At 39.8% G+C, this 72,089-nt stretch overlaps 1 protein-coding gene across 1 annotated transcript; it reads left to right on the plus strand.

Annotated features, from left to right (window-relative positions):
- Window positions 1-39,998: 39,998 nt before the first annotated feature.
- On the plus strand, window positions 39,999-41,024 carry LOC124564246 (piggyBac transposable element-derived protein 4-like). Its single transcript, XM_047130999.1, has one exon. The coding sequence runs from the start codon at window positions 39,999-40,001 to the stop codon at window positions 41,022-41,024; it is 1,026 nt and encodes a 341-aa protein (XP_046986955.1).
- Window positions 41,025-72,089: the final 31,065 nt, after the last annotated feature.

Below are 72,089 nucleotides of genomic sequence, written 5' to 3' on the forward strand. Positions count from 1 at the left end.
CCTTTTGTATTTAATTCCGATGCAATTTCTGTGTTTCATCGTCAATAAGAAGGTCCAAGGGATACAGTAAACCTGAAGTGAAGCGTCGGAATCTATAACTAGTGTTGCAGGAATGGTTCAAAACATAGTCAGTAAGAAGTGTCGGTCTTTATGTACTTAAGTCGGTATTGTGCCTTTTGTATTTAATTCTGATGCAATTTCTGTGTTTCATCGTCAATAAGAAGGTCCAAGGGATACAGTAAAACTGAAGTGAAGCATCGGAATCTATAACTAGTGTCACAGAAATGGTTCAAAACATAGTCAGTAAGAAGCGTCGGTCTTCATGTACTTAAGTCGGCATTGTGCCTTTTGTATTTAATTCCGATGTAATTTCTGTGTTTCATCGTCAATAAGAAGGTCCAAGGGATACAGTAAACCTGAAGTGAAGCATCGGAATCTATAACTAGTGTCACAGGAATGGTTCAAAACATAGTCAGTAAGAAGCGTCGGTCTTCATGTACTTAAGTCAGCATTGTGCCTCTTGTATTTAATTCCGATGCAATTTCTGCGTTTCATCGTCAATAAGAAGCTCCAAGGGATACAGTGAACCTGAAGTGAAGCTTCGGAAACTATAACTAGTGTCACAGGAATGGTTCAAAATGTTGTCAGTAAGAAGTGTCGGTCTTCATGTAATTAAGTCGGCATCGTGCCTTTTGTATTTAATTCCGATGCAATTTCTGTGCTTCATCGTCAATAAGAAGGTCCAAGGGATTCAATAAACCTGAAGTGAAGCATCGGAATATATAACTAGTGTCACAGGAATGGTCAGTAGGAAGAGTCAGTCTTCTTGTCCTTAAGTCAGCATTGTGCCTTTTGTATTTAATTCCGATGCAATTTCTGTGTTTCATCGTCAATTAGAAGGTCCAAGGGATACAGTAAACCTGAAGTGAAGCATCGGAATCTATAACTAGTGTCACAGGAATGGTTCAAAACATAGTCAGTAAGAAGTGTCGGTCTTCATGTACTTAAGTCGGCATTGTGCCTTTTGTATTTAATTCCGATGCAATTTCTGTGTTTCATCGTCAATAAGAAGGTCCAAGGGATACAGTAAACCTGAAGTGAGGCATCGGAATCTATAACTAGTGTCACAGGAATGGTCAGTAGGAAGAGTCAGTCTTCTTGTCCTTAAGTCGGCGCTGTGCATTTTATATTTAATTCTGATGCAATTTCTGTGTTTTATCGTCAATAAGAAGGTCCAAAGGATACAGTAAACCTGAAGTGAAGCATCGGAATCTATAACTAGTGTCACAGGAATGGTTCAAAACGTAGTCAGTAAGAAGTGTCGGTCCTCAAGTACTTTAGTCGGCATTGTGCCTTCTGTATTTAATTCCGATGCAATTTCTGTGTTTCATCGTCAATAAGAAGGTCCAAGGGAAACAGTAAACCTGGAGGGAAGCATCGGAATCCATAACTTGTGTCACAGGAATGGTCAGTAGGAAGAGTCAGTCTTCTTGTCCTTAAGTCGGCAATGTGCCTTTTGTATTTAATTCCGATGCAATTTCTGTATTTCATCGTCAATAAGAAGGTCCAAGGGATACAGTAAACCTGAAGTGAAGCATCGGAATCTATAACTAGTGTCACAGGAATGGTCAGTAGGAAGAGTCAGTCTTCTTGACCTTAAGTCGGCATATTGCCTTTTGTATTTAATTCCGATGCAATTTCTGTGTTTCATCGTCAATAAGAGGGTCCAAGGGATACAGTAAACCTGAAGTGAAGGATCGGAATCTATAACTAGTGTTGCAGGAATGGTTCAAACATAGTCAGTAAGAAGCGTCGGTCTTCATGTACTTAAGTCGGCATTGTGCCTTTTGTATTTAATTCCGATGCAATTTCTGTGTTTCATCGTCAATAAGAAGGTCCAAGGGATACAGTAAACCTGAAGTGAAGCATCGGAATCTATAACTAGTGTTACAGGAAAGGTTCAAATCATAGTCAGTAAGAAGTGTCGGTCTTCATGTACTTAAGTCGGCGTTGTGCCTTTTGTATTTAATTCCGATGCAATATCAGTGTTCCATCGTCAATAAGAAGGTCCAAGGGATACAGTAAACCTGAAGTGAAGCATTGGAATCTATAACTAGTGTCACAGGAATGGTCAGTAGGAAGAGTCAGTCTTCTTGTCCTTAAGTCGGTATTGTGCCTTTTGTATTTAATTCCGATGCAATTTCTGTGTTTCTTCGTCAATAAGAAGGTCCAAGGGATACAGTAAACCTGAAGTGAAGCATCGGAATCTATAACTAGTGTCACAGGAATGGTTCAAATCATAGTCAGTAAGAAGTGTCGGTCGTCATGTACTTAAGTCGGTATTGTGCCTTTTGTATATAATTCCGATGCAATTTATCTGTTTCATCGTCAATAAGAAGGTCCAAGGGATACAGTAAACCTGAAGTGAAGCATCGGAATCTATAACTAGTGTCACAGGAATGGTCAGTAGGAAGAGTCAGTCTTCTTATCCTTAAGTCGGCATTTGCCTTTTGTATTTAATTCCGACGCAATTTCTGTGTTTCATCGTCAACAAGAAGGTCCAAGGGATACAGTAAACCTGAAGTTAAGCATCGGAATCTATAACTAGTGTTACAGGAATGGTCCAAAACATAGTCAGTAAGAAGTGTCGGTCTTCATGTACTTAAGTCGGCATTGTGCGTATTGCATTTAATTCCGATGCAATTTCTGTGTTTCATCGTCAATAAGAAGATCCAAGGGATACAGTAAACCAGAAGTGATGCATCGGAATCTATAACTAGTGTCTCAGGAATGGTTCAAATCATAGTCAGTAAGAAGTGTCGGTCTTCATGTACTTAAGTCGCATTGTGACCTTTGTATTTAATTCCCATGCAATTTCTGTGTTTCATCGTCAATAAGAAGGTCCAAGGGATACAGTAAACCTGAAGTGAAGGATCGGAATCTATAGCTAGTGTTGCAGGAATGGTTCAAACATAGTCAGTAAGAAGCGTCGGTCTTCACGTACTTAAGTCGGCATTGTGCCTTTTGTATTCAATTCCGGTGCAATTTCTGTGTTTCATCGTCAATAAGAAGGTCCAAGGGATACAGTAAACCTGAAGTGAAGCATCGGAATCTATAACTAGTGTTACAGGAAAGGTTCAAAACATATCAGTAAGAAGTGTCGGTCTTCATGTACTTAAGTCGGCGTTGTGCCTTTTGTATTTAATTCCGATGTAATTTCTGTGTTTCATCGTCAATAAGAAGGTCCAAGGGATACAGTAAACCTGAAGTGAAGCATTGGAATCTATAACTAGTGTCACAGGAATGGTCAGTAGGAAGAGTCAGTCTTCTTGTCCATAAGTCGGCATTGTGCCTTTTGTATTTAATTCCGATGCAATTTCTGTGTTTCATCGTCAATAAGAAGGTCCAAGGGATACAGTAAACCTGAAGTGAAGCGTCGGAATCTATAACTAGTGTTGCAGGAATGGTTCAAAACATAGTCAGTAAGAAGTGTCGGTCTTCATGTACTTAAGTCGGTATTGTGCCTTTTGTATTTAATTCTGATGCAATTTCTGTGTTTCATCGTCAATAAGAAGGTCCAAGGGATACAGTAAAACTGAAGTGAAGCATCGGAATCTATAACTAGTGTCACAGGAATGGTTCAAAACATAGTCAGTAAGAAGCGTCGGTCTTCATGTACTTAAGTCGGCATTGTGCCTTTTGTATTTAATTCCGATGTAATTTCTGTGTTTCATCGTCAATAAGAAGGTCCAAGGGATACAGTAAACCTGAAGTGAAGCATCGGAATCCATAACTAGTGTCACAGGAATGGTTCAAAACATAGTCAGTAAGAAGCGTCGGTCTTCATGTACTTAAGTCAGCATTGTGCCTCTTGTATTTAATTCCGATGCAATTTCTGCATTTCATCGTCAATAAGAAGCTCCAAGGGATACAGTGAACCTGAAGTGAAGCTTCGGAAACTATAACTAGTGTCACAGGAATGGTTCAAAATGTTGTCAGTAAGAAGTGTCGGTCTTCATGTAATTAAGTCGGCATCGTGCCTTTTGTATTTAATTCCGATGCAATTTCTGTGCATCATCGACAATAAGAAGGTCCAAGGGACTCAATAAACCTGAAGTGAAGCATCGGAATATATAACTAGTGTCACAGGAATGGTCAGTAGGAAGAGTCAGTCTTCTTGTCCTTAAGACAGCATTGTGCCTTTTGTATTTAATTCCGATGCAATTTCTGTGTTTCATCGTCAATTAGAAGGTCCAAGGGATACAGTAAACCTGAAGTGAAGCATCGGAATCTATAACTAGTGTCACAGGAATGGTTCAAAACATAGTCAGTAAGAAGTGTCGGTCTTCATGTACTTAAGTCGGCATTGTGCCTTTTGTATTTAATTCCGATGCAATTTCTGTGTTTCATCGTCAATAAGAAGGTCCAAGGGATACAGTAAACCTGAAGTGAGGCATCGGAATCTATAACTAGTGTCACAGGAATGGTTCAAAACATAGTCAGTAAGAAGTGTCGGTCTTCAAGTACTTTAGTCGGCATTGTGCCTCCTGTATTTAATTCCGATGCAATTTCTGTGTTTCATAGTCAATAAGAAGGTCCAAGGGATACAGTAAACCTGGAGTGAAGCATCGGAATCCATAACTTGTGTCACAGGAATGGTCAGTAGGAAGAGTCAGTCTTCTTGTCCTTAAGTCGGCAATGTGCCATTTGTATTTAATTCCGATGCAATTTCTGTATTTCATCGTCAATAAGAAGGTCCAAGGGATACAGTAAACCTGAAGTGAAGCATCGGAATCTATAACTAGTGTCACAGGAATGGTCAGTAGGAAGAGTCAGTCTTCTTGTCCTTAAGTCGGCATATTGCCTTTTGTATTTAATTCCGATGCAATTTCTGTGTTTCATCGTCAATAAGAGGGTCCAAGGGATACAGTAAACCTGAAGTGAAGGATCGGAATCTATAACTAGTGTTGCAGAAATGGTTCAAACATAGTCAGTAAGAAGCGTCGGTCTTCATGTACTTAAGTCGGCATTGTGCCTTTTGTATTTAATTCCGATGCAATTTCTGTGTTTCATCGTCAATAAGAAGGTCCAAGGGATACAGTAAACCTGAAGTGAAGCATCGGAATCTATAACTAGTGTTACAGGAAAGGTTCAAAACATAGTCAGTAAGAAGTGTCGGTCTTCATGTACTTAAGTCGGCGTTGTGCCTTTTGTATTTAATTCCGATGCAATATCTGTGTTCCATCGTCAATAAGAAGGTCCAAGGGATACAGTAAACCTGAAGTGAAGCATTGGAATCTATAACTAGTGTCACAGGAATGGTCAGTAGGAAGAGTCAGTCTTCTTGTCCTTAAGTCGGCATTGTGCCTTTTGTATTTAATTCCGATGCAATTTCTGTGTTTCTTCGTCAATAAGAAGGTCCAAGGGATACAGTAAACCTGAAGTGAAGCATCGGAATCTATAACTAGTGTCACAGGAATGGTTCAAATCATAGTCAGTAAGAAGTGTCGGTCGTCATGTACTTAAGTCAGTATTGTGCCTTTTGTATTTAATTCCGATGCAATTTATCTGTTTCATCGTCAATAAGAAGGTCCAAGGGATACAGTAAACCTGAAGTGAAGCATCGGAATCTATAACTAGCGTCACAGGAATGGTCAGTAGGAAGAGTCAGTCTTCTTGTCCTTAAGTCGGCATTGTGCCTTTTGTATTTAATTCCGACGCAATTTCTGTGTTTCATCGTCAATAAGAAGGTCCAAGGGATACAGTAAACCTGAAGTTAAGCATCGGAATCTATAACTAGTGTTACAGGAATGGTCCAAAACATAGTCAGTAAGAAGTGTCGGTCTTCATGTACTTAAGTCGGCATTGTGCGTTTTGCATTTAATTCCGATGCAATTTCTGTGTTTCATCGTCAATAAGAAGATCCAAGGGATACAGTAAACCAGAAGTGATGCATCGGAATCTATAACTAGTGTCTCAGGAATGGTTCAAATCATAGTCAGTAAGAAGTGTCGGTCTTCATGTACTTAAGTCGCATTGTGACCTTTGTATTTAATTCCCATGCAATATCTGTGTTTCATCGTCAATAAGAAGGTCCAAGGGATACAGTAAACCTGAAGTGATGGATCGGAATCTATAGCTAGTGTTGCAGGAATGGTTCAAACATAGTCAGTAAGAAGCGTCGGTCTTCATGTACTTAAGTCGGCATTGTGCCTTTTGTATTTAATTCCGATGCAATTTCTGTGTTTCATCGTCAATAAGAAGGTCCAAGGGATACAGTAAACCTGAAGTGAAGCATCGGAATCTATAACTAGTGTTATAGGAAAGGTTCAAAACATATCAGTAAGAAGTGTCGGTCTTCATGTACTTAAGTCGGCGTTGTGCCTTTTGTATTTAATTCCGATGCAATGTCTGTGTTCCATCGTCAATAAGAAGGTCCAAGGGATACAGTAAACCTGAAGTGAAGCATTGGAATCTATAACTAGTGTCACAGGAATGGTCAGTTGGAAGAGTCAGTCTTCTTGTCCTTAAGTCGGCATTGTGCCTTTTGTATTTAATTACGATGCAATTTCTGTGTTTCTTCGTCAATAAGAAGGTCCAAGGGATACAGTAAACCTGAAGTGAAGCATCGGAATCTATAACTAGTGTCACAGGAATGGTTCAAATCATAGTCAGTAAGAAGTGTCGGTCGTCATGTACTTAAGTCGGTATTGTGCCTTTTGTATTTAATTCCGATGCAATTTATCTGTTTCATCGTCAATAAGAAGGTCCAAGGGATACAGTAAACCTGAAGTGAAGCATCGGAATCTATAACTAGTGTCACAGGAATGGTCAGTAGCAAGAGTCAGTCTTCTTGTCCTTAAGTCGGCATTGTGCCTTTTGTATTTAATTCCGACGCAATTTCTGTGTTTCATCGTCAATAAGAATGTCCAAGGGATACAGTAAACCTGAAGTGAAGCATTGGAATCTATAACTAGTGTCACAGGAAAGGTCAGTAGGAAGAGTCAGTCTTCTTGTCCTTAAGTTGGCATTGTGCCTTTTGTATTTAATTCCGATGCAATTTCTGTGTTTCTTTGTCAATAAGAAGGTCCAAGGGATACAGGAAACCTGAAGTGAAGCATCGGAATCTATAACTAGTGTCACAGGAATGGTTCAAATCATAGTCAGTAAGAAGTGTCGGTCGTCATGTACTTAAGTCGGTATTGTGCCTTTTGTATTTAATTCCGATGCAATTTATCTGTTTCATCGTCAACAAGAAGGTCCAAGGGATACAGTAAACCTGGTGTGAAGAATCGGAATCTATAACTACTGTCACAGGAATGGTCAGTCAGAAGAGTCAGTCTTCTTGTCCTTAAGTCGGCATTGTGCCTTTTGTATTTAATACCGATGGAATTTCTGTGTTTCATCGTCAATAAGAAGGTCCTAGGGATACAGTAAACCTGAAGTGAAGCATCGGAATCTGTAACTAGTGTTACAGGAATGGTTTAAAACATAGTCAGTAAGAAGTGTCGGTCTTCATGTACTTAAGTCGGCATTGTGCCTTTGGTATATAATTCCGATGCAATTTCTGTGTTTCATCGTCAGTAAGAAGGTCCAAGGGATACAGTTAACCTGAAGTGAAGCATGGGAATGTATAACTAGTGTCACAGGAATGGTTCAAAACATAGTCAGTAAGAACTGTCGGTCTTCATGTACTTAAGTCGGCATTGTGCCTCTTGTATTTGATTCCGATGCAATTTCTGCGTTTCATCGTCAATAAGAGGCTCCAAGGGATACAGTGAACCTGAAGTGAAGGTTCGGAAACTATAACTAGTGTCACAGGAATGGGTCAAAATATTGTCAGTAAGAAGTGTCGGTCTTCATTTAATTAAGTCGGCATCGTGCCTTTTGTATTTAATTCCGATGCAATTTCTGTGTTTCATCGTCAATAAGAAGGTCCAATGGATACAGTAAACCTGAAGTGAAGCATCGGAATCTATAACTAGTGTCACAGGAATGGTTCAAAACTTAGACATCAGGAAGAGTCAGTCTTCTTGTACTTAAGTCGGCATTGTGCCCTTTGTATTTAAATCCCATGCAATATCTGTGTTTCATCGTCAATAAGAAGGTCCAAGAGATACAATAAACCTGAAGTGAAGCATCGGAATATATAACTAGTGTCACAGGAATGGTCAGTAGGAAGAGGCAGGCTTCTTGTCCTGAAGTCAGCATTGTGCCTTTTGTATTTAATTCCGATGCAATGTCTGTGTTTCATCGTCAATAAGAAGGTCCAAGGGATACAGTAAACCTGGAGTGAAGCATCGGAATCCATAACTTGTGTCACAGGAATGGTCAGTAGGAAGAGTCAGTCTTCTTGTCCTTAAGTCGGCAATGTGCCTTTCGTATTTAATTCCGATGCAATTTCTGTATTTCATCGTCAATAAGAAAGTCCAAGGGATACAGTAAACCTGAAGTGAAGCATCGGAATCTATAACTAGTGTCACAGGAATGGTCAGTAGGAAGAGTCTGTCTTCTTGTCCTTAAGTCGGCATATTGCCTTTTGTATTTAATTGCGATGCAATTTCCGTGTTTCATCGTCAATAAGAGGGTCCAAGGGATACAGTAAACCAGAAGTGAAGGATCGGAATCTATAACTAGTGTTGCAGGAATGATTCAAAACATAGGCAGTAAGAAGCGTCGGTCTTCATATACTTAAATCGGCATTGTGCCTTTTGTATTTAATTCCGACGCAATTTCTGTGTTTCATCGTCAATAAGAAGGTCCAAGGGATACAGTAAACCTGGCGTGAAGCATCGGAATCTATAACTAGTGTCACAGGAATGGTTCAAAACATAGTCAGTAAGAAGTGTCGGTCTTCATGTAATGATGTCGGCATTGTGCCTATTGTATTTAATTCCGATGCAATTTCTGTGTTTCATCGTCGATAAGAAGGTCCAAGGGATACAGTAAACCTGAAGTGAAGCATCGGAATCTATAACTAGTGTCACAGGAATGGCCAGTTGGAAGAGTCAGTCTTCTTGTCCTTAAGTCGGCATTGTACCTTTTGTATGTAATTCCGATGCAATTTCTGTGTTTCATCGTCAATAAGAAGGTGCAAGGGATACAGTAAACCTGAAGTGAAGCATCGGAATCTATAACTAGTGTTACAGGAAAGGTTCAAAACATAGTCAGTAAGAAGTGTCGGTCTTCATGTACTTAAGTCGGCGTTGTGCCTTTTTTATTTAATTCCGATGCAATTTCTGTGTTTCATCGTCAATAAGAAGGTCCAAGGGATACAGAAAACCTGAAGTGAAGCATCGGAATCTACAACTAGTGTCACAGGAATGGTCAGTAGGAAGAGTCAGTCTTCTTGTCTTAAAGTCGGCATTGTGCCTTTTGTATTTAATTCCGATGCAATTTCTGTGTTTCTTCGTCAATTAGAAGGTCCAAGGGATACAGTAAACCTGAAGTGAAGCATCGGAATCTATAACTAGTGTCACAGGAATGGTTCAAATCACAGTCAGTAAGAAGTGTCGGTCGTCATGTACTTAAGTCGGTATTGTGCCTTTTGTATTTAATTCCGATGCAATTTATCTGTTTCATCGTCAATAAGAAGGTCCAAGGGATACAGTAAACCTGAAGTGAAGCATCGGAATCTATAACTAGTGTCACAGGAATGGTCAGTAGGAAGAGTCAGTCTTCTTATCCTTAAGTCGGCATTGTGCCTTTTGTATTTAATTCCGAGGCAATTTCTGTGTTTCATCGTCAACAAGAAGGTCCAAGGGATACAGTAAACCTGAAGTTAAGCATCGGAATCTATAACTAGTGTTGCAGGAATGGTCCAAAACATAGTCAGTAAGAAGTGTCGGTCTTCATGTACTTAAGTCGGCATTGTGCGTATTGCATTTAATTCCGATGCAATTTCTGTGTTTCATCGTCAATAAGAAGATCCAAGGGATACAGTAAACCAGAAGTGATGCATCGGAATCTATAACTAGTGTCTCAGGAATGGTTCAAATCATAGTCAGTAAGAAGTGTCGGTCTTCATGTACTTAAGTCGCATTGTGACCTTTGTATTTAATTCCCATGCAATTTCTGTGTTTCATCGTCAATAAGAAGGTCCAAGGGATACAGTAAACCTGAAGTGAAGGATCGGAATCTATAGCTAGTGTTGCAGGAATGGTTCAAACATAGTCAGTAAGAAGCGTCGGTCTTCATGTACTTAAGTCGGCGTTGTGCCTTTTGTATTTAATTCCGATGCAATTTCTGTGTTCCATCGTCAATAAGAAGGTCCAAGGGATACAGTAAACCTGAAGTGAAGCATTGGAATCTATAACTAGTGTCACAGGAATGGTCAGTAGGAAGAGTCAGTCTTCTTGTCCTTAAGTCGGCATTGTGCCTTTTGTATTTGATTCCGATGCAATTTCTGTGTTTCTTCGTCAATAAGAAGGTCCAAGGGATACAGTAAACCTGAAGTGAAGCATCGGAATCTATAACTAGTGTCACAGGAATGGTTCAAATCATTGTCAGTAAGAAGTGTCGGTCGTCATGTACTTAAGTCGGTATTGTGCCTTTTGTATTTAATTCCGATGCAATTTATCTGTTTCATCGTCAATAAGAAGGTCCAAGGGATACAGTAAACCTGAAGTGAAGGATCGGAATCTATAACTAGTGTCACAGGAATGGTCAGTAGGAAGAGTCAGTCTTCTTGTCCTTAAGTCGGCATTGTGCCTTTTGTATTTAATTCCGACGCAATTTCTGCGTTTCATCGTCAATAAGAAGGTCCAAGGGATACAGTAAACCTGAAGTGAAGCATTGGAATCTATAACTAGTGTCACAGGAATGGTCAGTAGGAAGAGTCAGTCTTCTTGTCCTTAAGTCGGCATTCTGCCTTTTGTATTTAATTCTGATGCAATTTCTGTGTTTCATCGTCAATAAGAAGGTCCAAGGGATACAGTAAACCTGAAGTGAAGCATGGGAATCTATAACTAGTGTCAGAGGAAAGGTTCAAAATATAGTCAGTAAGAAGTGTCGGTCTTCATGTACTTAAGTCGGCATTGTGCCTTTTGTATTTAATTCCGATGTAATTTCTGTGTTTCATCGTCAATAAGAAGGTCCAAGGGATACAGTAAACCTGAAGTGAAGCATTGGAATCTATAACTAGTGTCACAGGAATGGTCAGTAGGAAGAGTCAGTCTTCTTGTCCATAAGTCGGCATTGTGCCTTTTGTATTTAATTCCGATGCAATTTCTGTGTTTCATCGTCAATAAGAAGGTCCAAGTGATACAGTAAACCTGAAGTGAAGCGTCGGAATCTATAACTAGTGTTGCAGGAATGGTTCAAAACATAGTCAGTAAGAAGTGTCGGTCTTCATGTACTTAAGTCGGTATTGTGCCTTTTGTATTTAATTCTGATGCAATTTCTGTGTTTCATCGTCAATAAGAAGGTCCAAGGGATACAGTAAAACTGAAGTGAAGCATCGGAATCTATAACTAGTGTCACAGGAATGGTTCAAAACATAGTCAGTAAGAAGCGTCGGTCTTCATGTACTTAAGTCGGCATTGTGCCTTTTATATTTAATTCCGATGTAATTTCTGTGTTTCATCGTCAATAAGAAGGTCCAAGGGATACAGTAAACCTGAAGTGAAGCATCGGAATCTATAACTAGTGTCACAGGAATGGTTCAAAACATAGTCAGTAAGAAGCGTCGGTCTTCATGTACTTAAGTCAGCATTGTGCCTCTAGTATTTAATTCCGATGCAATTTCTGCGTTTCATCGTCAATAAGAAGCTCCAAGGGATACAGTGAACCTGAAGTGAAGCTTCGGAAACTATAACTAGTGTCACAGGAATGGTTCAAAATGTTGTCAGTAAGAAGTGTCGGTCTTCATGTAATTAAGTCGGCATCGTGCCTTTTGTATTTAATTCCGATGCAATTTCTGTGCTTCATCGTCAATAAGAAGGTCCAAGGGATTCAATAAACCTGAAGTGAAGCATCGGAATATATAACTAGTGTCACAGGAATGGTCAGTAGGAAGAGTCAGTCTTCTTGTCCTTAAGTCAGCATTGTGCCTTTTGTATTTAATTCCGATGCAATTTCTGTGTTTCATCGTCAATTAGAAGGTCCAAGGGATACAGTAAACCTGAAGTGAAGCTTCGGAATCTATAACTAGTGTCACAGGAATGGTTCAAAACATAGTCAGTAAGAAGTGTCGGTCTTCATGTACTTAAGTCGGCATTGTGCCTTTTGTATTTAATTCCGATGCAATTTCTGTGTTTCATCGTCAATAAGAAGGTCCAAGGGATACAGTAAACCTGAAGTGAGGCATCGGAATCTATAACTAGTGTCACAGGAATGGTCAGTAGGAAGAGTCAGTCTTCTTGTCCTTAAGTCGGCGCTGTGCATTTTATATTTACTTCTGATGCAATTTCTGTGTTTTATCGTCAATAAGAAGGTCCAAAGGATAAAGTAAACCTGAAGTGAAGCATCGGAATCTCTAACTAGTGTCACAGGAATGGTTCAAAACGTAGTCAGTAAGAAGTGTCGGTCTTCAAGTACTTTAGTCGGCATTGTGCTTTCTGTATTTAATTCCGATGCAATTTCTGTGTTTCATCGTCAATAAGAAGGTCCAAGGGATACAGTAAACCTGGAGTGAAGCATCGGAATCCATAACTTGTGTCACAGGAATGGTCAGTAGGAAGAGTCAGTCTTCTTGTCCTTAAGTCGGCAATGTGCCTTTTGTATTTAATTCCGATGCAATTTCTGTATTTCATCGTCAATAAGAAGGTCCAAGGGATACAGTAAACCTGAAGTGAAGCATCGGAATCTATAACTAGTGTCACAGGAATGGTCAGTAGGAAGAGTCAGTCTTCTTGTCCTTAAGTCGGCATATTGCCTTTTGTATTTAATTCCGATGCAATTTCTGTGTTTCATCGTCAATAAGAGGGTCCAAGGGATACAGTAAACCTGAAGTGAAGGATCGGAATCTATAACTAGTGTTGCAGAAATGGTTCAAACATAGTCAGTAAGAAGCGTCGGTCTTCATGTACTTAAGTCGGCATTGTGCCTTTTGTATTTAATTCCGATGCAATTTCTGTGTTTCATCGTCAATAAGAAGGTCCAAGGGATACAGTAAACCTGAAGTGAAGCATCAGAATCTATAACTAGTGTTACAGGAAAGGTTCAAAACATAGTCAGTAAGAAGTGTCGGTCTTCATGTACTTAAGTCGGCGTTGTGCCTTTTGTATTTAATTCCGATGCAATATCTGTGTTCCATCGTCAATAAGAAGGTCCAAGGGATACAGTAAACCTGAAGTGAAGCATTGGAATCTATAACTAGTGTCACAGGAATGGTCAGTAGGAAGAGTCAGTCTTCTTGTCCTTAAGTCGGCATTGTGCCTATTGTATTTAATTCCGATGCAATTTCTGTGTTTCTTCGTCAATAAGAAGGTCCAAGGGATACAGTAAACCTGAAGTGAAGCATCGGAATCTATAACTAGTGTCACAGGAATGGTTCAAATCATAGTCAGTAAGAAGTGTCGGTCGTCATGTACTTAAGTCGGTATTGTGCCTTTTGTATTTAATTCCGATGCAATTTATCTGTTTCATCGTCAATAAGAAGGTCCAAGGGATACAGTAAACCTGAAGTGAAGCATCGTAATCTATAACTAGCGTCACAGGAATGGTCAGTAGGAAGAGTCAGTCTTCTTGTCCTTAAGTCGGCATTGTGCCTTTTGTATTTAATTCCGACGCAATTTCTGTGTTTCATCGTCAATAAGAAGGTCCAAGGGATACAGTAAACCTGAAGTGAAGCATCGGAATCTATAACTAGTGTCACAGGAATGGTTCAAATCATAGTCAGTAAGAAGTGTCGGTCGTCATGTACTTAAGTCGGTATTGTGCCTTTTGTATTTAATTCCGATGCAATTTATCTGTTTCATCGTCAATAAGAAGGTCCAAGGGATACAGTAAACCTGAAGTGAAGCATCAGAATCTATAACTAGTGTCACAGGAATGGTCAGTAGCAAGAGTCAGTCTTCTTGTCCTTAAGTCAGCATTGTGCCTTTTGTATTTAATTCCGACGCAATTTCTGTGTTTCATCATCAATAAGAAGGTCCAAGGGATACAGTAAACCTGAAGTGAAGCATTGGAATCTATAACTAGTGTCACAGGAAAGGTCAGTAGGAAGAGTCAGTCTTCTTGTCCTTAAGTTGGCATTGTGCCTTTTGTATTTAATTCCGATGCAATTTCTGTGTTTCTTTGTCAATAAGAAGGTCCAAGGGATACAGTAAACCTGAAGTGAAGCATCGGAATCTATAACTAGTGTCACAGGAATGGTTCAAATCATAGTCAGTAAGAAGTGTCGGTCGTCATGTACTTAAGTCGGTATTGTGCCTTTTGTATTTAATTCCGATGCAATTTATCTGTTTCATCGTCAACAAGAAGGTCCAAGGGATACAGTAAACCTGGTGTGAAGAATCGGAATCTATAACTACTGTCACAGGAATGGTCAGTCAGAAGAGTCAGTCTTCTTGTCCTTAAGTCGGCATTGTGCCTTTTGTATTTAATACCGATGGACTTTCTGTGTTTCATCGTCAATAAGAAGGTCCTAGCGATACAGTAAACCTGAAGTGAAGCATCGGAATCTGTAACTAGTGTTACAGGAATGGTTTAAAACATAGTCAGTAAGAAGTGTCGGTCTTCATGTACTTAAGTCGGCATTGTGCCTTTGGTATATAATTCCGATGCAAAAATCTGTGTTTCATCGTCAGTAAGAAGGTCCAAGGGATACAGTTAACCTGAAGTGAAGCATGGGAATGTATAACTAGTGTCACAGGAATGGTTCAAAACATAGTCAGTAAGAACCGTCGGTCTTCATGTACTTAAGTCGGCATTGTGCCTCTTGTATTTGATTCCGATGCAATTTCTGCGTTTCATCGTCAATAAGAGGCTCCAAGGGATACAGTGAACCTGAAGTGAAGCTTCGGAAACTATAACTAGTGTCACAGGAATGGGTCAAAATATTGTCAGTAAGAAGCGTCGGTCTTCATTTAATTAAGTCGGCATCGTGCCTTTTGTATTTAATTCCGATGCAATTTCTGTGTTTCATCGTCAATAAGAAGGTCCAATGGATACAGTAAACCTGAAGTGAAGCATCGGAATCTATAACTAGTGTCACAGGAATGGTTCAAAACTTAGACATCAGGAAGAGTCAGTCTTCTTGTACTTAAGTCGGCATTGTGCCTTTTGTATTTAAATCCCATGCAATATCTGTGTTTCATCGGCAATAAGAAGGTCCAAGAGATACAATAAACCTGAAGTGAAGCATCGGAATATATAACTAGTGTCACAGGAATGGTCAGTAGGAAGAGGCAGGCTTCTTGTCCTGAAGTCAGCATTGTGCCTTTTGTATTTAATTCCGATGCAATGTCTGTGTTTCATCGTCAATAAGAAGGTCCAAGGGATACAGTAAACCTGGAGTGAAGCATCGGAATCCATAACTTGTGTCACAGGAATGGTCAGTAGGAAGAGTCAGTCTTCTTGTCCTTAAGTCGGCAATGTGCCTTTCGTATTTAATTCCGATGCAATTTCTGTATTTCATCGTCAATAAGAAAGTCCAAGGGATACAGTAAACCTGAAGTGAAGCATCGGAATCTATGACTAGTGTCACAGGAATGGTCAGTAGGAAGAGTCAGTCTTCTTGTCCTTAAGTCGGCATATTGCCTTTTGTATTTAATTGCGATGCAATTTCCGTGTTTCATCGTCAATAAGAGGGTCCAAGGGCTACAGTAAACCAGAAGTGAAGGATCGGAATCTATAACTAGTGTTGCAGGAATGATTCAAAACATAGGCAGTAAGAAGCGTCGGTCTTCATATACTTAAATCGGCATTGTGCCTTTTGTATTTAATTCCGACGCAATTTCTGTGTTTCATCGTCAATAAGAAGGTCCAAGGGATACAGTAAACCTGGCGTGAAGCATCGGAATCTATAACTAGTGTCACAGGAATGGTTCAAAACATAGTCAGTAAGAAGTGTCGGTCTTCATGTAATGATGTCGGCATTGTGCCTACTGTATTTAATTCCGATGCAATTTCTGTGTTTCATCGTCGATAAGAAGGTCCAAGGGATACAGTAAACCTGAAGTGAAGCATCGGAATCTATAACTAGTGTCACAGGAATGGCCAGTTGGAAGAGTCAGTCTTCTTGTCCTTAAGTCGGCATTGTGCCTTTTGTATGTAATTCCGATGCAATTTCTGTGTTTCATCGTCAATAAGAAGGTCCAAGGGATACAGTAAACCTGAAGTGAAGCATCGGAATCTATAACTAGTGTTACAGGAAAGGTTCAAAACATAGTCAGTAAGAAGTGTCGGTCTTCATGTACTTAAGTCGGCGTTGTGCCTTTTTTATTTAATTCCGATGCAATTTCTGTGTTCCATCGTCAATAAGAAGGTCCAAGGGATACAGAAAACCTGAAGTGAAACATCGGAATCTACAACTAGTGTCACAGGAATGGTCAGTAGGAAGAGTCAGTCTTCTTGTCCTTAAGTCGGCATTGTGCCTTTTGTATTTAATTCCGATGCAATTTCTGTGTTTCTTCGTCAATTAGAAGGTCCAAGGGATACAGTAAACCTGAAGTGAAGCATCGGAATCTATAACTAGTGTCACAGGAATGGTTCAAATCATAGTCAGTACGAAGTGTCGGTCTTCATGTACTTAAGTCGGCATTGTGACCTTTGTATTTAATTCCCATGCAATTTCTGTGTTTCATCGTCAATAAGAAGGTCCAAGGGATACAGTAAACCTGAAGTGAAGCATCGGAATCTATAACTAGTGTCACAGGAATGCTTCAAAACATTGTTAGTAAGAAGTGTCGTTCTTCATGTACATAAGTCGGCATTGTGCCTTTTGTATTTAATTCCGATGCAATTTCTGTGTTTCATCGTCAATAAGAAGGTCCAAGGGATACAGTAAACCTGAAGTGAAGCATCGGAATCCATAACTAGTGTCACAGGAATTTTTCAAAACTTAGTCACGAAGAAGTGTCCTCCTTCACGAACTGAAATCGGCATTGTGCCTTTTGTATTTAATTCCGATGCAATTTCTGTGTTTCATCGTCAATAAGAAGGTCCAAGGGATACAGTAAACCTGAAGTGAAGCATCGGAATCTATAACTAGTGTCACAGGAATGGTTTAAAACTTAGACGTTAGGAAGAGTCAGTCTTCTTGTACTTAAGTCGGCATTGTGCCATTTGTATATAAATCCCATGCAATTTCTGTGTTTCATCGTCAATAAGAAGGTCCAAGGGATACAGTAAACCTGAAGTGAAGCATCGGAATCTATAATTAGTGTTACAGGAATGGTTCAAAACTTAGTCAGTAAGAAGTGTCGGTCTTCATGTACTTAAGTCGGCGTCGGGCCTTTTGTGTTTAATTCCGATGCAACTTCTGTGTTTCATCGTCAATAAGAAGGTCCAAGGGATACAGTAAACCTGGAGTGAAGCATCGGAATCTATAACTAGTGTCACAGGAATGGTTCAAAACATAGTCAGTAAGAAGTGTCGGTCTTCATGTACTTAAGTCGGCATTGTGCCTTTTGCATTTAATTCCGATGCAATTTCTGTGTTTCATCGTCAACAAGAAGGTCCAAGGGATACAGTAAACCTGAAGTCAAACATCGGAATCTATAACTAGTGTCACAGAAAATGGTTCAAAACATAGTCAGTAAGAAGTGTCGGTCTTCATTTACTTAAGTCGGCATTGTGCCTTTTGCATTTAATTCCGATGCAATTTCTGTGTTTCATCGTCAATAAGAAGGTCCAAGGGATACAGTAAACCTGAAGTGAAGCATCGGAATCTATAACTAGTGTTACAGGAATGGTTCAAACATAGTCAGTAAGAAGTGTCGGTCTTCATGTACTTAAGTCGGCATTGTGCCTTTTGTATTTAATTCCGATGCAATTTCTGTGTTTCATCGTCAATAAGAAGGTCCATGGGATACAGTAAACCAGAAGTGAAGCATCGGAATCTATAACTAGTGTCACAGGAATGGTTCATGACATAGTCAGTAAGAAGTGTCGGTCTTCATGTACTTAAGTCGGCATTGTGACTTTTGTATTTAATTCCGATGCAATTTCTGTGTTTCATCGTCAATAAGAAGGTCGAATTGATACAGTAAACCTGACGTGAAGCATCGGAATCTATAACTAGTGTCACAGGAATGGTTCAAACATAGTCAGTAAGAAGTGTCGGTCTTCATGTACTTAAGTCGGCATTGTGCCTTTTGTATTTAATTCCGATGCAATTTCTGTGTTTCATCGTCAATAAGAAGGTCCATGGGATACAGTAAACCAGAAGTGAAGCATCGGAATCTATAACTAGTGTCACAGGAATGGTTCATGACATAGTCAGTCAGAACTGTCGGTATTCATGTACTTAAGTCGGCATTGTGCCTTTTGTATTTAATTCCGATGCAATTTCTGTGTTTCATCGTCAATAAGAAGGTCCAAGGGATACAGTAAAACTGAAGTGAAGCATCGGAAATTATAACTAGTGTCACAGGAGTGGTCAGTAGGAAGAGTCAGTCTTCTTGTACTTAGGTCGGCATTGTGCCTTTTGTATTTAATTCCGATGCAATTTCTGTGTTTCATCGTCAATAAGAAGGTCCAAGGGATACAGTAAACCTGAAGTGAAGCATCGGAATCTATAACTAGTGTCACAGGAATGGTCAGCAGGAAGAGTCAGTCTTCTTGTCCCTATGTCGGCATTCTGCCATTTGTATTTAATTCCGATGCAATTTCTGTGTTTCATCGTCAATAAGGAGGTCCAAGGGATATAGTAAACCTGAAGTGAAGCATCGGAATCTATAACTAGTGTCACAGGAATGGTTCAAATCATAGTCAGTAAGAAGTGTCGGTCTTCATGTACTTAAGTCGGCATTGTGCCTTTTGTATATAATTCCGAAGCGATTTCTGTGTTTCATCGTGTATAAGAAGGTCCAAGGGATACAGTAAACCTGAAGTGAAGCATCGGAATCTATAACTAGTGTCACAGGAACGATCAGTAGGAACAGTCAGTCTTCTTGTACTTAAGTCGGCATTGTGCTTTTTGTATTTAATTCCGATGCAATTTCTGTGTTTCATCGTCAATAACAAGGTCTAAGGGATACAGTAAACCTGAAGTGAAGCATCGGAATCTGTAACTAGTGTCACAGGAATGCTTCAAAACATAGTCAGTAAGAAGTGTCGGTCTTCATGTACTTAAGTCGGCGTTGTGCCTTTTTTATTTAATTCCGATGCAATTTCTGTGTTCCATCGTCAATAAGAAGGTCCAAGGGATACAGAAAACCTGAAGTGAAGCATCGGAATCTACAACTAGTGTCACAGGAATGGTCAGTAGGAAGAGTCAGTCTTCTTGTCCTTAAGTCGGCATTGTGCCTTTTGTATTTAATTCCGATGCAATTTCTGTGTTTCTTCGTCAATTAGAAGGTTCAAGGGATACAGTAAACCTGAAGTGAAGCATCGGAATCTATAACTAGTGTCACAGGAATGGTTCAAATCATAGTCAGTAAGAAGTGTCGGTCTTCATGTACTTAAGTCGGCATTGTGACCTTTGTATTTAATTCCCATGCAATTTCTGTGTTTCATCGTCAATAAGAAGGTCCAAGGGATACAGTAAACCTGAAGTGAAGCATCGGAATCTATAACTAGTGTCACAGGAATGCTTCAAAACATTGTTAGTAAGAAGTGTCGTTCTTCATGTACATAAGTCGGCATTGTGCCTTTTGTATTTAATTCCGATGCAATTTCTGTGTCTCATCGTCAATAAGAAGGTCCAAGGGATACAGTAAACCTGAAGTGAAGCTTTGGAATCCATAACTAGTGTCACAGGAATTTTTCAAAACTTAGTCACAAAGAAGTGTCCTCCTTCACGAACTGAAATCGGCATTGTGCCTTTTGTATTTAATTCCGATGCAATTTCTGTGTTTCATCGTCAATAAGAAGGTCCAAGGGATACAGTAAACCTGAAGTGAAGCATCGGAATCTATAACTAGTGTCACAGGAATGGTTTAAATCTTAGACGTTAGGAAGAGTCAGTCTTCTTGTACTTAAGTCGGCATTGTGCCATTTGTATATAAATCCCATGCAATTTCTGTGTTTCATCGTCAATAAGAAGGTCCAAGGGATACAGTAAACCTGAAGTGAAGCATCGGAATCTATAATTAGTGTTACAGGAATGGTTCAAAACTTAGTCAGTAAGAAGTGTCGTTCTTCATGTACTTAAGTCGGCGTCGGGCCTTTTGTGTTTAATTCCGATGCAACTTCTGTGTTTCATCGTCAATAAGAAGGTCCAAGGGATACAGTAAACCTGGAGTGAAGCATCGGAATCTATAACTAGTGTCACAGGAATGGTTCAAAACATAGTCAGTAAGAAGTGTCGGTCTTCATGTACTTAAGTCGGCATTGTGCCTTTTGCATTTAATTCCGATGCAATTTCTGTGTTTCATCGTCAATAAGAAGGTCCAAGGGAGACAGTAAACCTGAAGTCAAACATCGGAATCTATAACTAGTGTCACAGAAAATGGTTCAAAACATAGTCAGTAAGAAGTGTCGGTCTTCATTTACTTAAGTCGGCATTGTGCCTTTTGCATTTAATTCCGATGCAATTTCTGTGTTTCATCGTCAATAAGAAGGTCCAAGGGATACAGTAAACCTGAAGTGAAGCATCGGAATCTATAACTAGTGTTACAGGAATGGTTCAAACATAGTCAGTAAGAAGTGTCGGTCTTCATGTACTTAAGTCGGCATTGTGCCTTTTGTATTTAATTCCGATGCAATTTCTGTGTTTCATCGTCAATAAGAAGGTCCATGGGGTACAGTAAACCTGAAGTGAAGCATCGGAATCTATAACTAGTGTCACAGGAATGGTTCATGACATAGTCAGTAAGAAGTGTCGGTCTTCATGTACTTAAGTCGGCATTGTGACTTTTGTATTTAATTCCGATGCAATTTCTGTGTTTCATCGTCAATAAGAAGGTCCAATTGATACAGTAAACCTGAAGTGAAGCATCGGAATCTATAACTAGTGTCACAGGAATGGTTCAAAACATAGTCAGTAAGAAGTGTCGGTCTTCATGTACTTAAGACGGCATTGTGCCTTTTGTATTTAGTTCCGATGCAATATCTATAATTCATCGTCTATGAGAAGGTCCAAGGGATACAGTAAACCTGAAGTGAAGCATCGGAATAAATAACTAGTGTCACAGGAAGGGTCAGTAGGAAGAGTCAGTTTTCTTGTTCTTAAGTCGGCATTGTGCCTTTTGTATTTAATTGCGATGCAATTTCTGTGTTTCATCGTCAAGAAGAAGGTTCAAGGGATACAGTAAACCTGAAGTGAAGCATCGGAATCTATAACTAGTGTCACAGGAATGGTTCAATACATAGTCAGTCAGAACTGTCGGTATTCATGTACTTAAGTCGGCATTGTGCCTTTTGTATTTAATTCCGATGCAATTTCTGTGTTTCATCGTCAATAAGAAGGTCCAAGGGATACAGTAAAACTGAAGTGAAGCATCGGAAATTATAACTAGTGTCACAGGAGTGGTCAGTAGGAAGAGTCAGTCTTCTTGTACTTAGGACGGCATTGTGCCTTTTGTATTTAATTCCGTTGCAATTTCTGTGCTTCATCGTCAATAAGAAGGTCCAAGGGATACAGTAAACCTGAAGTGAAGCATCGGAATCTATAACTAGTGTCACAGGAAGGGTCAGTAGGAAGAGTCAGTTTTCTTGTTCTTAAGTCGGCATTGTGCCTTTTGTATTTAATTCCGATGCAATTTCTGTGTTTCATCGTCAATAAGAAGGTCCAAGGGATACAGTAAAACTGAAGTGAAGCATCGGAAATTATAACTAGTGTCACAGGAGTGGTCAGTAGGAAGAGTCAGTCTTCTTGTACTTAGGTCGGCATTGTGCCTTTTGTATTTAATTCCGATGCAATTTCTGTGTTTCATCGTCAATAAGAAGGTCCAAGGGATACAGTAAACCTGAAGTGAAGCATCGGAATATATAACTAGTGTCACAGGAATGGTCAGCAGGAAGAGTCAGTCTTCTTGTCCTTATGTCGGCATTCTGCCATTTCTATTTAATTCCGATGCAATTTCTGTGTTTCATCGTCAATAAGGAGGTCCAAGGGATATAGTAAACCTGAAGTGAAGCATCGGAATCTATAACTAGTGTCACAGGAATGGTTCAAATCATAGTCAGTAAGAAGTGTCGGTCTTCATGTACTTAAGTCGGCATTGTGCCTTTTGTATATAATTCCGAAGCGATTTCTGTGTTTCATCGTGTATAAGAAGGTCCAAGGGATACAGTAATCCTGAAGTGAAGCATCGGAATCTATAACTAGTGTCACAGGAACGATCAGTAGGAACAGTCAGTCTTCTTGTACTTAAGTCGGCATTGTGCTTTTTGTATTTAATTCCGATGCAATTTCTGTGTTTCATCGTCAATAACAAGGTCCAAGGGATACAGTAAACCTGAAGTGAAGCATCGGAATCTGTAACTAGTGTCACAGGAATGCTTCAAAACATAGTCAGTAAGAAGTGTCGGTCTTCACGTACTTAAGTCGGCATTGTGCCTTTTGTATTTAATTCCGATGCAATTTCTGTTTTTCATCGTCAATAAGAAGGTTCAAGGGATACAGTAAACCTGAAGTGAAGCATCGGAATCTATAACTAGTTTCACAGGAATGGTCAGTAGGAAGAGTCAGTCTTCTTGTCCTTAAGTCGGCATTGTGCCTTTTGCATTTAATTCGGATGCAATTTATGTGTTTCTTCGTCAATAAGAATGTCCAAGGGATACAGTAAGCATGAAGTGAAGCATCGGAATCTAAAACTGGTGTCCCAGGAATGGTTCAAAACATAGTCTGTAAGAAGAGTCGGTCTTCATGTACTTAAGTCGGCATTGTGCCTTTTGTATTTAATTCCGATGCAATTTATGTGTTTCATCGTCAATAAGAAGGTCCAAGGGACACAGTAAACCTGAAGTGAAGCATCGGAATCTATAACTAGTGTTACAGGAATGGTTCAAAACATAGTCAGTAAGAAGTGTCGGTCTTCATAAACGAAAGTCGGCATTGTGCCTTTTGTATTTAATTCCGAGGCAATTTCTGTGTTTCATCGTCAATAAGCAGGTCCAAGGGATACAGTAAACCTGGAGTGAAGCATCGGAATCTAAAACTGGTGTCCCAGGAATGGTTCAAAACATGGTCAGCAGGAAGTGTCGGTCTTCATGTACTTAAGTCAGCATTGTACCTTTTGTATTTAATTCCGATGCAATTTCTGTGTTTCATCGTCAATAAGAAGGTTCAAGGGATACAGTAAACCTGAAGTGAAGCATCGGAATCTATAACTAGTTTCACAGGAATGGTCAGTAGGAAGAGTCAGTCTTCTTGTCCTTAAGTCGGCATTGTGCCTTTTGCATTTAATTCGGATGCAATTTATGTGTTTCTTCGTCAATAAGAATGTCCAAGGGATACAGTAAGCATGATGTGAAGCATCGGAATCAATAACTAGTGTTACAGGAATGGTTCAAAACATAGTCAGTAAGAAGTGTCGGTCTTCATAAACGAAAGTCGGCATTGTGCCTTTTGTATTTAATTCCGAGGCAATTTCTGTGTTTCATCGTCAATAAGCAGGTCCAAGGGATACAGTAAACCTGGATTGAAGCATCGGAATCTATAACTAGTGTCACAGGAATGGTTCAAAACATAGTCAGAAAGAAGTGTCGGTCTTCATGTACTTAAGTCAGCATTGTACCTTTTGTATTTAATTCAGATGCAATTTCTGTGTTTCATCGTCAATAAGAAGGTTCAAGGGATACAGTAAACCAGAAGTGAAGCATCGGAATTTGTAACTAGTGTCACAGAAAGGGTCAGTAGGAAGAGTCAGTCTTCTTGTCCTTAAGTCGGCATTGTGCCTTTTGTATTTAATTCCGATGCAATTTCTGTGTTTCATCGTCAATAAGAAGGTCCAAGCGATAAAGTAAACCTGAAGTGAAGCATCGGAATCTATAACTTGTGTTACAGGAATGGTTCAAAACATACTCAGTAAGAAGTGTCGGTCTTCATGTACTTAAGTCGGCTTTGTGCCTTTTGTATGTAATTCCGATGCAATTTCTGTGTTTCATCGTCAATAAGAAGGTCCAAGGGATACAGTAAACCTGGGGTGAAGCATCGGAATCTATAACTAGTGTCAAAGGAATGGTTGAAAACATTGTCAGTACGAAGTGTCGGTCTTCATGTACTTAAGTCGGAATTGTGCCTTTTGTATTTAATTCCGATGCAATTTCTGTGTTTCATCGTCGGTAAAAAGGTCCACGAGATACAGTAAACCGGAAGTGAAGCATCGGAATCTATAATTAGAGTCACAAGAATGGTCAGTAGAAAGAGTCAGGCTTCTTGCCCATATGTCGGCATTGTGCCTTTTGTATTTAATTCCGATGTAATTTCTGTGTTTCATCGTAAATAAGAAGATCCAAGGGATACAGTAAACCTGAAGTGAAGCATCGGAATCTATAACTAGTGTCACAGGAATGGTTCAAAACATAGTCAGTAAGAAGTGTCGGTCTTCATGTACTTAAGTCGGCATTGTGCCTTTTGTATTTAATTCCGATGCAATTTCTGTGTTTCATCGTCAATAAGAAGGTCCAAGGGATACAGTAAACCTGAAGTGAAGCATCGGAATCTATAACTAGTGTCACAGGAATGGTCAGTAAGAAGATTCAGTCTTCTTGTCCTTAAGTCGGCATTGTGCCTTTTGTATTTAATTCCGATGGAATTTCTGTGTTTCATCGTGTATAAGAAGGTACATGGGATACAGTAAACCTGAAGTGAAGCATCGGAATCTATAACTAGTGTCACAGGAACGGTCAGTAGGAACAGTCAGTCTTCTTGTACTTAAGTCGGCATTGTGCTTTTTGTATTTAATTCCGATGCAATTTCTGTGTTTCATCGACAATACGAAGGTCCAAGGGATACAGTAAACCTGAAGTGAAGCATCGGAATCTGTAACTAGTGTCACAGGAATGCTTCAAAACAAAGTCAGTAACAAGTGTCGGTCTTCACGTACTTAAGTCGGCATTGTGCCTTTTGTATTTAATTCCGATGCAATTTCTGTGTTTCATCGTCGGTAAAAAGGTCCAAGGGAGACAGTAAACCTGAAGTGAAGCATCGGAATCTATAACTAGTGTCACTGGAATGGTCAGTAGGAAGAGTCCGTCTTCTTGACCTTAAGTCGGCATTGTGCCTTTTGTATTTAATTTCGATGCAATTTCTGTCTTTCATCATCAATAAGAAGGTCCAAGGGATACAGTAAACCTGAAGAGAAGCATCGGAATCTATAACTAGTGTCACATGAACGCTTCAAAACATAGTCAGTAAGAAGAGTCGGTCTTCATGTACTTAAGTCGGCATTGTGCCTTTTGTATTTAATTCCGATGCAATTTCTGTGTTTCATCGTCAATAAGAAGTTCCAAGGGACACAGTAAACCTGAAGTGAAGCATCGGAATCTATAACTAGTGTTACAGGAATGGTTCAAAACATAGTCAGTAAGAAGTGTCGGTCTTCATAAACGAAAGTCGGCATTGTGCCTTTTGTATTTAATTCCGAGGCAATTTCTGTGTTTCATCGTCAATAAGCAGGTCCAAGGGATACAGTAAACCTGGAGTGAAGCATCGGAATCTAAAACTGGTGTCCCAGGAATGGTTCAAAACATGGTCAGCAAGAAGTGTCGGTCTTCATGTACCTAAGTCAGCATTGTGCCTTTTGTATTTAATTCCGATGCAATTTCTGTGTTTCATCGTCAAGAAGAAGGTCCAAGGGATACAGTAAACCTGAAGTGATGCATCGGAATCCATAACTAGTTCCACAGGAATGGTCAGTAGGAAGAGTCAGTCTTCTTGTCCTTAAGTCGGCATTGTGCCTTTTGCATTTAATTCGGATGCAATTTATGTGTTTCTTCGTCAATAAGAATGTCCAAGGGATACAGTAAGCATGAAGTGAAGCATCGGAATCAATAACTAGTGTTACAGGAATGGTTCAAAACATAGTCAGTAAGAAGTGTCGGTCTTCATGTACTTAAGTCGCCGTGTGCCTTTTGTATTTAATTCCGATGCAATTTCTGTGTTTCATCGTCAATAAGAAGGTCCAAGCGATACAGTAAACCTGGATTGAAGCATCGGAATCTATAACTAGTGTCACAGGAATGGTTCAAAACATAGTCAGAAAGAAGTGTCAGTCTTCATGTACTTAAGTCAGCATTGTACCTTTTGTATTTAATTCCGATGCAATTTCTGTGTTTCATCGTCAATAAGAAGGTTCAAGGGATACAGTAAACCTGAAGTGAAGCATCGGAATTTGTAACTAGTGTAACAGAAAGGGTCAGTAGGAAGAGTCAGTCTTCTTGTCCTTAAGTCGGCATTGTGCCTTTTGTATTTAATTCGGAGGCAATTTCTGTGTTTCATCGTCAAGAAGAAGGTCCAAGGGATACAGTAAACCTGAAGTGAAGCATCGTTATCTATAACTAGTGTCACAGGAATGGTCAGTAAGAAGAGTCAGTCTTCTTGTCCTTAAGTCGGCATTGTGCCTTTTGTATTTAATTCCGATGCAATTTCTGTGTTTCATCGTCAATAAGAAGGTCCAAGGGATACAGTAAACCTGAAGTGAAGCATCGGAATCTGTAACTAGTGTCACAGGAATGCTTCAAAACATAGTCAGTAAGAAGTGTCGGTCTTCACGTACTTAAGTCGGCATTGTGCATTTTGTATTTAATTCCGATGCAATTTCTGTGTTTCATCGTGTATAAGAAGGTACATGGGATACAGTAAACCTGAAGTGAAGCATCGGAATCTATAACTAGTGTCACAGGAACGGTCAGTAGGAACAGTCAGTCTTCTTGTACTTAAGTCGGCATTGTGCTTTTTGTATTTAATTCCGATGCAATTTCTGTGTTTCATCGACAATACGAACGTCCAAGGGATACAGTAAACCTGAAGTGAAGCATCGGAATCTGTAACTAGTGTCACAGGAATGCTTCAAAACATAGTCAGTAAGAAGTGTCGGTCTTCACGTACTTAAGTCGGCATTGTGCCTTTTGTATTTAATTCCGATGCAATTTCTGTGTTTCATCGTCGGTAAAAAGGTCCAAGGGAGACAGTAAACCTGAAGTGAAGCATCGGAATCTATAACTAGTGTCACTGGAATGGTCAGTAGGAAGAGTCCGTCTTCTTGACCTTAAGTCGGTATTGTGCCTTTTGTATTTAATTTCGATGCAATTTCTGTCTTTCATCGTCAATAAGAAGGTCCAAGGGATACAGTAAACCTGAAGAGAAGCATCGGAATCTATAACTAGTGTCACATGAACGGTTCAAAACATAGTCAGTAAGAAGAGTCGGTCTTCATGTACTTAAGTCGGCATTGTGCCTTTTGTATTTAATTCCGATGCAATTTCTGTGTTTCATCGTCAATAAGAAGGTCCAAGGGACACAGTAAACCTGAAGTGAAGCATCGGAATCTATAACTAGTGTTACAGGAATGGTTCAAAACATAGTCAGTAAGAAGTGTCGGTCTTCATAAACGAAAGTCGGCATTGTGCCTTTTGTATTTAATTCCGAGGCAATTTCTGTGTTTCATCGTCAATAAGCAGGTCCAAGGGATACAGTAAACCTGGAGTGAAGCATCGGAATCTAAAACTGGTGTCCCAGGAATGGTTCAAAACATGGTCAGCAAGAAGTGTCGGTCTTCATGTACCTAAGTCAGCATTGTGCCTTTTGTATTTAATTCCGATGCAATTTCTGTGTTTCATCGTCAAGAAGAAGGTCCAAGGGATACAGTAAACCTGAAGTGATGCATCGGAATCCATAACTAGTTCCACAGGAATGGTCAGTAGGAAGAGTCAGTCTTCTTGTCCTTAAGTCGGCATTGTGCCTTTTGCATTTAATTCGGATGCAATTTATGTGTTTCTTCGTCAATAAGAATGTCCAAGGGATACAGTAAGCATGAAGTGAAGCATCGGAATCAATAACTAGTGTTACAGGAATGGTTCAAAACATAGTCAGTAAGAAGTGTCGGTCTTCATGTACTTAAGTCGGCATTGTGCCTTTTGTATTTAATTCCGATGCAATTTCTGTGTTTCATCGTCAATAAGAAGGTCCAAGGGACACAGTAAACCTGAAGTGAAGCATCGGAATCTATAACTAGTGTTACAGGAATGGTTCAAAACATAGTCAGTAAGAAGTGTCGGTCTTCATAAACGAAAGTCGGCATTGTGCCTTTTGTATTTAATTCCGAGGCAATTTCTGTGTTTCATCGTCAATAAGCAGGTCCAAGGGACACAGTAAACCTGGAGTGAAGCATCGGAATCTAAAACTGGTGTCCCAGGAATGGTTCAAAACATGGTCAGCAGGAAGTGTCGGTCTTCATGTACTTAAGTCAGCATTGTACCTTTTGTATTTAATTCCGATGCAATTTCTGTGTTTCATCGTCAATAAGAAGGTTCAAGGGATACAGTAAACCTGAAGTGAAGCATCGGAATCTATAACTAGTTTCACAGGAATGGTCAGTAGGAAGAGTCAGTCTTCTTGTCCTTAAGTCGGCATTGTGCCTTTTGCATTTAATTCGGATGCAATTTATGTGTTTCTTCGTCAATTAGAATGTCCAAGGGATACAGTAAGCATGATGTGAAGCATCGGAATCAATAACTAGTGTTACAGGAATGGTTCAAAACATAGTCAGTAAGAAGTGTCGGTCTTCATAAACGAAAGTCGGCATTGTGCCTTTTGTATTTAATTCCGAGGCAATTTCTGTGTTTCATCGTCAATAAGCAGGTCCAAGGGATACAGTAAACCTGGATTGAAGCATCGGAATCTATAACTAGTGTCACAGGAATGGTTCAAAACATAGTCAGAAAGAAGTGTCGGTCTTCATGTACTTAAGTCAGCATTGTACCTTTTGTATTTAATTCAGATGCAATTTCTGTGTTTCATCGTCAATAAGAAGGTTCAAGGGATACAGTAAACCAGAAGTGAAGCATCGGAATTTGTAACTAGTGTCACAGAAAGGGTCAGTAGGAAGAGTCAGTCTTCTTGTCCTTAAGTCGGCATTGTGCCTTTTGTATTTAATTCCGATGCAATTTCTGTGTTTCATCGTCAATAAGAAGGTCCAAGCGATAAAGTAAACCTGAAGTGAAGCATCGGAATCTATAACTTGTGTTACAGGAATGGTTCAAAACATACTCAGTAAAAAGTGTCGGTCTTCATGTACTTAAGTCGGCTTTGTGCCTTTTGTATGTAATTCCGATGCAATTTCTGTGTTTCATCGTCAATAAGAAGGTCCAAGGGATACAGTAAACCTGGGGTGAAGCATCGGAATCTATAACTAGTGTCAAAGGAATGGTTGAAAACATTGTCAGTACGAAGTGTCGGTCTTCATGTACTTAAGTCGGAATTGTGCCTTTTGTATTTAATTCCGATGCAATTTCTGTGTTTCATCGTCGGTAAAAAGGTCCACGAGATACAGTAAACCTGAAGTGAAGCATCGGAATCTATTACTAGAGTCACAAGAATGGTCAGTAGAAAGAGTCAGGCTTCTTGCCCATAAGTCGGCATTGTGCCTTTTGTATTTAATTCCGATGTAATTTCTGTGTTTCATCGTAAATAAGAAGATCCAAGGGATACAGTAAACCTGAAGTGAAGCATCGGAATCTATAACTAGTGTCACAGGAATGGTTCAAAACATAGTCAGTAAGAAGTGTCGGTCTTCATGTACTTAAGTCGGCATTGTGCCTTTTGTATTTAATTCCGATGCAATTTCTGTGTTTCATCGTCAATAAGAAGGTCCAAGGGATACAGTAAACCTGAAGTGAAGCATCGGAATCTATAACTAGTGTCACAGGAATGGTCAGTAAGAAGATTCAGTCTTCTTGTCCTTAAGTCGGCATTGTGCCTTTTGTATTTAATTCCGATGCAATTTCTGTGTTTCATCGTGTATAAGAAGGTACATGGGATACAGTAAACCTGAAGTGAAGCATCGGAATCTATAACTAGTGTCACAGGAACGGTCAGTAGGAACAGTCAGTCTTCTTGTACTTAAGTCGGCATTGTGCTTTTTGTATTTAATTCCGATGCAATTTCTGTGTTTCATCGACAAGACGAAGGTCCAAGGGATACAGTAAACCTGAAGTGAAGCATCGGAATCTGTAACTAGTGTCACAGGAATGCTTCAAAACATAGTCAGTAAGAAGTGTCGGTCTTCACGTACTTAAGTCGGCATTGTGCCTTTTGTATTTAATTCCGATGCAATTTCTGTGTTTCATCGTCGGTAAAAAGGTCCAAGGGAGACAGTAAACCTGAAGTGAAGCATCGGAATCTATAACTAGTGTCACTGGAATGGTCAGTAGGAAGAGTCCGTCTTCTTGACCTTAAGTCGGCATTGTGCCTTTTGTATTTAATTTCGATGCAATTTGTGTCTTTCATCGTCAATAAGAAGGTCCAAGGGATACAGTAAACCTGAAGAGAAGCATCGGAATCTATAACTAGTGTCACATGAACGGTTCAAAACATAGTCAGTAAGAAGAGTCGGTCTTCATGTACTTAAGTCGGCATTGTACCTTTTGTATTTAATTCCGATGCAATTTCTGTGTTTCATCGTCAATAAGAAGGTCCAAGGGACACAGTAAACCTGAAGTGAAGCATCGGAATCTATAACTAGTGTTACAGGAATGGTTCAAAACATAGTCAGTAAGAAGTGTCGGTCTTCATAAACGAAAGTCGGCATTGTGCCTTTTGTATTTAATTCCGAGGCAATTTCTGTGTTTCATCGTCAATAAGCAGGTCCAAGGGATACAGTAAACCTGGAGTGAAGCATCGGAATCTAAAACTGGTGTCCCAGGAATGGTTCAAAACATGGTCAGCAAGAAGTGTCGGTCTTCATGTACCTAAGTCAGCATTGTGCCTTTTGTATTTAATTCCGATGCAATTTCTGTGTTTCATCGTCAAGAAGAAGGTCCAAGGGATACAGTAAACCTGAAGTGATGCATCGGAATCCATAACTAGTTCCACAGGAATGGTCAGTAGGAAGAGTCAGTCTTCTTGTCCTTAAGTCGGCATTGTGCCTTTTGCATTTAATTCGGATGCAATTTATGTGTTTCTTCGTCAATAAGAATGTCCAAGGGATACAGTAAGCATGAAGTGAAGCATCGGAATCAATAACTAGTGTTACAGGAATGGTTCAAAACATAGTCAGTAAGAAGTGTCGGCCTTCATGTACTTAAGTCGCCGTGTGCCTTTTGTATTTAATTCCGATGCAATTTCTGTGTTTCATCGTCAATAAGAAGGTCCAAGCGATACAGTAAACCTGGATTGAAGCATCGGAATCTATAACTAGTGTCACAGGAATGGTTCAAAACATAGTCAGTAAGAAGTGTCAGTCTTCATGTACTTAAGTCAGCATTGTACCTTTTGTATTTAATTCCGATGCAATTTCTGTGTTTCATCGTCAATAAGAAGGTTCAAGGGATACAGTAAACCTGAAGTGAAGCATCGGAATTTGTAACTAGTGTAACAGAAAGGGTCAGTAGGAAGAGTCAGTCTTCTTGTCCTTAAGTCGGCATTGTGCCTTTTGTATTTAATTCCGATGCAATTTCTGTGTTTCATCGTCAAGAAGAAGGTCCAAGGGATACAGTAAACCTGAAGTGAAGCATCGTTATCTATAACTAGTGTCACAGGAATGGTCAGTAAGAAGAGTCAGTCTTCTTGTCCTTAAGTCGGCATTGTGCCTTTTGTATTTAATTCCGATGCAATTTCTGTGTTTCATCGTCAATAAGAAGGTCCAAGGGATACAGTAAACCTGAAGTGAAGCATCGGAATCTATAACTAGTGTTACAGGAATGGTTCAAAACATAGTCAGGAAGAAGTGTCGGTCTTCATGTACTTAAGTCGGCATTGTGCCTTTTGTATTTAATTCCGATGCAATTTCTGTGTTTCATCGTCGGTAAAAAGGTCCACGAGATACAGTAAACCTGAAGTGAAGCAACGGAATCTATAACTAGAGTCACAAGAATGGTCAGTAGAAAAAGTCAGGCTTCTTGCCCATAAGTCGGCATTGTGCCTTTTGTATTTAATTCCGATGTAATTTCTGTGTTTCATCGTAAATAAGAAGATCCAAGATATACAGTAAACCTGAAGTGAAGCATCGGAATCTATAACTAGTGTCACAGGAATGGTTCAAAACATAGTCAGTAAGAAGTGTCGGTCTTCATGTACTTAAGTCGGCATTGTGCCTTTTGTATTTAATTCCGATGCAATTTCTGTGTTTCATCGTCAATAAGAAGGTCCAAGGGATACAGTAGACCTGAAGTGAAGCATCGTTATCTATAACTAGTGTCACAGTAATGGTCAGTAAGAAGAGTCAGTCTTCTTGTCCTTAAGTCGGCATTGTGCCTTTTGTATTTAATTCCGATGCAATTTCTGTGTTTCATCGTCAATAAGAAGGTCCAAGGGATACAGTAAACCTGAAGTGAAGCATCGGAATCTATAACTAGTGTCACAGGAATGGTCAGTAAGAAGATTCAGTCTTCTTGTCCTTATGTCGGCATTGTGCCTTTTGTATTTAATTCCGATGCAATTTCTGTGTTTCATCGTGTATAAGAAGGTACATGGGATACAGTAAACCTGAAGTGAAGCATCGGAATCTATAACTAGTGTCACAGGAACGGTCAGTAGGAACAGTCAGTCTTCTTGTACTTAAGTCGGCATTGTGCTTTTTGTATTTAATTCCGATGCAATTTCTGTGTTTCATCGACAATACGAACGTCCAAGGGATACAGTAAACCTGAAGTGAAGCATCGGAATCTGTAACTAGTGTCACAGGAATGCTTCAAAACATAGTCAGTAAGAAGTGTCGGTCTTCACGTACTTAAGTCGGCATTGTGCCTTTTGTATTTAATTCCGATGCAATTTCTGTGTTTCATCGTCGGTAAAAAGGTCCAAGGGAGACAGTAAACCTGAAGTGAAGCATCGGAATCTATAACTAGTGTCACTGGAATGGTCAGTAGGAAGAGTCCGTCTGCTTGACCTTAAGTCGGCATTGTGCCTTTTGTATTTAATTTCGATGCAATTTCTGTCTTTCATCGTCAATAAGAAGGTCCAAGGGATACAGTAAACCTGAAGAGAAGCATCGGAATCTATAACTAGTGTCACATGAACGGTTCAAAACATAGTCAGTAAGAAGAGTCGGTCTTCATGTACTTAAGTCGGCATTGTGCCTTTTGTATTTAATTCCGATGCAATTTCTGTGTTTCATCGTCAATAAGAAGGTCCAAGGGACACAGTAAACCTGAAGTGAAGCATCGGAATCTATAACTAGTGTTACAGGAATGGTTCAAAACATAGTCAGTAAGAAGTGTCGGTCTTCATAAACGAAAGTCGGCATTGTGCCTTTTGTATTTAATTCCGAGGCAATTTCTGTGTTTCATCGTCAATAAGCAGGTCCAAGGGATACAGTAAACCTGGAGTGAAGCATCGGAATCTAAAACTGGTGTCCCAGGAATGGTTCAAAACATGGTCAGCAAGAAGTGTCGGTCTTCATGTACCTAAGTCAGCATTGTGCCTTTTGTATTTAATTCCGATGCAATTTCTGTGTTTCATCGTCAAGAAGAAGGTCCAAGGGATAGAGTAAACCTGAAGTGATGCATCGGAATCCATAACTAGTTCCACAGGAATGGTCAGTAGGAAGAGTCAGTCTTCTTGTCCTTAAGTCGGCATTGTGCCTTTTGCATTTAATTCGGATGCAATTTATGTGTTTCTTCGTCAATAAGAATGTCCAAGGGATACAGTAAGCATGAAGTGAAGCATCGGAATCAATAACTAGTGTTACAGGAATGGTTCAAAACATAGTCAGTAAGAAGTGTCGGTCTTCATGTACTTAAGTCGCCGTGTGCCTTTTGTATTTAATTCCGATGCAATTTCTGTGTTTCATCGTCAATAAGAAGGTCCAAGCGATACAGTAAACCTGGATAGAAGCATCGGAATCTATAACTAGTGTCACAGGAATGGTTCAGAACATAGTCAGAAAGAAGTGTCAGTCTTCATGTACTTAAGTCAGCATTGTACCTTTTGTATTTAATTCCGATGCAATTTCTGTGTTTCATCGTCAATAAGAAGGTTCAAGGGATACAGTAAACCTGAAGTGAAGCATCGGAATTTGTAACTAGTGTCACAGAAAGGGTCAGTAGGAAGAGTCAGTCTTCTTGTCCTTAAGTCGGCATTGTGCATTTTGTATTTAATTCCGATGCAATTTCTGTGTTTCATCGTCAATAAGAAGGTCCAAGGGATACAGTTAACCTGAAGTGAAGCATCGGAATCTATAACTAGTGTTACAGGAATGGTTCAAAACATAGTCAGGAAGAAGTGTCGGTCTTCATGTACTTAAGTCGGCATTGTGCCTTTTGTATTTAATTCCGATGCAATTTCTGTGTTTCATCGTCGGTAAAAAGGTCCACGAGATACAGTAAACCTGAAGTGAAGCATCGGAATCTATAACTAGAGTCACAAGAATGGTCAGTAGAAAGAGTCAGGCTTCTTGCCCATAAGTCGGCATTGTGCCTTTTGTATTTAATTCCGATGTAATTTCTGTGTTTCATCGTAAATAAGAAGATCCAAGATATACAGTAAACCTGAAGTGAAGCATCGGAATCTATAACTAGTGTCACAGGAATGGTTCAAAACATAGTCAGTAAGAAGTGTCGGTCTTCATGTACTTAAGTCGGCATTGTGCCTTTTGTATTTAATTCCGATGCAATTTCTGTGTTTCATCGTCAATAAGAAGGTCCAAGGGATACAGTAGGCCTGAAGTGAGACATCGTTATCTATAACTAGTGTCACAGGAATGGTCAGTAAGAAGAGTAAGTCTTCTTGTCCTTAAGTCGGCATTGTGCCTTTTGTATTTAATTCCGATGCAATTTCTGTGTTTCATCGTCAATAAGAAGGTCCAAGGGATACAGTAAACCTGAAGTGAAGCATCGGAATCTATAACTAGTGTTACAGGAATGGTTCAAAACATAGTCAGGAAGAAGTGTCGGTCTTCATGTACTTAAGTCGGCATTGTGCCTTTTGTATTTAATTCCGATGCAATTTCTGTGTTTCATCGTCACTAAGATGGTCCAAGGGATACAGTAAACCTGAAGTGAAGCATCGGAATCTATAACTAGTGTTACAGGTATGGTTCAAAACATAGTCAGTAAGAAGTGTCGGTCTTCATGTACTTAAGTCGGCATTGTGCCTTTTGTATTTAATTCCGATGCAATTTCAGTATTTCATCGTCAATAAGAAGGTCCAAGGGATACATTAAACCTGAAGTGAAGCATCGGAATCTATAACAAGTGTCACAGAAAGGGTCAGTAGGAAGAGTCAGTCTTCTTGTCCGTAAGTCGGCATTCTGCCTTTTGTATTTAATTCCGATGCAATTTCTGTGTTTCATCGTCAATAAGAAGGTCCAAGCGATACAGTAAACCTGAAGTGAAGCATCGGAATCTATAACTAGTGTTACAGGAATGGTTCAAAACATAGTCAGTAGAAGTGTCCGCCTTCATAAACTTAAGTCGGCATTGTGCATTTTGTATTTAATTCCGAAGCAATTTCTGTGTTTCATCGTCAATAAGAAGGTCCAAGGGATACAGTAAACCTTGAGTGATGCATCGCAATCTATAACTGGTGTCCCAGGAATGGTTCAAAACATAGTCAGTAAGAAGTGTCGGGCTTCATGTTTTAAGTCGGCATTGTGCCTTTTCTGTTGAATTCCGATGCAATTTCAGTGTTTCATCGTCAATAAGAAGGTCAGAGGGATACAGTAAACCTGAAGTGAAGCATCGGAATCTATAACTAGTGTCACAGGAATGGTTCAAAAGATAGTCAGTAAGAAGAGTCAGACTTCTTGTAATTAAGTCGGCATTGTGCCTTTAGTATTTAATTCCGATGCAATTTCTGTGTTTCATCATCAATAAGAAGGTCAGAGGTATACAGTAAACCTGAAGTGAAGCATCGGACTCTATAACTAGTGTCACATGCACGGTTCAAAACATAGTCAGTAAGAAGAGTCAGTCTTTTTGTACTTAAGTCGGCATTGTGCCTTTTGTATTTAATTCCGACGCAATTTCTGTGTTTCATCGTCAATAAGAAGGTCCAAGGGATACAGTAAACCTGAAGTGAAGCATCGGAATCTATAACTAGTGTCACAGGTATGGTTCAAAACATTGTCAGTAAGGAGACTCAGTCTTTTGTACTTAAGTCGGCTTTGTTCCCTTTGTATTTAATTCCGATGCAATTTCTATGTTTCATCGTCAATAAGAAGGTCCAAGGGATACAGTAAAACTGAAGTCAAACATCGGAATCTATAACTAGTGTCACAGGAATGGTTCAAAGCTTAGACAGTGGGAAGAGCCAGTCTTCATGTACTTAAGTCGGCATTGTGCCTTTTGTATTTAATTCCGATGCAATTTCTGTGTTTCATCGTCAATAAGAAGGTCCAAGGGATACAGTAAACCTGAAGTGAAGCATCGGATTCTATAACTAGTGTCACAGGTATGGTTCAAAACATTGTCAGTAAGGAGACTCAGTCTTTTGTACTTAAGTCGGCTTTGTTCCCTTTGTATTTAATTCCGATGCAATTTCTATGTTTCATCGTCAATAAGAAGGTCCAAGGGATACAGTAAAACTGAAGTCAAACATCGGAATCTATAACTAGAGTCACAAGAATGGCCAGTAGAAAGAGTCAGGCTTCTTGTCCATAAGTCGGCATTGTGCCTTTTGTATTTAATTCCGATGTAATTTCTGTGTTTCACCGTAAATAAGAAGATCCAAGGGATACAGTAAGCCTGAAGTGAAGCATCGGAATCTATAACTAGTGTCACAGGAATGGTTCAATACATAGTCAGTCAGAACTGTCGGTATTCATGTACTTAAGTCGGCATTGTGCCTTTTGTATTTAATTCCGATGCTATTTCTGTGTTTCATCGTCAATAAGAAGGTCCAAGGGATACAGAAAAACTGAAGTGAAGCATCGGAAATTATAACTAGTGTCACAGGAGTGGTCAGTAGGAAGAGTCAGTCTTCTTGTACTTAGGTCGGCATTGTGCCTTTTGTATTTAATTCCGATGCAATTTCTGTGTTTCATCGTCAATAAGAAGGTCCAAGGGATACAGTAAACCTGAAGTGAAGCATCGGAATCTATAACTAGTGTCACAGGAATGGTCAGCAGGAAGAGTCGGTCTTCTTGTCCTTATGTCGGCATTCTGCCATTTGTATTTAATTCCGATGCAATTTCTGTGTTTCATCGTCAAGAAGGAGGTCCAAGGTATATAGTAAACCTGAAGTGAAGCATCGGAATCTATAACTAGTGTCACAGGAATGGTTCAAATCATAGTCAGTAAGAAGTGTCGGTCTTCATGTACTTAAGTCGGCATTGTGCCTTTTGTAAATAATTCCGAAGCGATTTCTGTGTTTCATCGTGTATAAGAAGGTCCAAGGGATACAGTAAACCTGAAGTGAAGCATCGGAATCTATAACTAGTGTCACAGGAACGGTCAGTAGGAACAGTCATTCTTCTTGTACTTAAGTCGGCATTGTGCTTTTTGTATTTAATTCCGATGCAATTTCTGTGTTTCATCGACAATACGAAGGTCCAAGGGATACAGTAAACCTGAAGTGAAGCATCGGAATCTGTAACTAGTGTCACAGGAATGCTTCAAAACATAGTCAGTAAGATGTGTCGGTCTTCACGTACTTAAGTCGGCATTGTGCCTTTTGTATTTAATTCCGATGCAATTTCTGTGTTTCATCGTCGGTAAAAAGGTCCAAGGGAGACAGTAAACCTGAAGTGAAGCATCGGAATCTATAACTAGTGTCACTGGAATGGTCAGTAGGAAGAGTCCGTCTTCTTGCCCTTAAGTCGGCATTGTGCCTTTTGTATTTAATTTCGATGCAATTTCTGTCTTTCATCGTCAATAAGAAGGTCCAAGGGATACAGTAAACCTGAAGAGAAGCATCGGAATCTATAACTAGTGTCACATGAACGGTTCAAAACATAGTCAGTAAGAAGAGTCGGTCTTCATGTACTTAAGTCGGCATTGTGCCTTTTGTATTTAATTCCGATGCAATTTCTGTGTTTCATCGTCAATAAGAAGGTCCAAGGGACACAGTAAACCTGAAGTGAAGCATCGGAATCTATAACTAGTGTTACAGGAATGGTTCAAAACATAGTCAGTAAGAAGTGTCGGTCTTCATAAACGAAAGTCGGCATTGTGCCTTTTGTATTTAATTCCGATGCAATTTCTGTGTTTCATCGTCAAGAAGAAGGTCCAAGGGATACAGTAAACCTGAAGTGATGCATCGGAATCTATAACTAGTTCCACAGGAATGGTCAGTAGGAAGAGTCAGTCTTCTTGTCCTTAAGTCGGCATTGTGCCTTTTGCATTTAATTCGGATGAAATTTATGTGTTTCTTCGTCAATAAGAATGTCCAAGGGATACAGTAAGCATGAAGTGAAGCATCGGAATCAATAACTAGTGTTACAGGAATGGTTCAAAACATAGTCAGTAAGAAGTGTCGGTCTTCATGTACTTAAGTCGCCGTGTGCCTTTTGTATTTAATTCCGATGCAATTTCTGTGTTTCATCGTCAATAAGAAGGTCCAAGCGATACAGTAAACCTGGATTGAAGCATCGGAATCTATAACTAGTGTCACAGGAATGGTTCAAAACATAGTCAGAAAGAAGTGTCGGTCTTCATGTACTTAAGTCAGCATTGTACCTTTTGTATTTAATTCCGATGCAATTTCTGTGTTTCATCGTCAATAAGAAGGTTCAAGGGATACAGTAAACCTGAAGTGAAGCATCGGAATTTGTAACTAGTGTCACAGAAAGGGTCAGTAGGAAGAGTCAGTCTTCTTGTCCTTAAGTCGGCATTGTGCCTTTTGTATTTAATTCCGATGCAATTTCTGTGTTTCATCGTCAATAAGAAGGTCCAAGGGATACAGTAAACCTGAAGTGAAGCATCGTTATCTATAACTAGTGTCACAGGAATGGTCACTAAGAAGAGTCAGTCTTCTTGTCCTTAAGTCGGCATTGTGCCTTTTGTATTTAATTCCGATGCAATTTCTGTGTTTCATCGTCAATAAGAAGGTCCAAGGGATACAGTAAACCTGAAGTGAAGCATCGGAATCTATAACTAGTGTTACAGGAATGGTTCAAAACATAGTCAGTAGAAGTGTCGGCCTTCATAAACTTAAGTCGGCATTGTGCCTTTTGTATTTAATTCCAAAGCAATTTCTGTGTTTCATTGTCAATAAGAAGGTCCAAGGGATACAGTAAACCTTGAGTGAAGCATCGCAATCTATAACTGGTGTCCCAGGAATGGTTCAAAACATAGTCAGTAAGAAGTGTCGGTCTTCATGTACCTAAGTCGGCATTGTACCTTTTGTATTTAATTCCGATGCAATTTCTGTGATTCATCGTCAATAAGAGGGTCCATGGGATACAGTAACACTCTAAGCGCCAAGCCCGTAAAATTTACGGGCCTGGGATCGCGCGAAAATCACCAAGCCCGTAAAATTTACGGGCCGCTACATTTAATTTCATTCAAAACACTGCAACGTTATTTCTACGGGTTTGGCCAGCGCTATACGTTTTTCAGATGTTTATTAACAAAATGCGTCCATAGATGTCACGGCAGCGCTGTAATTCATGTTAAAACTTATCTTTGCGTTCTCAGTCTGTATATCATTCAGTTGTTTGTCATCATGTTTCGGCGCGGTTTATCAGACGCAGAAATTGCGGATTTGATCAATCATAGCGACACTCTGGATAATGTAGAGAGTGATTCAGACGATTCTGAATGCAATGGTGTGTTTGAAGGTACGTATTTCCGAATTTTCCACGTAATTGTGCAGTACGCACATATCTGTTGAACATGTGTAAACGATGTATGTAGTTACACATAATGTGATATTCTTTTTAGAAGACGAGATTGATGACAGTTTGTCTTCAGATGAAGACGAGAATGATGTTGAAGGTGTTGCTTCAAATCCAGCAGCTGTGCCGTATCCGAAAGACAGTGAGTGGACTGCAGTTGACACCTACCGACCTCTGCCTGTCAACACGACACCCAGGCAGATACTAGTGGATATTGATGAGTCGAGTTCTGTACTGGATTGCAGTAAAGTGTTCCTTACTGACAGTGACGTAAATGAACTCAAGAGACAGACAAATTTGTATGCATCACAGACAATACAGAAGAAAAGAAGAGGAAATAATCTGAAGCCCCATTCAGTTTTGAGTTCGTGGAAGCCAGTGACTATAAGTGAGATGAGGCGTTTCTTGGGTATTATTTTCCACATGTGTGTTTCGAAAAAGCCAAAAATTGCGGACCATTGGAGCACTAATCCTGTTCTTAGTTGTAACTTTTGTCCCCATGTCATGAGCCGTTTGCGTTTCACTCAGATACTGTCATGCTTGCATCTTGTTGACAATTCAAATCAGAAAAAACCAGGCGAAGATGGATTTCATCCACTTTACAAAGTTTTGCCATATTATAATAATTTGAAGGAGCGATGTATCCAGGCATATCGTCCCTCAGAAAAAGTGACAATTGATGAAGGAATTTGCCCATTTCGAGGTCGTGTGAGTTTCCGTGTTTACATGCAAAATAAGCCTCATAAGTATGGACTGAAAGTATATGCTGTTGCTGAAGCCAGTAGTGGCTATGTTGTAAATTTTGAAGTTTATGCTGGTAAGCATATTGTTGACAATTCTTCGTCTGCGGTTATTTTGCGATTGTTGTCTGACAGCAGCTTGCTGAACAAAGGCCACACTGTGTATTTAGATCGATTTTATTCCAGTCCAGAGCTATTTCAGCAACTGGCAGAGAAAGGCACTGGAGCTGTTGGTACTGTGAACAAATCCAGGAAAGGATTGCCTAAAGATTTAGTATCTGCTAAGCTGAAATAGGGCGAAATGTCTTTTCGGCGTAAAGATAATGTATTGGCAATGAAGTGGAAAGATAAGAGAGATGTGTATACATTGTCTACAAGGCATCAAGCAACATTTGGTACGCATACTAAGAGAAATGGGTCTGTAGTATTGAAACCACTTCAGGTACTTGATTACAACCTCAATAAAATTGGAGTGGATATTGGAGACCAACGCCTGCAGTACAATCCGTTCCAGCACAGAACTGTGAAATGGTGGCGAAAATTATATTTCCATTTGCTGCTTATGGGAGTATCAAATGCATTTTGGCTGTACAATGCAGTGCACAGGAAGAAAATTACAATAACAGACTTTATAACAGTGCTTGCAGTTCAGCTTGTTGAAGACGACACACTTGAATTCATTCCAAGAAATGAAGGAACTGTAGGTCGGCTAACAAAGAGACATTTTTTGCAGCACATACCTGCAACTACTAAGAAGTATGCTGCTCGTGTGTGTCACGTGTGCAGTTCCAGGAGCAAGAAACAGAGTGGCAAGGCTTCTCGCAAAGAGACACGATACGAATGTGAACAGTGTGGCGTTGCACTCTGCCTGGAACCTTGCTTTAAAATTTTCCACACTAAAAAACAATATGATTCTGTGTGAAATTTATATGTAATACTGTATACTATCAGAAACATGTAATGTAGTGCCACAATTTTGGTTAAAAATAAATCACAATTGTATTCCCTTATTCGTATGACTTTTTCTAAATTCTTAAAACATCTAAGTGATTTCTATAACTGTACCTTAAAGCTGTGCATTGTAAAGTAGTTTCTTTCACTCAGAATTAAAGTAGAAATGTGCAGCTTCAAGATGGTACCAAATTTGCCACAATCCAAACAGTAGATTTGATGCAGTAATTTTTTTAATATTGGTAAAATTGCCCGGTTTCTAGGGACGGGTGCATAAAATAGGCCTGGTACAGAGAGTGGTAAACCTGAAGTGAAGCATCGGAATCTATAGCTAGTGTCACAGGAATGGTTCAAAACATAGTCAGTAAGAAGTGTCGGTCTTCATGTTTTAAGTCGGCATTGTGCCCTTTCTATTGAATTCCGATGCAATTTCAGTGTTTCATCGTCAATAAGAAGGTCAGAGGGATACAGTAAACCTGAAGTGAAGCATCGGAATCTATAACTAGTGTCACAGGAATGGTTCAAAAGATAGTCAGTAAGAAGAGTCAGTCTTTTTGTACTTAAGTCGGCATTGTGCCTTTTGTATTTAATTCCGACGCAATTTCTGTGTTTCATCGTCAATAAGAAGGTCCAAGGGATACAGTAAACCTGAAGTGAAGCATCGGAATCTATAACTAGTGTCACAGGTATGGTTCAAAACATTGTCAGTAAGGAGACTCAGTCTTTTGTACTTAAGTCGGCTTTGTTCCCTTTGTATTTAATTCCGATGCAATTTCTATGTTTCATCGTCAATAAGAAGGTCCAAGGGATACAGTAAAACTGAAGTCAAACATCGGAATCTATAACTAGTGTCACAGGAATGGTTCAAAGCTTAGACAGTGGGAAGAGCCAGTCTTCATGTACTTAAGTCGGCATTGTGCCTTTTGCATTTAATTCCGATGCAATTTCTGTGTTTCATCGTCAATAAGAAGGTCCAAGGGACACAGTAAACCTGAAGTGAAGCTTCGGAATCTATAACTAGTGTTACAGGAATGGTTCAAAACATGGTCAGAAAGAAGTGTCGGTCTTCATGTACCTAAGTCAGCATTGTGCCTTTTGTATTTAATTCCGATGCAATTTCTGTGTTTCATCGTCGGTAAAAAGGTCCACGAGATACAGTAAACCTGAAGTGAAGCATCGGAATCTATAACTAGAGTCACAAGAATGGTCAGTAGAAAGAGTCAGGCTTCTTGTCCTTAAGTCGGCATTGTGCCTTTTGTATTTAATTCCGATGCAATTTCTGTGTTTCATCGTCAATAAGATGGTCCAAGGGATACAGTAAACCTGAAGTGAAGCATCGAAATCTATAACTAGTGTTACAGGAATGGTTCAAAACATAGTCAGGAAGAAGTGTCGGTCTTCATGTACTTAAGTCGGCATTGTGCCTTTTGTATTTAATTCCGATGCAATTTCTGTGTTTCATCGTCACTAAGATGGTCCAAGCGATACAGTAAACCTGAAGTGAAGCATCGGAATCTATAACTAGTGTTACAGGTATGGTTCAAAACATAGTCAGTAAGAAGTGTCGGTCTTCATGTACTTAATTCGGCATTGTGCCTTTTGTATTTAATTCCGATGCAATTTCAGTATTTCATCGTCAATAAGAAGGTCCAAGGGATACATTAAACCTGAAGTGAAGCATCGGAATCTATAACAAGTGTCGCAGAAAGGGTCAGTAGGAAGAGTCAGTCTTCTTGTCCTTAAGTCGGCATTCTGCCTTTTGTATTTAATTCCGATGCAATTTCTGTGTTTCATCGTCAATAAGATGGTCCAAGCGATACAGTAAACCTGAAGTGAAGCATCGGAATCTATAACTAGTGTTACAGGAATGGTTCAAAACATAGTCAGTAGAAGTGTCGGCCTTCATAAACTTAAGTCGGCATTGTGCCTTTTGTGTTTAATTCCGAAGCAATTTCTGTGTTTCATTGTCAATAAGAAGGTCCAAGGGATACAGTAAACCTTGAGTGATACATCGCAATCTATAACTGGTGTCCCACGAATGGTTCAAAACATAGTCAGTAAGAAGTGTCGGTCTTCATGTACCTAAGTCGGCATTGTACCTTTTGTATTTAATTCCGATGCAATTTCTGTGATTCATCGTCAATAAGAAGGTCCAAGGGATACAGTAAACCTGAAGTGAAGCATCGGAATCTATAACTAGTGTCACAGGAATGGTTCAAAACATAGTCAGTAAGAAGTGTCGGTCTTCATGTTTTAAGTCGGCATTGTGCCTTTTCTATTGAATTCCGATGCAATTTCAGTGTTTCATCGTCAATAAGAAGGTCAGAGGGATACAGTAAACCTGAAGTGAAGCATCGGAATCTATAACTAGTGTCACAGGAATGGTTCAAAAGATAGTCAGTAAGAAGAGTCAGACTTCTTGTAATAAAGTCGGCATTGTGCCTTTAGTATTTAATTCCGATGCAATTTCTGTGTTTCATCATCAATAAGAAGGTCAGAGGTATACAGTGAACCTGAAGTGAAGCATCGGACTCTATAACTAGTGTCACATGAACGGTTCAAAACATAGTCAGTAAGAAGAGTCAGTCTTTTTGTACTTAATTCGGCATTGTGCCTTTTGTATTTAATTCCGACGCAATTTCTGTGTTTAATCGTCAATAAGAAGGTCAAAGGGATGCAGTAAACCTGAAGTGAAGCATCGGAATCTCTAACTAGTGTCACAGGATTGGTTCAAAACAAAGGCAGTAAGAAGAGTCAGTCTTCTTGTACTTAAGTCGGCATTGTGCCTTTTGTATTTAATTCCGATGCAATTTCTGTGTTTCATCGTCAATAAGAAGGTCCACGGGATACAGTAAACCTGAAGTGAAGCATCGTTATCTATAACTCGTGTCACAGGAATGGTCAGTAAGAAGAGTCAGTCTTCTTGTCCTTAAGTCGGCATTGTGCCTTTTGTATTTAATTCCGATGCAATTTCTGTGTTTCATCGTCAATAAGAAGGTCCAAGGGATACAGTAAACCTGAAGTGAAGCATCGGAATCTATAACTAGTGTTACAGGAATGGTTCAAAACATAGTCAGGAAGAAGTGTCGGTCTTCATGTACTTAAGTCGGCATTGTGCCTTTTGTATTTAATTCCGATGCAATTTCTGTGTTTCATCGTCGGTAAAAAGGTCCACGAGATACAGTAAACCTGAAGTGAAGCATCGGAATCTATAACTAGTGTCACAGGAATGGTTCAAAGATAGTCAGTAAGTAGTGTCGGTCTTCATGTACTTAAGTCGGCATTGTGCCTTTTGTATTTAATTCCGAAGCAATTTCTGTGTTTCATTGTCAATAAGAAGGTCCAAGGGATACAGTAAACCTTGAGTGATACATCGCAATCTATAACTGGTGTCCCAGGAATGGTTCAAAACATAGTCAGTAAGAGGTGTCGGTCTTCATGTACCTAAGTCGGCATTGTACCTTTTGTATTTAATTCCGATGCAATTTCTGTGATTCATCGTCAATAAGAAGGTCCAAGGGATACAGTAAACCTGAAGTGAAGCATCGGAATCTATAACTAGTGTCACAGGAATGGTTCAAAACATAGTCAGTAAGAAGTGTCGGTCTTCATGTTTTAAGTCGGCATTGTGCCTTTTCTATTGAATTCCGATGCAATTTCAGTGTTTCATCGTCAATAAGAAGGTCAGAGGGATACAGTAAACCTGAAGTGAAGCATCGGAATCTATAACTAGTGTCACAGGAATGGTTCAAAAGATAGTCAGTAAGAAGAGTCAGACTTCTTGTAATTAAGTCGGCATTGTGCCTTTAGTATTTAATTCCGATGCAATTTCTGTGTTTCATCATCCTTAAGAAGGTCAGAGGTATACAGTGAACCTGAAGTGAAGCATCGGACTCTATAACTAGTGTCACATGAACGGTTCAAAACATAGTCAGTAAGAAGAGTCAGTCTTTTTGTACTTAATTCGGCATTGTGCCTTTTGTATTTAATTCCGATGCAATTTCTGTGTTTCATCGTCAATAAGAACGTCCACAGGATGCAGTAAACCTGAAGTGAAGCATCGGAATCTATAACTAGTGTCACAGGAATGGTTCAAAACATAGTCAGTAAGAAGTGTCGGTCTTCATGTTTTAAGTTGGCATTGTGCCTTTTCTATTGAATTCCGATGCAATTTCAGTGTTTCATCGTCAATAAGAAGGTCAGAGGGGTACAGTAAACCTGAAGTGAAGCATCGGAATCTATAACTAGTGTCACAGGAATGGTTCAAAAGATAGTCAGTAAGAAGAGTCAGACTTCTTGTAATTAAGTCGGCATTGTGCCTTTAGTATTTAATTCCGATGCAATTTCTGTGTTTCATCATCAATAAGAAGGTCAGAGGTATACAGTGAACCTGAAGTGAAGCATCGGACTCTATAACTAGTGTCACATGAACGGTTCAAAACATAGTCAGTAAGAAGAGTCAGTCTTTTTGTACTTAATTCGGCATTGTGCCTTTTGTATTTAATTCCGACGCAATTTCTGTGTTTAATCGCCAATAAGAAGGTCAAAGGGATGCAGTAAACCTGAAGTGAAGCATCGGAATCTCTAACTAGTGTCACAGGACTGGTTCAAAACAAAGGCAGTAAGAAGAGTCAGTCTTCTTGTACTTAAGTCGGCATTGTGCCTTTTGTATTTAATTCCGATGCAATTTCTGTGTTTCATCGTCAATAAGAAGGTCCAAGGGATACAGTAAACCTGAAGTGAAGCATCGGAATCTATAACTAGTGTCACAGGTATGGTTCAAAACATTGTCAGTAAGGAGAGTCAGACTTTTGTACTTAAGTCGGCTTTGTTCCCTTTGTATTTAATTCCGATGCAATTTCTATGTTTCATCGTCAATAAGAAGGTCCAAGGGATACAGTAAAACTGAAGTCAAACATCGGAATCTATAACTAGTGTCACAGGAATGGTTCAAAGCTTAGACAGTGGGAAGAGCCAGTCTTCTTGTACTTAAGTCGGCATTGTGCCTTTTGTATTTAATTCCGATGCAATTTCTGTGTTTCATCGTCAATAAGAACGTCCACGGGATACAGTAAACCTGAAGTGAAGCATCGGAATCTATAACTAGTGTCACAGGAATGGTTCAAAACCTTGTCAGTAAGAAGAAACAGTCTCTTGTACTTAAGTAGGCTTTGGGCCTTTTGTATTTAATTCCGAGGCAATTTCTGTGTTTCATCGTCAATACGAAGGTCCAAGGGATACAGTAAACCTGGAGTGAAGCATCGGAATCTAAAACTGGTGTCCCAGGAATGGTTCAAAACATAGTCAGCAAGAAGTGTCGGTCTTCATGTACCTAAGTCAGCATTGTGCCTTTTGTATTTAATTCCGATGCAATTTCTGTGTTTCATCGTCAATAAGAAGGTCCAAGGGATACAGTAAACCTGAAGTGATGCATCGGAAACTATAACTAGTTTCACAGGAATGGTCAGTAGGAAGAGTAAGTCTTCTTGTCCTTAAGTCGGCATTGTGCCTTTTGCATTTAATTCCGATGCAATTTATGTGTTTCTTCGTCAATAAGAATGTCCAAGGGATACAGTAAGCATGAAGTGAAGCATCGGAATCAATAACTAGTGTTACAGGAATGGTTCAAAACATAGTCAGTAAGAAGTGTCCTTCTTCATGTACTTAAGTCGCCGTGTGCCTTTTGTATTTCATTCCGATGCAATATCTGTGTTTCATCGTCAATAAGAAGGTCCAAGGGATACAGTAAACCTGGATTGAAGCATCGGAATCTATAACTAGTGTCACAGGAATGGTTCAAAACTTAGTCAGAAAGAAGTGTCGGTCTTCATGTACTTAAGTCAGCATTGTACCTTTTGTATTTAATTCCGATGCAATTTCTGTGTTTCATCGTCAATAAGAAGGTCCAAGGGATACAGTAAACCTGAAGTGAAGCATCGGAATTTGTAACTAGTGTCACAGAAAGGGTCAGTAGGAAGAGTCAGTCTTCTTGTCGTTAAGTCGGCATTGTGCCTTTTGTATATAATTCCGATGCAATTTCTGTGTTTCATCGTCAATAAGAAGGTCCAAGCGATACAGTAGACCTGAAGTGAAGCATCGGAATCTATAACTAGAGTAACAAGAATGGTCAGTAGAAAGAGTCAGGCTTCTTGCCCATAAGTCGGCATTGTGCCTTTTGTATTTAATTCCGATGTAATTTCTGTGTTTCATCGTAAATAAGGAGATCCATGGGATACAGTCAACCTGAAGTGAAGCATCGGAATCTATAACTAGTGTTACAGGAATGGTTCAAAACATAGTCAGTAAGAAGTGTCGGTCTTCATGTACTTAAGTCGGCATTGTGCCTTTTGTATTTAGTTCCGATGCAATTTCTGTGTTTCATCGTCAATAAGAAGGTCCAAGGGATACATTAAACCTGAAGTGAAGCATCGGAATCTATAACAAGTGTCACAGAAAGGGTCAGTAGGAAGAGTCAGTCTTCTTGTCCTTAAGTCGGAATTGTGCCTTTTGTATTTAATTCCGATGCGATTTCTGTGTTTCATCGTCAATAAGAAGGTCCAAGCGATACAGTAAACCTGAAGTGAAGCATCGGAATCTATAACTAGTGTTACAGGTATGGTTCAAACATAGTCAGTAGAAGTGTCGGCCTTCATAAACTTAAGTCGGCATTGTGCCTTTTGTATTAAATTCCGAAGCAATTTCTGTGTTTCATCGTCAATAAGTAGGTCCGAGGGATACAGTAAAGCTTGAGTGAAGCATCGGAATCTATAACTGGTGTCCCAGGAGTGGTTCAAAACATAGTCAGTAAGAAGTGTCGGTCTTCATGTGCCTAAGTCGGCATTGTACTTTTGTATTTAATTCCGATGCAATTTCTGTGATTCATCGTCAATAAGAAGGTCCAAGGGATACAGTAAACCTGAAGTGAAGCATCGGAATCTATAACTAGTGTCACAGGAATGGTTCAATACATAGTCAGTAAGAAGTGTCGGTCTTCATGCTTTAAGTCGGCATTGTGCCTTTTGTATTTAAATCCGATGCTATTTCTGTGTTTCATCGTCAATAAGGAGGTCCAAGGGGTACAGTAATACTGAAGTCAAACATCGGAATCTATAACTAGTGTCACAGGAATGGTTCAAAACATAGACAGTAAGAAGAGTCAGTCTTCTTTTACTTAAGTCGGCATTGTGCCTTATCTATTGAATTCCAATGCAATTTCAGTGTTTCGTCGTCAATAAGAAGGTCAGAGGGATACAGTAAACCTGAAGTGAAGCATCGGAATCTATAACTAGTGTCACAGGAATGGTTCAAAAGATAGTCAGTAAGATGAGTCAGACTTCTTGTAATTAAGTCGGCATTGTGCCTTTAGTATTTAATTCCGATGCAATTTCTGTGTTTCATCATCAATAAGAAGGTCAGAGGTATACAGTAAACCTGAAGTGAAGCATCGGAATCTATAACTAGTGTCACATGAACGGTTCAAAACATAGTCAGTAAGAAGAGTCAGTCTTTTTGTACTTAATTCGGCATTGTGCCTTTTGTATTTAATTCCGACGCAATTTCTGTGTTTAATCGTCAATAAGAAGGTCAAAGGGATGCAGTAAACCTGAAGTGAAGCATCGGAATCTCTAACTAGTGTCACAGGATTGGTTCAAAACAAAGGCAGTAAGAAAAGTCAGTCTTCTTGTACTTAAGTCGGCATTGTGCCTTTTGTATTTAATTCCGATGCAATTTCTGTGTTTCATCGTCAATAAGAAGGTCCAAGGGATACAGTAAACCTGAAGTGAAGCATCGGAATCTATAACTAGTGTCACAGGTATGGTTCAAAACATTGTCAGTAAGGAGAGTCAGTCTCTTGTACTTAAGACGGCTTTGGGCCTCTTGTATTTAATTCCGAGGCAATTTCTGTGTTTCATCGTCAATAAGAAGGTCCAAGGGATACAGTAAACCTGGAGTGAAGCATCGTAATCTAAAACTGGTGTCCCAGGAATGGTTCAAAACATAGTCAGCAAGAAGTGTCGGTCTTCATGTACTTAAGTCGGCATTGTGCCTTTCGTATTTAATTCGGATGCACGTTTTGAACCATTCCTGTGACACTAGTTATAGATTCCGATGCTTCACTTCAGGTTTACCGAATCCCTTGGACCTTCTTATTGACGATGAAACACAGAAATTGCATCGGAATTAAATACAAAAGGCACAATGCCGACTTAAGTACATGAAGCCCTACACTTCTTACTGACTATGTTTGAACCATTCCTGTAACACTAGTTATAGATTCCGATGCTTCACTTCAGTTTTACTGTATCTCTTAGACCTTCTTATTGACGATGAAACACAGAAATTGCATCGGAATTAAATGCAAAAGGCATAATGCCGACTTAAGTAAATGAAGACCGACACTTCTTACTGACTATATTTTGAACCATTTTCTGAGACACTAGTTATAGAATCCGATGTTTGACTTCAGGTTTACTGTATCCCTTGGACCTTCTTATTGACGATGAAACACAGAAATTGCGTCGGAATTAAATGCAAAAGGCACAATGCCGACCTAAGTACATGAAGACCGACACTTCTTACTGACTATGTTTTGAACCATTCCTGTGACACTAGTTATAGATTCCGATGCTTCACTCCAGGTTTACTGTATCCCTTGGACCTTCTTATTGACGATGAAACACAGAAATTGCATCGGAATTAAACACAAAAGGCCCGACGCCGACTTAAGTACATGAAGACCGACACTTCTTACTGACTAAGTTTTGAACCATTCCTGTAACACTAATTATAGATTCCGATGCTTCACTTCAGGTTTACTGTATCCCTTGGACCTTCTTATTGACGATGAAAAACAGAAATTGCATGGGATTTAATTACAAATGGCACAATGCCGACTTAAGTACAAGAAGACTGACTCTTCCTAATGTCTAAGATTTGAACCATTCCTGTGACACTAGTTATAGATTCCGATGCTTCACTTCAGGTTTTTATGTATCCCTTGGACCTTCTTATTGACGATGAAACACAGAAATTGCAACGGAATTAAATACAAATGGCACAAAGCCGATTTCAGTTCGTGAAGGAGGACACTTCTTCGTGACTAAGTTTTGAAAAATTCCTGTGACACTAGTTATGGATTCCGATGCTTCACTTCAGGTTTACTGTATCCCTTGGACCTTCTTATTGACGATGAAACACAGAAATTGCATCCGAATTTAATACAAAAGGCACAATGCCGACTTAAGTACATGAAGAACGACACTTCTTACTGACAATGATTTGAAGCATTCCTGTGACACTAGTTATAGATTCCGATGCTTCACTCCAGGTTTACTGTATCCCTTGGACCTTCTTATTGACGATGAAACACAGAAATTGCATCGGAATTAAACACAAAAGGCCCGACGCCGACTTAAGTACATGAAGACCGACACTTCTTACTGACTAAGTTTTGAACCATTCCTGTAACACTAATTATAGATTCCGATGCTTCACTTCAGGTTTACTGTATCCCTTGGACCTTCTTATTGACGATGAAAAACAGAAATTGCATGGGATTTAAATACAAATGGCACAATGCCGACTTAAGTACAAGAAGACTGACTCTTCCTAATGTCTAAGATTTGAACCATTCCTGTGACACTAGTTATAGATTCCGATGCTTCACTTCAGGTTTACTGTATCCCTTGGACCTTCTTATTGACGATGAAACACAGAAATTGCATCGGAATTAAATACAAATGGCACAAAGCCGATTTCAGTTCGTGAAGGAGGACACTTCTTCGTGACTAAGTTTTGAAAAATTCCTGTGACACTAGTTATGGATTCCGATGCTTCACTTCAGGTTTACTGTATCCCTTGGACCTTCTTATTGACGATGAAACACAGAAATTGCATCGGAATTTAATACAAAAGGCACAATGCCGACTTAAGTACATGAAGAACGACACTTCTTACTGACAATGATTTGAAGCATTCCTGTGACACTAGTTATAGATTCCGATGCTTCACTTCAGGTTTACTGTATCCCTTGGACCTTCTTATTGACGATGAAACACAGAAATTGCATGGGAATTAAATACAAAGGTCACACTGCCGACTTAAGTACATGAAGACCGACACTTCTTACTGACTATGGTTTGAACCATTCCTGAGACACTAGTTATAGATTCCGATGCATCACTCCTGGTTTACTGTATCGCTTGGACCTTCTTATTGACGATGAAACACAGAAATTGCATCGGAATTAAATGCAAAACGCACAATGCCGACTTAAGTACATAAAGACCGACACTTCTTACTGACTATGATTTGAACCATTCCTGTGACACTAGTTATAAATTCCGATGCTTCACTTCTGGTTTACTGTATCCCTTGGACGTTCTTATTGACGAAGAAACACAGAAATTGCATCGGAATTAAATACAAAAGGCACAATGCCGACTTAAGGACAAGAAGACTGACTCTTCCTACTGACCATTCCTGTGACACTAGTTATAGATTCCGATGCTTCACTTCAGGTTTACTGTATCCCTTGGACCTTCTTATTGACGATGGAACACAGAAATTGCATCGGAATTAAATACAAAAGGCACAACGCCGACTTAAGTACATGAAGACCGACACTTCTTACTGACTATGTTTAGAACCTTTCCTGTAACACTAGTTATAGATTCCGATGCTTCACTTGAGGATTACTGTATCCCTTGGACCATCTTATTGACGATGAAACACAGAAATGGCATCGCAATTAAATACAAAAGGCAATATGCCGACTTAAGGAGAAGAAGACTGACTCTTCCTACTGACCATTCCTGTAACACTAGTTATAGATTCCGATGCTTCACTTCAGGTTTACTGTATCCCTTGGACCTTCTTAATGACGATGAAATACAGAAATTGCATCGGAATTAAATACAAAAGGCACATTGCCGACTTAAGGACAAGAAGACTGACTCTTCACTCCAGGTTTACTGTATCCCTTGGACCTTCTTATTGACGATGAAACACAGAAATTGCATCGGAATTAAATACAGAAGGCACAATGCCGACTAAAGTACTTGAAGACCGACACTTCTTACTGACTATGTTTTGAACCATTCCTGTGACACTAGTTATAGATTCCGATGCTTCACTTCAGGTTTACTGTATCCCTTGGACCTTCTTATTGACGATGAAACACAGAAATTGCATGGGAATTAAATACAAAGGTCACAATGCCGACTTAAGTACATAAATACCGACACTTCTTACTGACTATGATTTGAACCATTCCTGAGACACTAGTTATAGATTCCGATGCATCACTCCTGGTTTACTGTATCCCTTGGACCTTTTTACTGACGATGAAACACAGAAATTGCATCGGAATTAAATGCAAAACGCACAATGCCGACTTAAGTACATGAAGACCGACACTTCTTACTGACTATGATTTGAACCATTCCTGAGACACTAGTTATAGATTCCGATGCATCACTCCTGGTTTACTGTATCCCTTGGACCTTTTTACTGACGATGAAACACAGAAATTGCATCGGAATTAAATGCAAAACGCACAATGCCGACTTAAGTACATGAAGACCGACACTTCTTACTGACTATGATTTGAACCATTCCTGTGACACTAGTTATAAATTCCGATGCTTCACTTCTGGTTTACTGTATCCCTTGGACGTTCTTATTGACGAAGAAACACAGAAATTGCATCGGAATTAAATACAAAAGGCACAATGCCGACTTAAGGACAAGAAGACTGACTCTTCCTACTGACCATTCCTGTGACACTAGTTATAGATTCCGATGCTTCACTTCAAGTTTACTGTATCCCTTGGACCTTCTTATTGACGATGGAACACAGAAATTGCATCGGAATTAAATACAAAAGGCACAACGCCGACTTAAGTACATGAAGACCGACACTTCTTACTGACTATGTTTTGAACCTTTCCTGTAACACTAGTTATAGATTCCGATGCTTCACTTGAGGATTACTGTATCCCTTGGACCATCTTATTGACGATGAAACACAGAAATGGCATCGCAATTAAATACAAAAGGCAATATGCCGACTTAAGGAGAAGAAGACTGACTCTTCCTACTGACCATTCCTGTAACACTAGTTATAGATTCCGATGCTTCACTTCAGGTTTACTGTATCCCTTGGACCTTCTTAATGACGATGAAATACAGAAATTGCATCGGAATTAAATACAAAAGGCACATTGCCGACTTAAGGACAAGAAGACTGACTCTTCACTCCAGGTTTACTGTATCCCTTGGACCTTCTTATTGACGATGAAACACAGAAATTGCATCGGAATTAAATACAGAAGGCACAATGCCGACTAAAGTACTTGAAGACCGACACTTCTTACTGACTATGTTTTGAACCATTCCTGTGACACTAGTTATAGATTCCGATGCTTCACTTCAGGTTTACTGTATCCCTTGGACCTTCTTATTGACGATGAAACACAGAAATTGCATCGGAATTTAATACAAAAGGCACAATGCCGACTTAAGTACATGAAGAACGACACTTCTTACTGACAATGATTTGAAGCATTCCTGTGACACTAGTTATAGATTCCGATGCTTCACTCCAGGTTTACTGTATCCCTTGGACCTTCTTATTGTCGATGAAACACAGAAATTGCATCGGAATTAAACACAAAAGGCCCGACGCCGACTTAAGTACATGAAGACCGACACTTCTTACTGACTAAGTTTTGAACCATTCCTGTAACACTAATTATAGATTCCGATGCTTCACTTCAGGTTTACTGTATCCCTTGGACCTTCTTATTGACGATGAAAAACAGAAATTGCATGGGATTTAAATACAAATGGCACAATGCCGACTTAAGTACAAGAAGACTGACTCTTCCTAATGTCTAAGATTTGAACCATTCCTGTGACACTAGTTATAGATTCCGATGCTTCACTTCAGGTTTACTGTATCCCTTGGACCTTCTTATTGACGATGAAACACAGAAATTGCATGGGAATTAAATACAAAGGTCACACTGCCGACTTAAGTACATGACGACCGACACTTCTTACTGACTATGGTTTGAACCATTCCTGAGACACTAGTTATAGATTCCGATGCATCACTCCTGGTTTACTGTATCGCTTGGACCTTCTTATTGACGATGAAACACAGAAATTGCATCGGAATTAAATGCAAAACGCACAATGCCGACTTAAGTACATAAAGACCGACACTTCTTACTGACTATGTTTTGAACCATTCCTGTGACACTAGTTATAGATTCCGATGCTTCACGCCAGGTTTACTGTATCCCTTGGACCTTCTTATTGACGATGAAACACAGAAATTGCATCGGAATTAAATACAAAAGGCACAATGCCGACTTAATTACAAGAAGACTGACTCTTCCTACTGACCATTCCTGTGACACTAGTTATAGATTCCGATGCTTCACTTCAGGTTTACTGTATCCCTTGGACCTTCTTATTGACGATGGAACACAGAAATTGCATCGGAATTAAATACAAAAGGCACAACGCCGACTTAAGTACATGAAGACCGACACTTCTTACCGACTATGTTTTGAACCTTTCCTGTAACACTAGTTAGAGATTCCGATGCTTCACTTCAGGTTTACTGTATCCCTTGGACCTTCTTATTGACGATGAAACACAGAAATTGCATCGGAATTACATACAAAAGGCACAATGCCGACTTAAGGACAAGAAGACTGACTCTTCCAACTGGCCATTCCTGTGACACTAGTTATAGATTCCGATGCTTCACTTCAGGTTTACTGTATCCCTTGGACCTTCTTATCGACGATGAAACACAGAAATTGCATCGGAATTAAATACAAAAGGCACAATGCCGACATAATTACATGAAGACCGACACTTCTTACTGACTATGTTTTGAACCATTCCTGTGACACTAGTTATACATTCCGATGCTTCACGCCAGGTTTACTGTATCCCTTGGACCTTCTTATTGACGATGAAACACAGAAATTGCATCGGAATTAAATACAAAAGTCACAATGCCGACTTAAGTACATGAAGACCGACGCTTCTTACTGACAATGTTTTGAAGCATTCCTGTGACACTAGTTATAGATTCCGATGCTTCACTTCAGGTTTACTGTATCCCTTGGACCTTCTTATTGACGATGAAACACAGAAATTGCATGGGAATTAAATACAAAGGTCACAATGCCAACTTAAGTACATGAAGACCGACACTTCTTACTGACTATGATTTGAACCATTCCTGAGACACTAGTTATAGATTCCGATGCATCACTCCTGGTTTACTGTATCCCTTGGACCTTTTTACTGACGATGAAACACAGAAATTGCATCGGAATTAAATGCAAAACGCACAATGCCGACTTAAGTACATGAAGACCGACACTTCTTACTGACTATGATTTGAACCATTCCTGTGACACTAGTTATAAATTCCGATGCTTCACTTCTGGTTTACTGTATCCCTTGGACGTTCTTATTGACGAAGAAACACAGAAATTGCATCGGAATTAAATACAAAAGGCACAATGCCGACTTAAGGACAAGAAGACTGACTCTTCCTACTGACCATTCCTGTGACACTAGTTATAGATTCCGATGCTTCACTTCAGGTTTACTGTATCCCTTGGACCTTCTTATTGACGATGGAACACAGAAATTGCATCGGAATTAAATACAAAAGGCACAACGCCGACTTAAGTACATGAAGACCGACACTTCTTACTGACTATGTTTTGAACCTTTCCTGTAACACTAGTTATAGATTCCGATGCTTCACTTGAGGATTACTGTATCCCTTGGACCATCTTATTGACGATGAAACACAGAAATGGCATCGCAATTAAATACAAAAGGCAATATGCCGACTTAAGGAGAAGAAGACTGACTCTTCCTACTGACCATTCCTGTAACACTAGTTATAGATTCCGATGCTTCACTTCAGGTTTACTGTATCCCTTGGACCTTCTTAATGACGATGAAATACAGAAATTGCATCGGAATTAAATACAAAAGGCACATTGCCGACTTAAGGACAAGAAGACTGACTCTTCACTCCAGGTTTACTGTATCCCTTGGACCTTCTTATTGACGATGAAACACAGAAATTGCATCGGAATTAAATACAGAAGGCACAATGCCGACTAAAGTACTTGAAGACCGACACTTCTTACTGACTATGTTTTGAACCATTCCTGTGACACTAGTTATAGATTCCGATGCTTCACTTCAGGTTTACTGTATCCCTTGGACCTTCTTATTGACGATGAAACACAGAAATTGCATCGGAATTTAATACAAAAGGCACAATGCCGACTTAAGTACATGAAGAACGACACTTCTTACTGACAATGATTTGAAGCATTCCTGTGACACTAGTTATAGATTCCGATGCTTCACTCCAGGTTTACTGTATCCCTTGGACCTTCTTATTGACGATGAAACACAGAAATTGCATCGGAATTAAACACAAAAGGCCCGACGCCGACTTAAGTACATGAAGACCGACACTTCTTACTGACTAAGTTTTGAACCATTCCTGTAACACTAATTATAGATTCCGATGCTTCACTTCAGGTTTACTGTATCCCTTGGACCTTCTTATTGACGATGAAAAACAGAAATTGCATGGGATTTAAATACAAATGGCACAATGCCGACTTAAGTACAAGAAGACTGACTCTTCCTAATGTCTAAGATTTGAACCATTCCTGTGACACTAGTTATAGATTCCGATGCTTCACTTCAGGTTTACTGTATCCCTTGGACCTTCTTATTGACGATGAAACACAGAAATTGCATCGGAATTAAATACAAATGGCACAAAGCCGATTTCAGTTCGTGAAGGAGGACACTTCTTCGTGACTAAGTTTTGAAAAATTCCTGTGACACTAGTTATGGATTCCGATGCTTCACTTCAGGTTTACTGTATCCCTTGGACCTTCTTATTGACGATGAAACACAGAAATTGCATCGGAATTTAATACAAAAGGCACAATGCTGACTTAAGTACATGAAGAACGACACTTCTTACTGACAATGATTTGAAGCATTCCTGTGACACTAGTTATAGATTCCGATGCTTCACTTCAGGTTTACTGTATCCCTTGGACCTTCTTATTGACGATGAAACACAGAAATTGCATGGGAATTAAATACAAAGGTCACACTGCCGACTTAAGTACATGACGACCGACACTTCTTACTGACTATGGTTTGAACCATTCCTGAGACACTAGTTATAGATTCCGATGCATCACTCCTGGTTTACTGTATCGCTTGGACCTTCTTATTGACGATGAAACACAGAAATTGCATCGGAATTAAATGCAAAACGCACAATGCCGACTTAAGTACATAAAGACCGACACTTCTTACTGACTATGATTTGAACCATTCCTGTGACACTAGTTATAAATTCCGATGCTTCACTTCAGGTTTACTGTATCCCTTGGACCTTCTTATTGACGAAGAAACACAGAAATTGCATCGGAATTAAATACAAAAGGCACAATGCCGACTTAAGGACAAGAAGACTGACTCTTCCTACTGACCATTCCTGTGACACTAGTTATAGATTCCGATGCTTCACTTCAGGTTTACTGTATCCCTTGGACCTTCTTATTGACGATGAAACACAGAAATTGCATCGGAATTAAATACAAAAGGCACAACGCCGACTTAAGTACATGAAGACCGACACTTCTTACTGACTATGTTTTGAACCTTTCCTGTAACACTAGTTATAGATTCCGATGCTTCACTTCAGGTTTACTGTATCCCTTGGACCTTCTTATTGACGATGAAACACAGAAATTGCATCGGAATTACATACAAAAGGCACAATGCCGACTTAAGGACAAGAAGACTGACTCTTCCAACTGGCCATTCCTGTGACACTAGTTATAGATTCCGATGCTTCACTTCAGGTTTACTGTATCCCTTGGACCTTCTTATCGACGATGAAACACAGAAATTGCATCGGAATTAAATACAAAAGGCACAATGCCGACATAATTACATGAAGACCGACACTTCTTACTGACTATGTTTTGAACCATTCCTGTGACACTAGTTATAGATTCCGATGCTTCACGCCAGGTTTACTGTATCCCTTGGACCTTCTTATTGACGATGAAACACAGAAATTACATCGGAATTAAATACAAAAGGCACAATGCCGACTTAAGGACAAGAAGACTGACTCTTCCTACTGACCATTCCTGTGACACTAGTTATAGATTCCGATGCTTCACTTCAGGTTTACTGTATCCCTTGGACCTTCTTATTGACGATGGAACACAGAAATTGCATCGGAATTAAATACAAAAGGCACAACGCCGACTTAAGTACATGAAGACCGACACTTCTTACCGACTATGTTTTGAACCTTTCCTGTAACACTAGTTAGAGATTCCGATGCTTCACTTCAGGTTTACTGTATCCCTTGGACCTTCTTATTGACGATGAAACACAGAAATTGCATCGGAATTACATACAAAAGGCACAATGCCGACTTAAGGACAAGAAGACTGACTCTTCCAACTGGCCATTCCTGTGACACTAGTTATAGATTCCGATGCTTCACTTCAGGTTTACTGTATCCCTTGGACCTTCTTATCGACGATGAAACACAGAAATTGCATCGGAATTAAATACAAAAGGCACAATGCCGACATAATTACATGAAGACCGACACTTCTTACTGACTATGTTTTGAACCATTCCTGTGACACTAGTTATACATTCCGATGCTTCACGCCAGGTTTACTGTATCCCTTGGACCTTCTTATTGACGATGAAACACAGAAATTGCATCGGAATTAAATACAAAAGTCACAATGCCGACTTAAGTACATGAAGACCGACGCTTCTTACTGACTATGTTTTGAAGCATTCCTGTGACACTAGTTATAGATTCCGATGCTTCACTTCAGGTTTACTGTATCCCTTGGACCTTCTTATTGACGATGAAACACAGAAATTGCATGGGAATTAAATACAAAGGTCACAATGCCAACTTAAGTACATGAAGACCGACACTTCTTACTGACTATGATTTGAACCATTCCTGAGACACTAGTTATAGATTCCGATGCATCACTCCTGGTTTACTGTATCCCTTGGACCTTTTTACTGACGATGAAACACAGAAATTGCATCGGAATTAAATGTAAAACGCACAATGCCGACTTAAGTACATGAAGACCGACACTTCTTACTGACTATGATTTGAACCATTCCTGTGACACTAGTTATAAATTCCGATGCTTCACTTCTGGTTTACTGTATCCCTTGGACGTTCTTATTGACGAAGAAACACAGAAATTGCATCGGAATTAAATACAAAAGGCACAATGCCGACTTAAGGACAAGAAGACTGACTCTTCCTACTGACCATTCCTGTGACACTAGTTACAGATTCCGATGCTTCACTTCAGGTTTACTGTATCCCTTGGACCTTCTTATTGACGATGGAACACAGAAATTGCATCGGAATTAAATACAAAAGGCACAACGCCGACTTAAGTACATGAAGACCGACACTTCTTACTGACTATGTTTTGAACCTTTCCTGTAACACTAGTTATAGATTCCGATGCTTCACTTGAGGATTACTGTATCCCTTGGACCATCTCATTGACGATGAAACACAGAAATGGCATCGCAATTAAATACAAAAGGCAATATGCCGACTTAAGGAGAAGAAGACTGACTCTTCCTACTGACCATTCCTGTAACACTAGTTATAGATTCCGATGCTTCACTTCAGGTTTACTGTATCCCTTGGACCTTCTTAATGACGATGAAATACAGAAATTGCATCGGAATTAAATACAAAAGGCACATTGCCGACTTAAGGACAAGAAGACTGACTCTTCACTCCAGGTTTACTGTATCCCTTGGACCTTCTTATTGACGATGAAACACAGAAATTGCATCGGAATTAAATACAGAAGGCACAATGCCGACTAAAGTACTTGAAGACCGACACTTCTTACTGACTATGTTTTGAACCATTCCTGTGACACTAGTTATAGATTCCGATGCTTCACTTCAGGTTTACTGTATCCCTTGGACCTTCTTATTGACGATCAAACACAGAAATTGCATGGGAATTAAATACAAAGGTCACAATGCCGACTTAAGTACATAAAGACCGACACTTCTTACTGACTATGATTTGAACCATTCCTGAGACACTAGTTATAGATTCCGATGCATCACTCCGTGTTTACTGTATCCCTTGGACCTTTTTACTGACGATGAAACACAGAAATTGCATCGGAATTAAATGCAAAACGCACAATGCCGACTTAAGTACATGAAGACCGACACTTCTTACTGACTATGATTTGAACCATTCCTGTGACACTAGTTATAAATTCCGATGCTTCACTTCTGGTTTACTGTCTCCCTTGGACCTTCTTATTGACGAAGAAACACAGAAATTGCATCGGAATTAAATACAAAAGGCACAATGCCGACTTAAGGACAAGAAGACTAACTCTTCCTACTGACCATTCCTGAGACACTAGTTATAGATTCCGATGCTTCACTTCAGGTTTACTGTATCCCTTGGACCTTCTTAATGACGATGAAATACAGAAATTGCATCGGAATTAAATACAAAAGGCACATTGCCGACTTAAGGACAAGAAGACTGACTCTTCCTACTGACCATTCCTGTGACACAAGTTATGGATTCCGATGCTTCACTCCAGGTTTACTGTATCCCTTGGACCTTCTTATTGACGATGGAACACAGAAATTGCATCGGAATTAAATACAAAAGGCACAACGCCGACTTAAGTACATGAAGACCGACACTTCTTACTGACTATGTTTTCAACCTTTCCTGTAACACTAGTTATAGATTCCGATGCTTCACTTCAGGATTACTGTATCCCTTGGACCATCTTATTGACGATGAAACACAGAAATTGCATCGCAATTAAATACAGAAGGCAATATGCCGACTTAAGGACAAGAAGACTGACTCTTCCTACTGACCATTCCTGTGACACAAGTTATGGATTCCGATGCTTCACTCCAGGTTTACTGTATCCCTTGGACCTTCTTATTGACGATGAAACACAGAAATTGCATCGGAATTAAATACTAAAGGCACAATGCCGACTCAATTACAAGAAGTCTGACTCTTCTCACTGACTATTTTTGAACCATTCCTGTGACACTAGTTATAGATTCCGATGCTTCACTTCAGGTTTACTGTATCCCTCTGACCTTCTTATTGACGATGAAACACTGAAATTGCATCGTAATTCAATAGAAAAGGCACAATGCCGACTTAAGTAAAAGAAGACTGACTCTTCTTACTGTCTATGTTTTGAAACATTCCTGTGACACTAGTTATAGATTCCGATGTTTGACTTCAGTTTTACTGTATCCCTTGGACCTCCTTATTGACGATGAAACACAGAAATAGCATCGGATTAAAATACAAAATGCACAATGCCGACTTAAAACATGAAGACCGACGCTTCTTACTGCTATGTTTTGAACCATTCCTGTGACACTAGTTATAGATTGCGATGCTTCACTTCAGGTTTACTGTATCCCTCTGACCTTCTTATTGACGATGAAACACAGAAATTGCATCGGAATTAAATACAAAGGTCACAATGCCGACTTAAGTACATAAAGACCGACACTTCTTACTGACTATGATTTGAACCATTCCTGAGACACTAGTTATAGATTCCGATGCATCACTCCTGGTTTACTGTATCCCTTGGACCTTTTTACTGACGATGAAACACAGAAATTGCATCGGAATTAAATGCAAAACGCACAATGCCGACCTAAGTACATGAAGACCGACACTTCTTACTGACTATGATTTGAACCATTCCTGTGACACTAGTTATAAATTCCGATGCTTCACTTCTGGTTTACTGTATCCCTTGGACCTTCTTATTGACGATGAAACACAGAAATTGCATCGGAATTAAATACTAAAGGCACAATGCCGACTCAATTACAAGAAGTCTGACTCTTCTCACTGACTATCTTTGAACCATTCCTGTGACACTAGTTATAGATTCCGATGCTTCACTTCAGGTTTACTGTATCCCTCTGACCTTCTTATTGACGATGAAACACTGAAATTGCATCGGAATTCAATAGAAAAGGCACAATGCCGACTTAAGTAAAAGAAGACTGACTCTTCTTACTGTCTATGTTTTGAAACATTCCTGTGACACTAGTTATAGATTCCGATGTTTGACTTCAGTTTTACTGTATCCCTTGGACCTCCTTATTGACGATGAAACACAGAAATAGCATCGGATTAAAATACAAAATGCACAATGCCGACTTAAAACATGAAGACCGACGCTTCTTACTTACTATGTTTTGAAGCATTCCTGTGAGACTAGTTATAGATTCCGATGCTTCACTTCAGGTATACTGTATCCCTTGGACCTTCTTATTGACGATGAAGCACAGAAATTCCATCGGATTAAATACAAAAGGTACAATGCCGACTTAGGTACATGAAGACCGTCACTTCTTACTGACTATGTTTTGAGCCATTCCTGGGACACCAGTTATAGATTCCGATGCTTCACTCAAGGTTTACTGTATCCCTTGGACCTTCTTATTGACGATGAAACACAGAAATTGCTTCGGAATTAAATACAAAAGCACAATGCCGACTTAAGTTTATGAAGGCCGATACTTCTTACTGACTATGTTTTGAACCATTCCTGTAACACTAGTTATAGATTCCGATGCTTCACTTCAGGTTTACTGTATCCCTTGGACCTTCTTATTGACGATGAAATACAGAAATTGCATCGGAATTAAATACAAAAGGCACAATGCCGACTTAAGGACAAGGAGACTGACTCTTCTTACTGACCATTCCTGTGACACTAGTTATAGATTCCGATGCTTCACTTCAGGTTTACTGTATCCCTTGGACCTTCTTATTGACGATGAAACACAGAAATTGCATCGGAATTAAATACAAAAGGCACAATGCCGACTTAAGTACATGAAGACCGACACTTCTTACTGACTATGTTTTGAACCATTCCTGTGACACTAGTTATAGATTCCGATGCTTCACTTCAGGTTTACTGTATCCCTTGGATACAGGGTCAGTAGGAAGAGTCAGTCTTCTTGTCCTTAAGTCGGATTTGTGCCTTTTGTATTTAATTCCGATGCAATTTCTGTGTTTCATCGTCAATAAGAAGGTCCAAGCGATACAGTAAACCTGAAGTGAAGCATCGGAATCTATAACTAGTGTTACAGGAATGGTTCAAAACATAGTCACTAGAAGTGTCGGCCTTCATAAACTTAAGTCGGCATTGTGCCTTTTGTAATTATTTCCGAAGCAATTTCTGTGTTTCATCGTCAATAAGAAGGTCCAAGGGATACAGTAAACCTTGAGTGAAGCATCGGAATCTATAACTGGTGTCCCAGGAATGGTTCAAAACATAGTCAGTAAGAAGTGTCCGTCTTCATGTACCTAAGTCGGCATTGTACCTTTTGTATTTAATTCCGATGCAATTTCTGTGATTCATCGTCAATAAGAAGGTCCAAGGGATACAGTAAACCTGAAGTGAAGCATCGGAATCTATAACTAGTGTCACAGGAATGGTTCAAAACATAGTCAGTAAGAAGTGTCGGTCTTCATGTTTTAAGTCGGCATTGTGCATTTTGTATTTAAATCTGATGCTATTTCTGTGTTTCATCGTCAATAACGAGGTCCAAGGGATACAGTAAACCTGAAGTGAAGCATCGGAATCTATAACTAGTGTCACAGGAATGGTTCAAAACCTTGTCAGTAAGAAGAGTCAGTCTCTTGTACTTAAGACGGCTTTGGGCCTTTTGTATTTAATTCCGAGGCAATTTCTGTGTTTCATCGTCAATAAGAATGTCCAAGGGATACAGTAAACATGAAGTGAAGCATCGGAATCAATAACTAGTGTTACAGGAATGGTTCAAAACATAGTCAGTAAGAAGTGTCGGTCTTCATGTACTTAAGTCGCCGTGTGCCTTTTGTATTTCATTCCGATGCAATATCTGTGTTTCATCGTCAATAAGAAGGTCCAAGGGATACAGTAAACCTGGATTGAAGCATCGGAATCTATAACTAGTGTCACAGGAATGGTTCAAAACTTAGTCAGAAAGAAGTGTCGGTCTTGATGTACTTAAGTCAGCATTGTACCTTTTGTATTTAATTCCGATGCAATTTCTGTGTTTCATTGTCAATAAGAAGGTCCAAGGGATACAGTAAAACTGAAGTGAAGCATCGGAATTTGTAACTAGTGTCACAGAAAGGCTCAGTAGGAAGAGTCAGTCTTCTTGTCCTTAAGTCGGCATTGTGCCTTTTGTATTTAATTCCGATGCAATTTCTGTGTTTCATCGTCAATAAGAAGGTCCAAGCGATACAGTATACCTGAAGTGGAGCATCGGAATCTATAACTAGTGTTACAGGAATGGTTCAAAACATACTCAGTAAGAAGTGACGGTCTTCATGTACTTAAGTCGGCATTGTGCCTTTTGTATTTAATTCCGATGTAATTTCTGTGTTTCATCGTAAATAAGAAGATCCAAGTGATTCAGTAAACCTGAAGTGAAGCATCGGAATCTATAACTAGTGTCACAGAAATGGTTCAAAACATAGTCAGTAAGAAGTGTCGGTCTTCATGTACTTAAGTCGGCATTGTGCCTTTTGTATTTAATTCCGATGCAATTTCTGTGTTTCATCGTCAATAAGAAGGTCCAAGGGATACAGTAAACCTGAAGTGAAGCATCGGAATCTATAACTAGTGTCACAGGAATAGTCAGTAAGAAGAGTCAGTCTTCTTGACCTTAAGGCGGCATTGTGCCTTTTGTATTTAATTCCGATGCAATTTCTGTGTTTCATCGTCAATAAGAAGGTCCAAGGGATACAGTAAACCTGAAGTGAAGCATCGGAATCTATAACTAGTGTTACAGGAATGGTTCAAATCATAGTCAGGAAGAAGTGTCGGTCTTCATGTACTTAAGTCGGCATTGTGCCTTTTGTATTTAATTCCGATGCAATTTCTGTGTTTCATCGTCACTAAGATGGTCCAAGGGATACAGTAAACCTGAAGTGAAGCATCGGAATCTATAACTAGTGTTACAGGTATGGTTCAAAACATAGTCAGTAAGAAGTGTCGGTCTTCATGTACTTAAGTCGGCATTGTGCCTTTTGTATTTAATTCCGATGCAATTTCTGTATTTCATCGTCAATAAGAAGGTCCAAGGGATACATTAAACCTGAAGTGAAGCATCGGAATCTATAACTAGTGTTACAGGAATGGTTCAAAACATAGTAAGTAGAAGTGTCGGCCTTCATAAACTTAAGTCGGCATTGTGCCTTTTGTATTTAATTCCGAAGCAATTTCTGTGTTTCATCGTCAATAAGAAGGTCCAAGATATACAGTAAACCTTGAGTGAAGCATCGGAATCTATAACTGGTGTCCCAGGAATGGTTCAAAACATAGTCAGTAAGAAGTGTCGGTCTTCATGTACCTAAGTCGGCATTGTACCTTTTGTATTTAATTCCGATGCAATTTCTGTGTTTCATCATCAATAAGAAGGTCAGAGGTATACAGTAAACCTGAAGTGAAGCATCGGAATCTATAACTAGTGTCACATGAACGGTTCAAAACATAGTCAGTAAGAAGAGTCAGTCTTTTTGTACTTAAGTCGGCATTGTGCCTTTTGTATTTAATTCCGGCGCAATTTCTGTGTTTAATCGTCAATAAGAAGGTCAAAGGGATGCAGTAAACCTGAAGTGAAGCATCGGAATCTCTAACTAATGTCACAGGATTGGTTCAAAACAAAGACAGTAAGAAGAGTCAGTCTTCTTGTACTTAATTCGGCATTGTGCCTTTTTTATTTAATTCCGATGCAATTTCTGTGATTCATCGTCAATAAGAAGGTCCAAGGGATACAGTAAACCTGAAATGAAGCATCGGAATCTATAACTAGTGTCACAGGAATGGTTCAAAACCTTGTCAGTCAGAAGAGTCAGTCTCTTGTACTTAAGACGGCTTTGGGCCTTTTGTATTTAATTCCGATGCAATTTCTGTGTTTCATCGTCAATAAGAAGGTCCAAGGGATACAGTAAAACTGAAGTCAAGCATCGGAATCTATAACTAGTGTCACAGGAATGGTTCAAACTTAGACAGTAGGAAGAGTCAGTCTTCTTGTACATAAGTCGGCATTGTGCCTTTTGTATTTAATTCCGATGCAATTTCTGTGTTTCATCGTCAATAAGAACGTCCAAGGGATACAGTATACCTGAAGTGAACCATCGGAATCTATAACTAGTGTCACAGGAATGGTCTGTAGGAAGAGTCAGTCTTCTTGTCCTTAAGACGGCATTGTGCATTTTGTATTTAATTCCGATGCAATTTCTGTGTTTCATCGTCAATAAGAAGGTCCAAGGGATTCAGTAAACCTGAAGTGAAGCATCGGAATCTATAACTAGTGTTACAGGAATGGTTCAAAGCACAGTCAGTAAGAAGTGTCGGTCTTCATGTACTTAAGTCGGCATTGTGCCTTTCGTATTTAATTCGGATGCAATTTCTGTGTTTCATCGTCAATAAGAAGGTCCAAGGGATACAGTAAACCTGAAGTGAAGAATCGGAATTTGTAACTAGTGTCACAGAAAGGGTCAGTAGGAAGAGTCAGTCTTCTTATCCTTAAGTCGGCATTGTGCCTTTTGTATTTAATTCCGATGCAATTTCTGTGCTTCTTCGTCAATAAGAAGGTCCAAGCGATACAGTAAACCTGAAGTGAAGCATCGGAATCTATAACTAGTGTTAATGGAATGGTTCAAAACATACTCAGTAAGAAGTGTCGGTCTTCAAGTACTTAAGTCGGCTTTGTGCCTATTGTATGTAATTCCGATGCAATTTCTGTGTTTCATCGTCAATAAGAAGGTCCAAGGGATACAGTAAACCTGGAGTGAAGAATCGGAATCTATAACTAGTGTCACAGGAATGGTTGAAAACATTGTCAGTACGAAGTGTCGGTCTTCATGTACTTAAGACGGAATTGTGCCTTTTGTATTTAATTCCGATGCAATTTCTGTGTTTCATCGTCAGTAAGAAGATCCAAGGGATACAGTAAACCTGAAGTGAAGCATCGGAATTTGTAACTAGTGTCACAGAAAGGGTCAGTAGGAAGAGTCAGTCTTCTTATCCTCAAGTCGGCATTGTGCCTTTTGTATTTAATTCCGATGCAATTTCTGTGCTTCTTCGTCAATAAGAAGGTCCAAGCGATACAGTAAACCTGAAGTGAAGCATCGGAATCTATAACTAGTGTTACAGGAATGGTTCAAAACATACTCAGTAAGAAGTGTCGGACTTCATGTACTTAAGTCGGCTTTGTGCCTATTGTATGTAATTCCGATGCAATTTCTGTGTTTCATCGTCGGTAAAAAGGTCCAAGGGATACAGAAAACCTGAAGTGAAGCATCGGAATCTATAACTAGAGTCACAAGAACGGTCAGTAGAAAGAGTCAGGCTTCTTGCCCATAAGTCGGCATTGTGCCTTTTGTATTTAATTCCGATGCAATTTCTGTGTTTCATCGTAAATAAGAAGATCCAAGGGATACAGTAAACCTGAATTGAAGCATCGGAATCTATATCTTGTGTCACAGGATCGGTTCAAAACATAGTCAGTAAGAAGAGTCGGTCTTCATGTACTTAAGTCGGCATTGTGCCTTTTGTATTTAATTCCGAAGCAATTTCTGTGTTTCATCGTCAATAAGAAGGTCCAAGGGATACAGTAAACCTGGAGTGAAGCATCGGAATCTATAACTGGTGTCACAGGAATGGTTCAAAACATAGTCAGTAAGAAGTGTCGGTCTTCATGTACTTAAGTCGGCATTGTGTCTTTTGTAATTAATTCCGATGCAATTTCTGTGTTTCATCGTCAATAAGAAGGTCCGAGGGATACAGTAAACCTGACGTGAAGCATCGGAATCTATAATTAGTGTCACAGGAATGGTCAGTAGGAAGAGTCAGTCTTCTTGTCCTTAAGTCGGCATTGTGCCTTTTGTATTTAATTCCGATGCAATTTCTGTGTTTCATCGTCAATAAGACGGTCCAAGGGATACAGTAAACCTGAAGTGAAGCATCGGAATCTATAACTAGTGTCACAGGAATGGTTCAAAACATAGTCAGTAAGAAGTGTCGGTCTTCATGTACTTAAGTCGGCATTGTGCCTTTTGTATTTAATTCCTATGCAATTTCTGTGTTTCATCGTCAATAAGAAGGTCCAAGGGATACAGTAAACCTAGAGTGAAGCATCGGAATCTATAACTAGTGACTCAGGAATGGTTCAAAACATAGTCAGTAAGAAGTGTCGGTCTTTATGTACTTAAGTCGGCATTGTGCCCTTTGTTTTTAATTCCGATGCAATTTCTGTGTTTCATCGTCAATAAGAACGTCCAAGGGATACAGTAAACCTGAAGTGAAGCATCGGAATCTATAACTAGTGTCACAGAAGGGGTCAGTAGGAAGAGTCAGTCTTCTTGTCAATAAGTCGGCATTGTGCTTTTTGTATTTAATTCTGACGCAATTTCTGTGATTCATCGTCAATAAGAAGGTCCAAGGGATACAGTAAACTTGAAGTGAAGCATCGGAATCTATGACTAGTGTTACAGGAATGGTTCAAAGCATAGTCAGTAAGAAATGTCGGTCTTCACAAACTTAAGTCGGCATTGTGCCTTTTGTATTTAATTCCGAAGCAAATTCTGTGTTTCATCGTCAATAAGAAGGTCCAAGGGATACAGTAAACCTGGAGTGAAGCATCGGAATCTATAACTGGTGTCACAGGAATGGTTCAAAACATAGTCAGTAAGAAGTGTCGGTCTTCATGTACTTAAGTCAGCATTGTGCCTTTTGTATTTAAATCCGATGCTATTTCTGTGTTTCATCGTCAATAAGGAGGTCCAAGGGATACAGTAAAACTGAAGTCAAACATCGGAATCTACACTCCTGGAAATTGAAATAAGAACACCATGAATTCATTGTCCCAGGAAGGGGAAACTTTATTGACGCATTCCTGGGGTCAGATACATCACATGATCACACTGACAGAACCACAGGCACATAGACACAGGCAACAGAGCATGCACAATGTCGGCACTAGTACAGTGTATATCCACATTTCGCAGCAATGCAGGCTGCTATTCTCCCATGGAGACGATCGTAGAGATGCTGGATGTAGTTCTGTGGAACGGCTTGCCATGCCATTTCCACCTGGCGCCTCAGTTGGACCAGCGTTCGTGCTGGACGTGCAGACCGCGTGAGACGACGCTTCATCCAGTCCCAAACATGCTCAATGGGGGACAGATCCGGAGATCTTGCTGGCCAGGGTAGTTTACTTACACCTTGTAGAGCACGTTGGGTGGCACGGGATACATGCGGACGAGCATTTTCCTGTTGGAACAGGATGTTCCCTTGCTGGTCTAGGAATGGTAGAACGATGGGTTCGATGACGGTTTGGACGTACCGTGCACTATTCAGTGTCCCCTCGACGATCACCAGTGGTGTACGGCCAGTGTAGGAGATCGCTCCCCACACCATGATGCCGGGTGTTGGCCCTGTGTGCCTCGGTCGTATGCAGTCCTGATTGTGGCGCTCACCTGCACGGCGCCAAACACGCATACGACCATCATTGGCACCAAGGCAGAAGCGACTCTCATCGCTGAAGACGACACGTCTCCATTCGTCCCTCCATTCACGCCTGTCGCGACACCACTGGAAGCGGGCTGCACGATGTTGGGGCGTGAGCGGAAGACGGCCTAACGGTGTGCGGGACCGTAGCCCAGCTTCATGGAGACGGTTGCGAATGGTCCTCGCCGGTACCCCAGGAGCAACAGTGTCCCTAATTTGTTGGGAAGTGGCGGTGCGGTCCCATACGGCACTGCGTAGGATCCTACGTTCTTGGCGTGCATCCGTGCGTCGCTGCGGTCCGGTCCCAGGTCGACGGGCACGTGCACCTTCCGCCGACCACTGGCGACAACATCGATGTACTGTGGAGACCTCACGCCCCACGTGTTGAGCAATTCGGCGGTACGTCCACCCGGCCTCCCGCATGCCCACTATACGCCCTCGCTCAAAGTCCGTCAACTGCACATACGGTTCACGTCCACGCTGTCGCGGCATGCTACCAGTGTTAAAGACTGCGATGGAGCTCCGTATGCCACGGCAAACTGGCTGACACTGACGGCGGCGGTGCACAAATGCTGCGCAGCTAGCGCCATTCGACGGCCAACACCGCGGTTCCTGGTGTGTCCGCTGTGCCGTGCGTGTGATCATTGCTTGTACAGCCCTCTCGCAGTGTCCGGAGCAAGTATGGTGGGTCTGACACACCGGTATCAAAGTGTTCTTTTTTCCATTTCCAGGAGTGTATAACTAGTGTCACACGAATGGTTCAGAACATAGACAGTAAGAAGAGTTAGTCTTCTTTTACTTAAGTCGGCATTGTGCCTTTTCTATTGAATTCCGATGCAATTTCAGTGTTTCATCGTCAATAAGAAGGTCAGAGGGATACAGTAAACCTGAAGTGAAGCATCGGAATCTATAACTTGTGTCACAGGAATGGTTCAAAAGATAGTCAGTGAGAAGAGTCAGACTTCTTGTAATTAAGTCGGCATTGTGCCTTTAGTATTTTATTCCGATGCAATTTCTGTGTTTCATCATCAATAAGAAGGTCAGAGGGATACAGTAAACCTGAAGTGAAGCGTCGGAATCTATAACTAGTGTCACATGAACGGTTCAAAACAAAGACAGTAAGAAGAGTCAGTCTTCTTGTACTTAAGTCGGCATTGTGCCTTTTGTATATAATTCCGATGCAATTTCTGTGTTTCATCGTCAATAAGAAGGTCCAAGGGATACAGTAAACCTGAAGTGAAGCATCGGAATCTATAACTAGTGTCACAGGTATGGTTCAAAACATTGTCAGTAAGGAGAGTCAGTCTCTTGTACTTAAGTCGGCTTTGTGCCTTTTGTATTTAATTCCGATGCAATTTCTGTGTTTCATCGTCAATAAGAAGGTCCAAGGGATACAGTAAAACTGAAGTCAAACATCGGAATCTATAACTAGTGTCACATGAACGGTTCAAAACATAGTCAGTAAGAAGAGTCAGTCTTTTTGTACTTAAGTCGGCATTGTGCCTTTTGTATTTAATTCCGATGCAATTTCTGTGTTTCTTCGTCAATAAGAACGTCCAAGGGATACAGTAAACATTGAGTGAAGCATCGGAATCTATAACTAGTGTCACACGAATGGATTAAAACATAGTCAGTAAGAAGATACAGTCTTCTTGTACTTAAGTCGGCATTGTGCCTTTCGTATTTGA

This window comes from Schistocerca americana, unplaced genomic scaffold, assembly GCF_021461395.2.
Source record: "Schistocerca americana isolate TAMUIC-IGC-003095 unplaced genomic scaffold, iqSchAmer2.1 HiC_scaffold_13, whole genome shotgun sequence".
NCBI classification, from domain to species: domain Eukaryota; kingdom Metazoa; phylum Arthropoda; class Insecta; order Orthoptera; family Acrididae; genus Schistocerca; species Schistocerca americana.

Bases quoted from the DNA above. Each gene is read 5' to 3' on its own strand.
- LOC124564246 (XM_047130999.1), top strand. From the start codon at position 39,999: ATGTATGTAGTTACACATAATGTGATATTCTTTTTAGAAGACGAGATT.